This window comes from Mobula birostris, chromosome 15, assembly GCF_030028105.1.
Source record: "Mobula birostris isolate sMobBir1 chromosome 15, sMobBir1.hap1, whole genome shotgun sequence".
NCBI lineage: Eukaryota > Metazoa > Chordata > Chondrichthyes > Myliobatiformes > Myliobatidae > Mobula > Mobula birostris.
This window is the reverse complement of record NC_092384.1, coordinates 52,690,495-52,745,469: the sequence shown is the minus strand read 5'-3', so window position 1 is coordinate 52,745,469 and position 54,975 is coordinate 52,690,495. Positions and strand designations below refer to the sequence as shown.

Here is a 54,975-nt window from a genome sequence, read left to right as displayed (position 1 = left end):
GTCAGCCACAATTGTGTCATCCTGTCATTAGAATACTTCTTCTTTGGGATGTATCTGTCCTGAATTGCTCCCTAAGATTCCACCCATTGCTGCTCTGCCATCATCCGCGCTAGTGTCCCCTTCCACTCAACTTTGGCAAGCTGTTCTTTCATGCCCATGTACTCCACTGTAGTATTGATACATCTGACTTTTGCTTCTCCCTCTCAAATTGCAGGGTGAATTCCATCATATTATGATCATACCCTCCTAAGCGTTCCTTTACCTTAAGCTCCCTAATCAAATCTGGTTCATTACACAACACCCAGTCCAGAATAACCGATCCCCTAGTGAGTTCAACCACATGGCACTCTAAAAAGCCATCTTGTTGGCATTCGTTAAATCCTCTCTCTTCGGATCCAGCACCAACCTGATTTTCCCAATCTACCTGCATATTGAAATTCCTCATGACTATCGTAACACTGCCCCTTTGACGTGCCTTTTCTATTTCCCATTGTATTTTGTAGCCCACATCCCAGCTACTATTTGGAGGCCTGTGCATAATTCCCTTTAAGTTTCTTAACTCTACCCACAAGGATTCTACATCTTCCAATCCTATGTCACCTGCTTCTACAGATTTGATATCATTTATTTTTACCAACAGAGCCACATCATTCCCCTGCCTACCAGTCTGTTCTTTTGATACAATGTGTATCCTAGTATGTTAAGCTCTGAACTATAATCTTCTATCAGCCACTTCTCAGTGATGCCCACAATGGGCCGAATGGCCTACCTCTGCTCCTATATCTTATGGTCTTACATCATACCTGCCAACCTCTAACTGTGCTGCAAGATCATCTACCTAATTCCGTGTACTGTGTGCACTCAAACATAACATCTTCAAGCCCTATATCCGTCACCCTTTTTGATTTTGTCCCCCATTTACACTGCAAGTCATTCCACTGACGGCAATTTTGCCCTATCATCTGCTTCCTGACAGTCTCACTGCACACTGTCTCTGCTTGTAAACCAGAAGCCCTACTATCCTCAGCCCTATCACTCTGGTTGCCATCCCCTGCCAAATGAATTTAAAGTTTAAACTCTAAACCCTCCCCAACAGCTCTAGCAACCTACCTACAAGGAAATTGGGCTCCTAGGGTTCAATGCGCCAGTGAAAAGGAGACAGTGGAGGAGATGCAGGAAGCTGAGCTTGAAAGACTCTATCGCAAACACGAGGAAATCTGCAGATGCTGGAATTTCAAGCAACACACACAAAAAATGCTGGTGAACGCAGCACGTCAGGCAGCATCTATTGGAAGAGGTACAGCCGAAACCCTTTGTCAGGACGAACTGAAAGAACAGATACTAAGGGATTTGAAAGTGAGAGGAAGGGGGAGATCCAAAATGATAGCAGAAGACAGGAAGGGGAGGGATGGAGCTAAGGGTTGGAAAGTTGATTGGCAAAAGGGATATAAGAGGATCATGGGACGGGAGGCCTAGGGAGAAAGGGGGAGGGGAAGTCCAGAGGACGGGCAGGGAGTATAGTGAGAGGGACAGAGGGAGAAAAAGGGGGGAGAGAGAGAGAGAGAGAGAGAGAGAAATTAATAATAATAATAATAAATAAATAAATAAATAAATAAACTGATGGGGTACAAAGGGGAGGTGGGGCATTAGCGGAAGTTAGAGAAGTCGATGTTCATGCCATCAGTTTGGAGGCTACCCAGACGAAATATAAGGTGTTGTTCCTCCAACCTGAGTGTGGCTTCATCTTGACACTAGAGGAGGCCGTGGATAGACATAGCAGAATGGGAATGGGACGTGGAATTAAAATGTGTGGCCATTGGGAGATCCTGCTTTCTCTGGACAGTAGAGGAGGCCGTGGATAGACATATCGATAGTAGAGGAGGCTGTTTCTATCATGACTCCGTCTGTCTAAGTAGACAATGGATGCACCCATTTCCGGATGCAGACCTGGGTGATGAATATGGAGATCCTGGGCTGCCCAGACATCAAGATCCTCCTCTCGGCCTCGCAGATGTGGTCCAAAGGAATGCGAAGCAGTACATTTGGCATCAGCTTGGCTGCAGGAGCTGCCGGGAGGTAACGTGATATGTCATCCATCTGCCTTAGGGGCTCCACTCCGGATTTGTGTAGGGTTTACTCCTTAGCCTTCTCTTCTCCCGAAGATACCCACAAGGCAGTGGGATCCGTAACCCTGGATATGGGCACATACCGGGTACTGTCAGCCGGAGCCAGCTGAGCCCGGGACTCACGTAAGGCAGGGTCATCATGCCCTGTAGTGATGACATATGGAGCCACTACCCACTACCTCAACTCTTTCTATCAGTATTTGACATTTATGAGTAATACTGGTAACCTCAACTCTGCATCTCAATTCACATCACAGTCCTTGTCTCTTTACTCTTGCTGATCATCCAGTGTTCCACTTTTCAGGAATACAAACATGATTCTCAAAGAAATCCAACTTAATAAATCAATTGATTAAATAAAATTAATCTAACTAGTGGCTAGTGACTAGTGACAGATGCTACAGTTTGCTTCTTACTTTCCTCAAGTTGATTGTCACTACTGGAGCTTCCAGGAATTGTTGGAAACCTTCATGACAAAATAAATCCCGATATGTCGCTTATTTGTATTGACAGCAGATTATCCACAATGATGTCACCAGCTAGAAGGGAGGTGATAGGATAATTTTTGTCAAACCAATTTGGTAACCACATTGCTCTAGAGTAGACAGTGATTGTAACTAATTGACAAACGTAATTACAGTACAGATGCACATTCCTTTATCCGAAATTGTAGTCTTCCGGTTAGGAAGTCAAGGATCCAGTTGCAGAGGGAGGTACAGAGGCCCAGGTTCTGTAACTTCTCGATCAGGATTGTGGGAATGATGGTATTAAATGCTGAGCTATAGTTGATGAACAGCATCCTGACACAGGAGTTTGTGTTGTCCAGGTGGCCTAAAGCCATGTGGAGAGCCATTGAGATTGCCTCTGCCGTTGACCTATTGCGGCGATAGGCAAATTGCAAAGGGTCCAGGTCCTTGCTGAGGCAGGAGTTCAGTCTAGTCATGACCAACCTCTCAAAGCATTTCATCAGTGTCGATGTGAGTGCTACCAGGCGATAGTCATTAAGACAGCCCACATTATTCTTCTTAGGCACTGGTATAATTGTTGCCTTTTTGAAGCAAATGGGAACTTCTGCCCGTAGCAGTGAGAGGTTGAAAATGTGCTTGGATCCTCCCGCCAGTTGGTTGGCACAGGTTTTCAGAGCCTTACCATGTACTCCATTGGGATCTCTCGCCTTGCGAGAGTTCACCCTCTTTAAAGACAGCCTAACATCATCCTCTGAGGCGGAGATCACAGGGTCATCAGGTGCAGCAGGGATCTTCACAGCTGTAGTTGTATTCTGCCTTTCAAAGCAGTTACAGAAGGCATTGAGTTCATCTGGTAGAGAAGCATTGCTGCCATTCATGCTATTGGGTTTCACTTTGAAATGATCAGATTGTAGATTTTTGGAGTTTTAGTGGCATTTATAAATTATGCTCAGCTCAGTGTATTTGTCCAGACTCTACAATTTACAGAAAAGCCACTTAAGTTTGTTTTCCTTACTCTTTTAACTTTCAGACCAAGATGCAATTTTAAAATCAGAGAAAAATGTGGATGCTGGAAATCTGAACTAAAATTTGAAACTCTTGGAGATAATCATCCGCAAAAAACATACTCAACGTTTCATCAGCACAATTTAGCATCAGTGAGATTCTATTACGGTTGATGTGTAACCAATGAACAAAAAAAGAACAGTTGTGGATTACTTCAGCAAAGTCTCAGGGAAGCAAGAGGTCTTTATTCATGCAGGATTTTCGAAGGAACAAGTAACATTTTAAAAGCCAGTTTTGCTGCCAATGAAGTGTTCGGGGGCGGGAAAGAAGTGGATCCGCCCCTGCCGCGGTGACCCTGCGGAGAGGCGCAGCTCGCGCTTTCGGCGTCCAGTACTAACATGGCGGAAACGGCAGCAACAGCGGTGGCAGCGGACGGAGACGGCAAATTGAGCAAAAAGTAAGTAACTTCTCTACTTGTTATGGCTGTCCCCGTTAGACTAACAACATAGCAATAACCTCACCGCACTAGATTCTCACTAGCTGCTCCCAAAAGTTAAAATTCCAGTCTTTCGAATGTCTCCTCATGGGCACATTTTCGCTTTGAGGGATTGCGTCAGGCTGTGTGACATAGTGCACGCTGGGAATTGTAGTTCACCCTTTACGGCCAGAGGAAGAGGTCGAGGTATTTGGAACTACATATCCTGCAATCCTCTCCACTATGCCGGCTTCTCTGGCAGCTAAAATCCTCGCGTTCTTTTTAAAATCCCTGCTTTCACTCATTTCAAATTGTCCTTAAGAAACCTTTCTGAATGTTGGTTGTGGAGGTGCTGTTACTGTGTTAATGAGTTCCAGTACATTAATTTCACCTTGAAAAAGAATCTGTCTGACAGGATAGAATGTGGTGGAATAAAAAAATGTGGTGGAAAAACTTTCTGTTGGGAAGCACTTTATGGATAGGGAAACAGAGCTAATCTGTCAGGTCAAAAATCTTGGGTGAGAACAACTGCTCCCTGTAATCACCATTTTCTGTTTCACTTTTGATTTTCAACATCCGCTGGAAATATTTGGTAGGGTTCACACATGCCTGCTACCCTTGATTTTCGCGGTGGTGGTGGTAGCAGGATGAAGAAGTGTTGTTTTCATTGTTTTTACTCCTAATTTTTCGATTTACAGCATTTGCAATTAAAAAAATAGTTGCCAATGCTTTATTCAGCATTCTTTTTAGTTTCATAAGTGTTTTCGGAGCTTCACTGGTGAGGCCAAGCACTCCAGATCTGTGCTCTGTAGGTAGTGGTAAGATTTTGGGGAGTTGGGTTATGAGTCAAGCGGCCATCCGGCGCCGAATTCAAAAGTGGTATAAAATGTTGGTGCCATGTCCAACGCTCTTCAAAGTTCAAAGTAAATGTTATTATCCACATACATAGGCGTCACCATATACTAAGATTCATAGTAACTATAACAGAAGTATAACGACCGCCCAACTTTGGAGTTCAACCAGGATGCAGGAGACAACAAACTTTAAAAATGCAAACATAAAGAATAATAATACTGAAAAAGCAATAAATATCGAGAAGATGAGATGAAAAGTCCTTGAAAGTGAGTCCACTGGTTTTGGGAACATTTCAATGATGGGGCAAGTGAAGTTATCCCCTTTGTTCAAGAGCCTGATGGCTGAGGGGTAGTAACTGTTTCTAAACATGGAGGTGAAAATCCTAAGGCTTCTGCACCGTCTTCCCAATGGCAGCAGCAAGAAGAGAACATATCATGGGTAGTGGGGTTCCCCGATGATGGATGCTGCCCTCCTGTGACTGTGCTTCATGTAGGTGTGCTCAGTAGTTTGGCGGGAGGAGCTTCACCTTTGGACTGGACTATATAGTGTTACGTACCCCGTAACTGGGTTGCCAAACCAGCAGAAATGGATCACTCAGTTGGAGTCTGGATTACTGGAACTAAGAAAGTTTTATTAAAGAAACAAGCAACACAGTAATCGAAAGGATAATAAATGCAACAGTTCAGCAATGATAAACACACATGTGCACAGAATTAAGATAACAGGATCAATCAAGCTCTATCGTTGTCTAGGGGTAAGTGACCAATTTCAAAGCGACACAAAGTCCAGTTCAACGTGGGGGGGACGGAGAGAGAGAACGACTGATCATTCAGAACGGCTTCCACTCACAGACCTGCGATATTGCTCACAAGCAGCTTTCGGGCGGGTCCTTTGTGATGTCACCTGGGGTCACCGACTGTGACCCCTCCTCCAGATGCAGTCGATCATCTGCAGTGAACCCGGCACCCAAGCAAGGGCGGATTCACACCGGGTTCCCACTGATCGTACCTTTCCACCCTGTGCGTTTGTGGCCCGGTACTTCCCACCGACTCGTGAGAGGTGCACCGCTTCCAGGATCTCGTTACTTTGAGTGTCGTGTGTGTCCTGCCTTAGCGAACCTGTCCCTTTTTATCCCCCTGCTGGGGTATCGCCTGTCCATCACTTCAAACAGTTCAGGGTTCAAAAGGGGAGCCGCTCTAGACAGCTCTCTCTCCCGTCCCTTCATTACACATCTCCAGATTGCCTGTCCATCACTTCAAACAGTTCAGGGTTCAAAGGGGGAGCCAATCTTGACAATACCCAGACTGATGGCTCCTTCATTAACACCTCCAAATGTTGCTTCATTGTGTTCCTTATCTCTCCTTCTCCTGAGGACAGGTGGCAGACCAACTGCTGATGCCACTGGTGCAAGCCCAGGCCAGCAAACATCTTAATTTATGTGTATTCTTGTCACACTTCCCCCCTTTAAGGATTTTTACCGGGGTAAAAATTACAAACATGAATACATTATTTGACACACACAAATATACATCTTTATCAGCTATTTGGTTAATACAGAGAATTTGAAGTTGTCAACACCTTACAGACAGTCAGCCATCACACTTTCTGTTTCTTTTATATGTGTTATTAATAATCCCTTAGACCAGGCTCCAACTTAGCAAACTTAATAGTGGCCAAAAACACTGATGAATTGCGATCAATGTAACCTCTCATTTGGTTTTGTCCCGGACCACAATAACAAGGGTTGTCCCATTCCGACTCAGTTTTCTCTCGCAAGGGCTTAGTAGGAGGGGGAGGGGTAGTGACCGCAGAGTTATTGCAAAACTTCCTACAGTACCCCACCATCTCCAAGAGCCTTCTGAGGGCCCTCTTTTCTGTCGGGGTTGGGAGGTCAGCCTGCACTGTAGCTTGCATCGCTGCCAGCTGCCCCTGTGTCACCACAATTCCCAGGTAAGTGACCTTCATGTGGCCGAACTCATTTTTTTCAAGGTTCACTATCAAGCTGGCCTCAGACAGCCGTATTAAATTGCCAATACACACCTCTGTGTTTGTCAGCCCTTTAGTCACTGAATTACTCATTATATATGGATGTTGTTTACTAGGCTGGCCTATTGTAACAGACACCACCCAACATCCCAGTTCTTTGCATGGCCTCGGGACAATCAAACACACGGGTGCGAGTCATTTAATTACTTCTCCTAAAGAGCCGCTTTGTTCGGGGATTAAGGGAGAGACCTTATCAGTAGACCTGGCCAAAAAAATAGCCTTCTCCCATCTGATCGATCCCATACTAATCTTTTCAAAATGGTTTTTTACTCTTATCAGGGGGCCCTTAGCTTCATAGATTTCCACGCTAACACCGACTAGGTTTGTTAGCATATCAAAAGCCGGTGACCGTCTCAGTTCGCGTCGGTCATGATCAATAACATTCTTCCCCCTGGGCAGCCGGTAAACCTCTTTCATGATTCCACCAACTGTTTCCTCCAGCACCGCAAAATGTCCACCGGGGGGTACCTCGTGGGCCATGTTAAAAACCTCATCCCCATAACTCTTTTGCACCACCCCCCATTCCTCATCTGCGGGCACGGTACTTGGTCTCCCTTTCTTCCTTAGCACTTCCTCCTCCGCACAATAGCCTACTAGTTCCCTTGTCAAGTCTGTGTCAGAGAGAGCTGTCTCTGCCAAAACCATCAGCCCCTCGTCTCGCTCCTGCATCTGCACAAATTCTTTCCTGGCTACTGCTATGTCTGTCCCAGCTCCCTCACTACCTCTTGTCTCACTACACTCCTTCTTTTCATTTTCTACCCCCGTCTCGTACAAGACTGGCAGAACCGTTTCAGCTAAATTTACCACCGCAGCCCCATGATGAACCTGTGAGTCCATGGGCGGGGCCTCAATGCTGGCAGGCTGACCTGTCAATCTCACGACTGGGAACACGATTCCCCCGGCGAGGTCATTACCGAGCAAGACTTCCACGCCTTTCATCGGTAATTCGGACCTCACCCCGATCGTGACTAGTCTAGAGACCAGGTTGCTTTGTAAGTGTATCTGGTGCAAAGGGACTGACTCTGTCCCTTCCCCAACACCTTTGACCTTGACCTCCCCAGTCCGGGTCTCTGAGCTAAACTCTAATACACTCTTCAGTATTAGTGACTGACACGCTCCCGTGTCTCTCCAGATCCGCACTGGAACTGGTTTTAACCCCTCCTTCACTGACACCAATACGGCCGAGATAAACTTCTCGTGCCCTTCCTGAACTTTGGCAGACCTGTCCTTCCCTAGCGGTTCGCTTAACAGCTCGATACAGCCAGTCAAAATCGCTGTCTTCCCTTTTCCCGTCTCCTTCTTTGGGGAAAAGCACCTGGACGCAAAGTGTCCGACTTTCCCGCAATTATAACGGACGACCCCAGGAGACTTCCTGCCAGACTGCTCCCGGTCTACCTTATCCTTCTCACTAGTCCCCGGCTTACTTTCTGACTTTTCTGGCGGACTCTCCCCGCCGTCCTGACTACCCTTCTGGTAGCCTTTACTCGGGGCAAACTTCATTTTATGCATCAACGCATACTCATCCGCTAACTTAGCAGTTGCGGCTAACATGGCTGCCTCTTTCTCATCGAGGTAGGGTCTCATACCCTCAGGGACACAACCTTTAAACTGCTCAATCAAGATCAGCTGCAGCAGTCTGTCATAATCCCCCTCTACCCCCTTCGAGGCGCACCAACGCTCACAATATGTCTGCATCTCACGGGCAAACTCCAAATACATGCGGTCCCACTGCTTCCTCGCATTCCGGAACCTCTGCCGGTATGCCTCCGGGATCAACTCATAAATCCTGAGGATGGCCTCTTTCACCACCTCATACCTCTGGGCATCTTCCGCGGACAAAGCTGAGTAAGCTTCTTGGGCTTTCCCTTTCAGTACACTCTGAAGTAAAACAGCCCACTTATCCCTCGGCCAGTCCTGACTTATAACCACTTTTTCGAAATGGAGGAAGTACCGATCCACGTCGGTATCGTCAAATGGGGGAACCAGCCTAAACTCCTGGGTCGCCCGGAACCCTCCACCTTGGTTCGGCTCGAGCCCCTGCTCGGCCCTTATCTTTAACTTCTCCAACTCGAATTCCCGTTCCCTCTGTTTCTCCCCTCGCTGCAACTGTCTCTCTCTCTCTTTCTCTTCTCTCTCCAACTGTCTCCCTCTCCCTTGCCTTTCTAACTCTCTCTCCTGCTCTTCTCACTGTAACTGTCTGTCCCTCTCTTTCTCTTCTTGCTCCAACTGTCTCTCTCTCTCTTGCCTTTCTAACTCTCTCTCCTTCTCTTCTCGCTCCAACTGTCGTACCTGGAACTCGTGCTCAAGTCTCAGTTTTTCAAGCTGCATCTGTACCGCGTCTCCGGCAGGTTTTTCAATAGACACCACCTCCAGCTCGCCTTGGGGAAACACACCTTTAGATACATAGTGCTCTACGATAGCTCTGTGTATCTCCTCTCTCCTCATTGTCGACTTCCCCTTAGCAAGATTCAACCGTTTGGCCACAGCTACCAATTCCGATTTCCTGGCATCTTCTAATGCCTCCAAGGTCGGCGCCTTTATAAATTCCTCAGCCTCCATTTCTGCTGTTTGTCTTTTCTTTCTTTCGGAAATTTTGACCCAATCAATTTACTCCGTCCCAAATTTAGGGTTCGAAATCCCGGACGAGCCCCCACTTATGTTACGTACCCCGTGTAACGTTCCGTTATTTTGGCTCGTGTATGTCTAGGGGAAATCCCGCCCAGCACCTGCTTCAGCAGTCCCCTCAGGGTCAATCGTCGCCCGAATCAATCACAAACATCAATCATCAGCCAGCACACCCAGTAAATTTTAACACATACACTTTATAGATATTACTAATTCTAGGGCATTAATATACATGTGATACAGAGAGGAAAGTAATGAAAAAAAAAGCGCCAACACTTATTCAAAGTCCAAGTTCTTCGCGCGCTACCGTTGGAGCTCAAGTTCGACGTCAGACGACCACCCGAATTCCGTCGACCCACGGCTCGGGACCACCCGAAGTGATCGACCGGAGCCTCTCCGCACGTCCGCCGTCCTCCTCGTCTCTCCTCCCGACTCCCCGCCAAAACTCAGTCCACAGTCATATCATCCAGCATGGCATCCGAAAACAAAACGATACATAACCACCCATTGGCTAATAGCACCCTCTTATCACCCTCTAAACCACAATAAACTGCTAGCGCAAACTCTCTGCAGCGTTAAAACACAACAAAGCCGCATTCCACAGATTAACATAACAAAAATCGCCATTTTAAATGTAACAAAAGAAAGACCCCGTACACCCGTAACTGGGTTGCCAAACCAGCAGAAATGGATCACTCAGTTGGAGTCTGGATTACTAGAACTAAGAAAGTTTTATTAAAGAAACAAGCAACACAGTAATCGAAAGGATAATAAATGCAACAGTTCAGCAATGATAAACACACATGTGCACAGAATTAAGATAACAGGATCAATCAAGCTCTATCGTTGTCGAGGGTTAAATGACCAATTTCAAAGCGACACAAAGTCCAGTTCAATTTAGTTCAGTTCGCAGTAATCGTTGCCATGGCAATGGACAACGTGGGGGGGAGGGAGAGAGAGAACGAGAACGACTGATCATTCAGAACGGCTTCCACTCACAAGACCTGCGATATTGCTCACAAGCAGCTTTCGGGCGAGTCCTTTGTGATGTCACCTGGGGTCACCGACTGTGACCCCTCCTCCAGATGCGGTCGATCCTCTGCAGTGAACCCGGCACCCAAGCAAGGGCGGACACACACCGGGTTCCCACTGATCATACCTTTCCACCCTGTGCGTTTGTGGCCCGGTACTTCCCACCGACTCGTGAGAGGCGCACCGCTTCCAGGGTCTCGTTACCTCGAGTGTCGTGTGTGTCCTGCCTTATCGAACCTGTCCCTTTTTATCCCCCTGCTGGGGTATCGCCTGTCCATCACTTCAAACAGTTCAGGGTTCAAAGGGGGAGCTGATCTTGACAATACCCAGACTGATGGCTCCTTCATTAACACCTCCAAATGCTGCTTCATTGTTCCTTATCTCTCCCTCCCCTGAGGACAGGTGGCAGACCAACTGCTGATGCCACTGGTGCTAGCCCAGGCCAGCAAACATCTTAATTTATGTGTATTCTCGTCACAATAGTCATAGTCATACTTTATTGATCCCGGGGGAAATTGGTTTTCATTACAGTTGCACCATAAATAATAAATAGTAATAGAACCATAAATAGTTAAATAGTAATATGTAAATTATGCCAGTAAATTATGAAATAAATCCAGGTCGGGCCACCCCCCGAGCACGCTTTCCATCCGTGCTGGGTTGAGCGTCGAGCTAGCCACTCGGCCTCATCAGGCACGTTCATATCACCACGCACCAGACAAGAATGGCTGACTGCCTGGTGCGACACGCTTAAAAAAAATTAAGCTGATGGTAACCTAGAAGTTGTAATCAATCTGAAATTCTGGGAACTCAAATATTACTTTAAATCTACAATGCCATGGTAATTCAAGTGCACACCTAGGTGTTTTTATGTGTAACAAGATTGTCTACTTCCACCACCTTTTCAGGCAGTGCATTCCAGATGTAATTACCATCTGAGTAAATAAGTTATTTCTGGGATTGTATCTAAACCTCTTTCTCCACACCCTAAACCTGTGCTCTTTTGTCTTAAATAGCTCTGCCATGGGGGATTTTTTTCTTGTTAACTACCTTATCTATCATTTCATAATTTTGGATACCTCTCTCAGCTACCTCTGCTCCAAGGAAAACAACTGTAGTCTATCCATTCTGCCTTCATAACAGAAATATGCAATCCCAAGTAACATTCGGGTGAATCTCTTCTGCTCACCATATCACGCGTGGTGTGGGAGCTAGAGCTAAGCACGATATTCCAGCTATGGCAAAACTAATATTTTATAATTCTATGCTGGGGTGGGTAGTCTAAAATTCCTATTATTTTGACTATTGCATTGAAAGATCCTGCGACAAACATGGTATTGTGATAGAGTTTCTTCCGGGAAATTGAACCTCCAGGTCAGCCTGTTCACGGCAAGCTGCTGAAAGGGGGATGAAGAGACCATAAGACACAGGAGCAGATTCAGGCCATTTGGCACATCGAATCTACACTGCTCTGAGACTGGGAGGAAATACCTATGCAGCTTTTTTTTCTGTCTACCTTTTATATTGAGGAGTGGCAACAATAAATTAAAAACCACCACGCCACTCACTAACAATGCCTAGTTTATTGCATTTCTGTTGCTGACTGGCACAACAGCCTGCTTTTAATGGTCAACCTGATATCCGTGTGCCTTAATCTCTTTTGGAGTTCCTATAAGTTACACCATTAATGACGAAAAGGTGGTGAGCTACCACAGAGAATACTGAAGGTGGCCTCTGTGGAGGATTGTGAGCAGCTTTGGGCCTGGAGGTTCTGGTTGTACGCCTGGTCTGCAGACTGGATTGGCTGTCTAACAAGCAGTCTGGCACTGTTTGATGGTAGTGGGAGGAAGGAGCAGTTCTGTAGAGATGAAACAGTGTTAGTGTTTCAGATTTTCTTTGCAGAGATGTTGCCTGTTTTTTTTTGAGTATTTCCAGCATTTTCTGCTTCTTTAGAATAGCCATAAAACGATGCTTGAATTTGTCACCTCACAGTAATTAGGTTAAAGCAATCACTCATTGGAGCTTTAATAGTCTGATACCATCTATCTTTCTTTTATTAGGTATTAAGTGCTTTGTAAATGAGACAAGACTGTGACAATTCATTATGATGGCCAGAACCATACATAGGCTTCTTGGGCTACAGATAGCCGAAGTCTGCAAAGTCAGGGGTCACTGGGGAAAGGTGCCAATGCACAGACTTACTTCCTTTACTGCTCTTTACCAGAAGAGTCTACATGATGAAAAAAGGTTGGTAGTGCTTTGTTTCATATTTCTCCAGTTGTTCAAGTAGCCAACCTTTTTTCATCATAAATGAGATTTTAAGTTGCCTTGAGCAGAATAGAAACCTCTTTGGCATGATGTAGAATAAGAAACTGTTTTGATACGGTGGAATTGACAATAGTGTATGAACTACAATTGCACTTCTTTGCCTGAAGCCTTTTTGAAGAAAGCCCCCTGAGCACTGACACATACTGTATATTATCACCAGGGACCCCATTGCTAATTTGAAGGGAAGAGAGATTAGTCGGGCCAGTGACAGTTGGAGAAACAGCATTACAATTTACAAACAGCTGTTCATGCTTGTTTTTGATTAAATTATCTTCACTATTATATAATGTCAGTTATTTTCAACAATAGGCTTATTACTGTTAATATTTTTGTCATTTTTTTTGGCTATAATGCATATAATGAGTGGCGCACATACAACAAAGCTGGGTGGGGATGATTGTACGCAATTGGCAGTATAATGTATTTTCCTGTAAATGGACAAGAAATTAGGCATTGAAAGAGGAAACTTGAATCTCCAACTTTGACTTTTCATTGCTGTATGGTCTGAACACTTGGTGATTTACATTCTGAAATTTGAGCAATTTTTATTTATTTCTGACTTGGTTTGTTTTCCTAATGCTTCTTTGGAGTTGGTATCAAATATTCTTCCATTTTACAGGTTTTGCCATTCTTTGCTATGAGCTCTACCACTCCTGAATTATTTTGTATTAAAACTTAATTTGCCTTTTTTAAGTACTTTTTTGTTTAAACAAACACAAAAGTAAGTTTTAATTGAATGGTTTTTGTCTTGGAAAAATATATTAATAACTTCTCTTTGGGGATATTTTCATGAGCATTTCTACTTTCTATTGATGTTTGTTAGTAAAGTACAAAAGAAAATTGCAATTTTTGTACTGATTGTATCAATCCAAATTACCTTAAGTTTTAAATTAACATTGCAGTATTGGAATGATTACACTTGTGACCACATCTTTTGTAATTGACCCCTGGTCTAATTTCTGCAGTGAGCTGAAGAGGCGAATGAAAGCAGAGAAGAAAGCTGCTGAGAAGGAGATGAGAGCTAAAGAACTGGCTGAAAGGGTTGCTGTGAAAGACACTAAAGTCCATGAAGTCAGTCTGGGTGGAGATGAAGAGACACTGGACCCTAATGTCAGTAGGAGGATTTTTTTTTCAGAGGGGGCAAGGTCTAAACATTGTTTTGTGATGTTGAAAGGATATAACTAAAATAGGATGAGGACAAATATAAATAAAACATCAACTATTTGCAAATACAGAATTAGAACAATAAAACAAAGTCCGTTGCAGTGCAAAGTGGTACATTTAATGTCAGAGAAATATATATAATATACATCCTGAAATTCTTTTTCTTCACAAACATGCACAAAAACAGAGGAGTGCCCCAAAGAATGAATGACAGTTAAATGTTAGAACCCCAGAGTGCCCACCCCCAGTTTCCCCCCTCCCACACACAAGCAGCAGCAAGGCAATTCCTCCACCCCCCCCCACCAGCAAAAAAGCATCGGCGCCTCCCACTGAGCACTCAAGCATGCGGCAAAGCATCAATAAAGCCGCAAACTTGCAGTACCCCAAACACTACTCATTCGCCCGGTAATTCGACATACCACAAGCTCTCTTTCTCTCCCTAATAGGGGAAAAAGAGGTGTCTCTGTTCTGCAGTGAGTGGGGAGACATCACAAACAACTCACTGATTTGTGGTGTTAAAAGCCTGTTGCATCGCTTTTTCCGAGCCCTGTGCCCAAAGAACTCGGGTCTCTGGACACGTAGCTGGCGGCAACAGGTGCATCAGACGGTGGCACCAGCCTCAGATCAGCCCATCTCCAGAGCCACGAAAATCCAGCACCCTGAAGGCAAGCTAGTCTCCCAGGCTGTGTCCTTGTGTTATTGAAAACGGCTGGTTGTGAGGCCCTGAGAGCTGGTCCCATTTTCGCAAAGAACCGAGGTCAGCATGTAACTCCAGGTCAGGGTCTTCAAAAGAACCTGGGGCGGTGGGGGGGGGGGGGGAGAAAAAGATACCAAAGATAGAAATAGAGCTGTTTTCGAAGATGCAGGCAAAGGAATCGCCATTAGGTGCCATCATCCTAATCTCTGTTGTACAGGCTCGTGTTCTTGTATTAATATACTTGAGACCATTAATCTTCTTACCTAAAAATCTCCTGCTTCTAAATTTTTGCTTTTAAGGTTTTCAGTTTCAGAGAACGTATACAGTATACGACCAGAAAGTTGTGCTCTTCACAGACATCCATGAAACAAGACCCCATAGAATAAATGATAGAAATATCGAAACCCCGAAGACCCCCCTCCCCCACCCCCACCCCCACACAAGCAGCAGTAAAAGCAACAATCACTCCGCCCCCACCCCCATTTGCGTCAGTAGGTTGTGTCCTTACAATACTTTGTCTTTCCCTATTTACTCAAATGTTTTGTACACGATTGAACCTACGTTCTGAAAATCCCGGAGTAGCACTCTCTGGCCGTCCAGCTGCCTATTCTCCCATATCATCATTCTCATCTAAATTTACCCTTTTTATGCTAAGCCTTTGGTCATTGTGCTGGGGCTTCCTGATTTGGCTCAGAGCCCACAACTGTCTGATTATTCTTCTGAACTTTCGTTTTCTAATGCTGCACATTTTAAAAAATTCTGAGCTTGTGTTCTGTAGCTTACATTTACTCTGTTTTTATCCTACTTTCTTTACAGCAATATTACAAGATACGGACACAGGCCATCCAGCAACTGAAGGGCACTGAAGAGGATCCATATCCTCATAAGTTCCATGTAGACATATCCTTAACAGAGTACATTGAAAAATATAATCATCTGCAGCCTGGAGACCATCTCTCTGATGTTCGTTTGACTGTGGCAGGTGAGGTTTTCAAAGGAGCAACCTTGCTTTACTCAATATAAACTCCTGTTAAAGCTAATATTGGAAATAGTTTTAAGTTGTTACAACATAACTGCTACTTCCAAAGTCATAGTCATAGTATTAGTCATACTTTATTGATCCCGGGGGAAATTGGTTAATTCATTACAGTTGCATCATAAATAATTAAATAGTAATAAAACCATAAATAGTTAAATAATAATATGTAAATTATGCCAGGAAATAAGTCCAGGACCAGCCTATTGGCTCAGCGTGTCTGACCCTCCAAGGAAGGAGTTGTAAAGTTTGATGGCCACAGGCAGGAATGACCTCCAATGACGCTCTGTGTTGCATCTCGGTGGAATGAGTCTCTGGCTGAATGTACTCCTGTGCCCAACCAGTACATTATGTAGTGGGTGGGAGACATTGTCCAAGATGGCATGCAACTTAGACAACATCCTCTTTTCAGACACCACCATCAGAGAGTCCAGTTCCATCTCCACAACATCACTGGCCTTACGAATGAGTTTGTTGATTCTGTTGGTGTCTGCTACCCTCAGCCTGCTGCCTCAGCACACAACAGCAAACATGATCGCACTGGCCACCACAGACTCGTAGGAATGCAGCCATAGTTAAGTTACAGGAATAGCAAACCCATTGGCATTTTGGATTGTCTTCCAGTGCTACTACATCCCCTTGTTAGGTAAGGGAAACAAATTTGCACACAGTAGTCCAGGTGTGTTCTCACCAGTACCCTGTACAACTTTAACAAAACTTTTCCTATTATTGAACTCCAACCATTTCCTTTGCACTTAAGGCTAACGTGCTAGTTTTAAGTCCTACCATGATAGTGGGCGAATTTAGTTTGGTTAAATAAATAACCTGGAATTGAAAATCTGGTCATTGTAGTGCTGATGAGAAAAGACTGAACTGTCCTAAAAGCGCAACTAATTCATTAATACCATTTTATTAAGGTGAGCACCACATGGTATTCTTATCTAAGCCACAAAATCAATCACAAAACATTTTGCTTCATTTTTGACTACTATGTACTAACTGAAATTCAAAACTTTATATAAAAAGTACCATCTTGCCTTTTCAGCTGTTATGGTTTTAACATGCCAGCAAAATCAAATTGATAAAAATAGCGAATGCTGGAAGCAGATGGATGAGTTTTTGTCAGGACTAGGAAGAGTTATAACTTGAAATTCTGAATTCTGTAGCTACAGAGAGGTGGGAATGGATGTGAGAACATTGGGAATGTCTGTCCTGATAAAAGGACTGGGCCCAAAATGTTGACTCTATTCCTTTCTATAGATGCTGCCTGACCTGCTGAGTTCCTCCAGCATTTTGTGTGTGTTACTCTGGATTTCCAGTATCTGAAGAATCTCTTGTGTTAGGGAATGTCTTGGGTGGAGACCAAGAGAATAAGTGGCACAGAAGACACTTATCGCGGTCATTGCCTTTGTTTTCTCCTCCCTCCAGTGCAACCTAAAGCACTTAACGGTTATTAACATTTCCTCAGGCTTTTCAATCTGAATTCTTATCTTTTTTTCTGCCTGCATAGATGTAATCTGACCTGCTGCGTGTTTATAGTATCTTATGTAAAAAAAATTTAGGTTTCCATCAGATACTGGTTATTTTGTTGCTTTTAGATTTAAATTAGTAAATATTCATTATTTGCTGGACTGCAATGTTCTAGAACATAGAACGTTACACCACATTACAGGGTCTTTGGTCCACAGACCCTTCCCTCCTACATAACCCCAGAGTTTTCCTCCTCCTGTGTGCCTATCTCAGTGTTTCTTAAATGACCCTAATGTATTTGCCTCTACCACCACCCCGGTATCATGTTCCACGTACCCACCATTCTCTGTGTAAAAACAACAACAACAACTAACTTTGCTGTCACATCCCTACTCCTCCCCCCTCCCCATTTGTTCCTCCAATCACTTTAAAACAGGGTTTCCCAACCTTTTTTTTATACCGTGGATCCCTACCATTGTCCGAGCAGTCTGTGGGCCCCAGGTTGGCGACCACTGCTTTAAAATTATACCCCTTTGTATTAACTTTTTCCGCCCAGGGGGACAAAACTCTTTGGCTATCCACTTGATCTATAGCTTTTATCACCTGGTATCTGTTGCAAAAATTGCATTATTTCTCCTTTTGTTCAATAGATTCCCCGTAATGGCTAACTTACATATTTATGTGAGTCTTATTCATATGTGTGCTTCACAAAATGAGTTTATATTGAAAAACACTTGGTGCCTTAACTTTCCTAGGTCGTATCCATGCCAAAAGAGCCTCTGGTGCAAAATTAATTTTCTACGATCTTCGTGGTGAAGGCGTCAAGCTACAGGTTATGGCAAATTCCAAGTAAGTTAGATTATGTAGGGACAACTGAACTACCTAATTTATGTAGTTTTTTTATATACCTAACACGGGAATAAAGTTACCCATTAAAGTTTATTTTCTATAGACTTATTCACTTCAATGCGCAAGATTGGAATAAGCTGTTTTTCTTTACTGGGAATAGTTTTAATATGCCTATCGATGAGGTGTATTTGCCCTTTCTTGGGAGTTGAGAGATTGTGCTGAGTAAAAGATCAGCCGTGATCTTATTGAATGGCAGGGCAGGCACGACAGCTAAATAGCGTACACCTGCTTCGATTTCTTATACTCTCAATTATGTGTTAGAATGACATCCGGATCAGCTCTATAATCACAGGCGTGTGCAGCAGTTCAATGCAATACATAATCTAGCAGAGAGAGAGAGAGAGAGAGAGAAAATAATAAATAAAATAAAACAATAATAAATAAGCAAGTAAATTAATTCCATATACTGAATAGATTTTTAAAAATGTGCAAAAACAGAAATACTGTATATTTTTTAAAAAAAAGTGAAGTAGTGTCCAAAGCTTCAATGTCCATTTAGGAATCGGATGGCAAAGGGGAAGAATCTGTTCCTGAATCACTGAGTTTGTGCCTTCAGGCTTCTGTACCTCCTACCTGACGGTAACAGTAAGGAAAATGCATGTCCTGGGTGCTGGAGGTCCTTAATAATGGACACTGCCTTTCTGAGACACCGCTCCCTAAAGATGTCCTGGGTACTTTGTAGGCTAGTACCCAAGATGGAGCTGACTCGATTTACAACCTTCTGCAGATTCTTTCAGTCCTGTGCAGTAGCCCCTCCATACCAGACAGTGATGCAGCCTGTCAGAATGCTGTCCATGGTACAACTATAGAAGTTTTTGAGTGTATTTGTTGATATGCTGTATCTCTTCAAACTCCTAATAAAGTAAAAAATTTTTGATTATGAAGACACGTAGTCCTCTTTTATTGTCATTTAGTAATGCATGCATTAAGAAATGATACATTATTTCCTCCGGTGTGATATCACAAAACACAGGACAGACCAAGACTGAAAAAACTGACAAAACCACATAATTATAACATATAGTTACAACAGTGCACAATACCATAACTTGATGAAGAAGTCCATGAGCACAGTAAAGTTCAAAGTTTCTCAAATGTCCCACATCTCATGCAGACGGGAGAAGGAAGAAAAACTCTCCCTGCCATGCCGACCACAATCCGACTCTGAGTCATCTGAAAACTTCGTGCTCTGATCAGCTCTCCGACACCGAGTGATGAGTGCCATCTCTGTCCGAGTGATTTGACCTCCTTCTCGGTCACCAAAAGCAGGCAAGGCTGAGGATTTTGAGGCCTATCCTCCGAAAGATTCCCGACCACGTAGTAACGACAGCAGCGAACGGGTTTCAGAAATTTCTCCAGATGTTCCTCTGTGCTTTCACGTCCATTCTCCATCAAATCAGAATTGTCCACGGCCCCTATTTAACAGATATGATATCATTTTTCGCCAGAGTGCTGCGCACACGCAGGCACGCTGCCATTTTCTCTTCCCGTTCTATGTACAACGTTATACATTTTATAGCAAATATTACTTAACTTTAAAATGTTCTTGGTAATAATTAATTCCAGAAAATAGACGGAAATATGTTAGTCTAGTGCCACCTTTGTGCAAGAATATGTTTAAAAATTGAAGCCTATGTCATCAAAGCTTTTTGCATTCAGAGCCTGTTGCATCTGAAAAAGTATCAAGTGTAGTTGCTTATCAGTATTGTTTAAAATTTAATTTTCCTTTTGTAGATACTTGAAAATGAATTGATATGGCACATTTTTGTGCAATTAAACTAAAATCATCAAGCATTAAAGCCGATATTTTATGTTGAATTACACAATATGGTTGCTGTTCACCAAAAATGTAGTCATTTTGCACGATTGCACTTCGACATCAGAAAGTACACTTCTGCACAAGATTCAGTTGTACCAATTACAATACCCATTCATTTTAAATAAATGTTACCCCTTGATGATAATTGGCAAAATATTAGTGGTTAGCATTTTTGTTCATAATCATTCAGAACAGGCTAAACACTGCATCTACAAACTTGTTTCAGTTGCTCAATTTGTTTATTTACTTATGGAACTTAAATTGCCAGAATGCTTTTCATCTTAAAAAAACATCTTTCGACTGTGTCATGTGTAATGCCACCATCAAAAATAGTTATACTCAGAGTGAGCTTAAAGTTGAGTGTGACTGTATTTTATTATATTAGTTTAAGGAACATGCTACTTCATATGAACTGTAGGAACTAAAAAAAATTGAATAAAATGTGTAAATACTTTTTAGTTCCTTTTTATGTGATTTTCAAGTTAAACAGTTTTTAATTGTTATAGAAATTACAAATCTGAAGAGGATTTCATTAAGATAAACAATAAACTACGGCGTGGTGATATTATTGGAGTGGAGGGAAACCCAGGAAAGACCAAAAAGGGGGAACTGAGCATAATCCCGACAGAGATAAAACTGCTGTCTCCCTGCCTACACATGTTGCCTCACCTGCATTTTGGACTCCGAGACAAGGTAGGTGGCCCGTATGAATTTGTTTATTGACAGTTAATAAAACCTAATTCAAAAAACAATAAATGATCCAAATCCAAAATTTGGATCCATTCCAACCTCACTCCTTTGCTCTCCACTCCCTCTGCACTAATTCTAGCTTTACTATAAAACCCGCCGATAAGGGGGGTGCCGTTGGAGTCTGGTGTACTGACCTCTACCTTGCCGAGGCACAGCGACAACTCCCTTGATCATGACCCCACTAAGGAGCACCAGGCCATTGTCTCCCACACTATCACCAACTTTATCCGCTCAGGGGATCTCCCATCCACTGCTACCAACCTTATAGTTCCCACACCTCGCCCTTACTGTTTCTACCTCCTACCCAAGATCCACAAACCTGCCTGTCCAGGTAGACCCATTGTCTCAGCTTGCTCCTGCCCCACCGAACTCGTTTCTGCATACCTCGACACAGTTTTATCCCCCCTTGTTCAATCCCTTCCTACCTATGTTCGTGACACTTCTCACGCTCTGAATCTTTTCAATGATTTTAAGTTCCCTGGTCCCCACTGCTTTATTTTCACCATGGGTGTTCAGTCCCTATATACTTCCATCCCCCATCAGGAAGGTCTTAAAGCTCTCTGCTTTTTGGATTCCAGACCTAACCAGTTCCCCTCTACCACCACTCTGCTCCACCTAGTGAAATTAGTCCTTACTCTTAATAATTTCTCCTTTGGCTGCTCCCACTTCCTCCAAACTAAAGGTGCAGCCATGGGCACCCATATGGGTTCTAGCTATGCCTGCCTATTTGATGGCTTTGTGGAACAATCCATGTTCTAAGCCTACACTGGTATCTGTCCCCCACTTTTCCTTCGCTACATCGACGACTGCTTTGGCGCTGCTTCCTGCATGCATGCTGAGCTCGTTGACTTCATTAACTTTGCCTAAAACATTCACCCTGCCCTCAAGTTTACCTGGTCCATTTCCGAAACCTCCCTCCCCTTTCTTGATCTTTCTGTCTGGATCTCTGGAGACAGCTTATCTACTGATGCCTACTATAAGTCTATGGACTCTCACAGCTACCTGGACTGTTCCTCTTCTCACCCTGTCTCTTGCAAAAATGCCATCCCCTTCTCACAATTCCTCCATCTCTGCCGCATCTGCTCTCAGGATGAGGCTTTTCATTCCAGGACGAAGGAGATGTCCTTTTTTAAAGAAAGGGGCTTCCCTTCCTCCACCATCAACTCTGCTCTCAAACGCATCTCTCCCATTTCACGCACATCTGCTCTCACCCCATCCTCCCGCCACCCCACTAGGAATAGGGTTCCCCTTGTCCTCACCTACCACCCCACCAGCCTCCGGGTCCAACATATAACTCTCTGTAACTTCCGCCACCTCCAACGGGATCTCACCACTAAGCACATCTTTCCCATTCCCCCCCACCCCCCCCCCCACTTTCCGCAGGGATTGCTCCCTACACGACTCCCTTGTCCATTCATCCCCCCCCATTCCTTCCCACCGATCTGCCTCCCGGCACTTATCCTTGTAAGCGAAACAAGTGCTACACATGTCCTTATACTTCCTCCCTCACCACCACTTAGGGCCCCAGACAGTCCTTCCAGGTGAGGCGACACTTCACCTGTGAGTCAGCTGGGGTGATATACTGCGTCCGGTGCTCCCGATGCGGCCTTCTATATATTGACAAGACCTGACACAGGCTGGGAGACTGTTTCGCTGAACACCTACGCTCTGTCTGCCAGAGAAAGCAGGATCTCCCAGTGGCCACACATTTTAATTCCACATACCATTCCCATTCTAATATGTCTATCCACGGCCTCCTCTACTGTAAAGATGAAGCCTCACTCAGGTTGGAGGAACAGCACCTTATATTCCGTCTGGGTAGCCTCCAACCTGATGGCATGAACATTGACTTCTCTAACTTCCGTTAATTCCCCACTGCCCCTTCGTACCCCATCTGTTATTTATTATCTTATATTATTATATATATATTTTTCTCTCTCTCCTTTTCCTCCCTCTGTCCCTCTCACTATACCCCTTGCCCATCCTCTGGGTTTCCCCCCCGCCCCTTTTCTTTCTCCCTAGACCTCCTGTCCCATGATCCTCTCATATCCCTTTTGCCAATCACCTGTCCAGCTCTTGGCCCCATCCCTCCCCCTCCTGTCTTCTCCTATCATTTCGGATCTCCCCCTCCCCCTCCCACTTTCAAATCTCTTACTATCTCTTCTTTCAGTTAGTCCTGATGAAGGGTCTCGGCCCAAAACGTCGACTGTACCTCTTCCTAGAGATGCTGCCTGGCCTGCTGCGTTCACCAGCAACTTTTATGTGTGTTGCCCAAAATTTGTGCTACTTGCTTTTGCATATTTTCATCAAGTTAGAATTAGCTGACACCTGAAGTTGCTAGCCCTGCTGCTCATCGTCTGCTGAGTCTGACCACGTGAGACAGGAGGGATAGTGATGGAGGAGTTTGGCACATTGTTTGGAAGGAATGAGTCTGTGAGGACAATCTTGGGCTGCTTGGGCTGCTTCAGCAGCTTCCCTGGTTTAGCCGGCAGTCCTTGGATGCTTCTTGCAAGGTTGATGGGGCTGGGAGCAACACTACCATGTCCAGATTTGACTATAAGATACAGGAGCAGAATTAGGCCATTTGGCCCACTGAGTCTGCTCTACCAAATGGTGCTGAAGTTGATGCATTTAGTTATATTCCTTTTTTTTTAAATACACAAGAGTTATAGTGCAACTGAGTGGCTTTGTGAGTCATTTCAGAGGGCACATGAGAGCCATCTGAATTGGTTATTCAGTAGGGTTGAGTGAATGGGTACATACTAGAATGTTGGTATAACTATACTGTCCCGTAGGTGGGGATAATGGAAAGATTGTCGTAGTTAATATTGTGAGATGTTAGCAGCTGATATCAGAAGGTCCTTGTACACCAGTCACTCAATGCAAACATAGAAGTGCTGCAAGCATTTAGGAAGGTAAATAGTGTGTTGGACTTCAGTGCAAGAGATAGTTGAGTACAGAAGCAAGGACATTGTACCAGGATTTTGCAAGATCTTGATGTGGTCATAACTGGAGCTGTGCTCACCAGATATACCTGGGTGTTTGTATGAGGAGAGATTGCATCAACCAGCCCTATATTCACCCGGGTTTAGAATTATTGGAGAGGGTTTAATTGATAGCTGCGATATCCGGACGCAGATTTGGAACACGTAGGCCACCTGGCCTTGAGCCTGCCATGCCATTAGATATAATTGGCCTCATTTGCTCTTCTATGCCAGTTCCACAGAATGTGCTATTGCCTGAATTATTTTTAAAAAAAACTATCTACCTTCTCTTTAAACATCTCCAGAATTTTAGCCTCACAATCCTTTGGGATAGAGATCCTCTGCTCTCTGCAAGAAGAAATTCCAGTGAGTCTCAGTCGTGAATGATGCTTTAACTATAGCTTTGACAGATTAGGATGAAGGGAGAATGGTTCCCCGCATGTTGACGAGAATGAGGGGCACTGCCTCAAGATAAAGGGACAGGTTAGCGTAACGCTCTACAGTGCCAGCGACCTGCGGCTGTCTGCCAGGAGTTTGTGCATTCTCCGAATGACTCCGAATGACACCTTGCAAAGACGTTTTGCTTAGAAGGTTAATTGGCCTCTTGGGTGTATTTGAGCAGTGTGTGCTCGTTGGGCTAGAAGGGCCTGTTACTGTGCTGTATCTCTAATAAAAAAGATGTTCAATACTAAGATGAGAAATTTCCTCACTTGGAGGCTGATGAACCTGTGCAATTCAGCCGTAGAATGATGTAGAGGCTAAACTGCTGAATATGTTTAGGAAGAAGGTAGATGGAGTTCTAGATTTTAAAAAGAATGTGTGTAGAGAGAGCTGGCATATGCTTTTGAGGTAGAGTACCACACATGATTGTTAATGTTGGTACTGGCTCAAAGGGCCAAGTGGCCTTGTCCTGTTTTCCATGTTTGTGTGTTGCTTAGATTATGACCTAAGGATGAAATGCGGACATCCTATCTCATCGCAATGAGATTAAAACCTGATTCATCTTTTTAAGATAAAATGAAATATCAGGTTAAATATGATCTTGCTTGTAAGAGTGCCTGCTCTAGGCATTGCAAAGACAAGGACCAATCCCGAGTTGCTTAAAAATTGCATGCAGTTGATACCAAGTTATGGCCATGTATGTTTGAATCTTTTTAGGAATACTGTTCCCTTTGATGGGCTCAAACTTCTTTGGCAAGTTGTGTTTTTGTATTGGTAAATTCTTGAAATCACTAAAGGAATACTATTTTCATGAGCTAGTTGTCTTGTTTCCTAGATATTAGCAAATTGAAATTTGTGTGTGTGTATGTATTTGGATATACACTCACTGGCCACTTTATTCAATACAGGAGTGGAACCCAGTATCGTCTTCTGCTGCTGTAGCCCATCCACTTCAAGGGTCGACATGTGCGTTCAGAAATGTTTTTCTGCACACCACTGTTGTAATGCATGATTATTTGAGTTACTGTAACCTTCCTGTCAGCTTGAACCAGTCTGACCATTCTCCGACCCCTCTGATTGACAAGGCATTTTCGCCCCCAGAACTGCTGCTCACTGGATGCTTTTATTGTTTCTTGCACCATTCTCTGTAAACTCTAGAGACTGTTGTGTATGAAAATCCCAAGAGGTCAGCAGTTTCTGAGATACTCAAACCACCCTGTCTGACACCAAGAATCGCTCCACGGTCAAAGTCACTTAGATTACATTTCTTCCCCATTCTGATGTTTGGTCTGAACAACAACTGAACCTCTTGACCATGTCTGCATGCTTTTATGCATTGAGTTGCTGTCACATGATTGGCTGGTTAGATAATTGCATTTACAAGCAGGTGTACCTAATACAGTTGCCACTGAGTGTATATTTCTGTGTATTTCTGGGGAAGATTTTTCTTGGAATGAGCATTTATTCTTTGTTATGACAGGAAACCAGATATCGTCAGAGGTACCTGGACTTGATATTAAACGATTATGTGAGGCTGAAATTCATTACCAGGGCCAAAATCATCACCTACGTACGGACATTTTTAGATAATCTTGGATTTCTTGAGGTAAGCCTCTTGTACCTTTCACAAAAGTATCAAGTTATTTCGTACTTACTGTGATTTCGATACACTATGATAGATGATGAATGCATGTAGTGTCATCAAAACTCATTGCCAGTGACTTTGTAAGAAAACTTACTTAGAGATAATGGATAGACTAAAACTTAATCAAAACTTGGTACTGGAAATGTCTGTTGCTCTTAAAGTGGATAGGTCATCTAGTCCAAATGGGATGAAGTGGACCCTAAGTTGTGAGGGAAGTATAGGAGAAAGTTGCAGATGTTCTGGGTACAATCTTCCAAACAACTGGAGGTGGTGCCTGAGGACTGGAAAACTGCAGCTGTTCCTTCAAAAGAGTAGTGCGAGTAACTAAAGCAATTTCTCAAATAATAGTGAACTAACAGCCACTTGGACAAGTGTGTACAAATTAGAAAAGCTTGCATGGATCAGTTGAATGAAAATTATGTTTAACATAATAAAGTAGTTTGATAGTAGATATATGATCTATGTGGTAGATCTGGACTTCCAACAAAAGGTATTTGGATAAGGTGTCGCATATCATAAACTTGCCATCTAGATTGAAAGGGACGGTAGTGAGTAACAGGAAATAGTAGTAGTAAAATGTTTGTTGTTGGGCTTGAAGGAGCTTCTGAGGGATCTATACTACTGTTAATATACATCAGTAACTTGGACTTCAATGTACAGAGCAATTTTCCAAATTTGCAGATGACACAAGATTTGGAGGGACAGTGAACTGAGAGGGATGTAAGAAATAGAAGCATCAGGTACTTTGTCCTCTTTTCCATTCAGTAAGTTAGTGACTAAATTTTGAACCCAGTTTTGTTTCCTATGTTCCCTTATGGTACTAAACTGCGAGGAGTATGCTGCTGGGGGTGGGGGGTGGGGCAGATGAAATTCTAACGCTGAGAAATGTGAAATGTTGTATTTTGGTGAGATGAGTGAGAAGGGGTTGTAAAACCAGAGGGAACAATTGTAAAATGGAATCAAATCACTCACCCCCCACCTTCCTTTCCAGTCCTGATGAAGGGTCTCAGCCCGAATGTCAACTGTTTATTTCTATCCATTGATGCTGTCCAGCCTGCTGAGTTCCTCCAGCAGTTCGTGTGTGTGTTGCTCTGGATTCCTTGCATCTGCAAAATCTTGTGTTTATGATTTGATGATGTGACTAAGTTGTTCATTGAAAGTCTTCCATTAAAAACGGCCGCCGGGTTTTAATAATAGGGGTTTGCAGAAGGAAATCATTGTCGGGATCGACCATGGTTATTGTGTTCTAGCCATCAAAGCCAATACAGGAGCCAGTATGCAAGCCGGAGCAGTACAATATGGAGAGCAAGCTGTTGCCCGTGCAGCAGGCTCCCCCCCTCCACGCAGCTGATGAACCCAAAAGAGCGCAGTGGCCGATACAGTTTGGTACCAGAGACATCACAGGAGCTCCCAGTTAGTGTTCAACTCAACCTAGTTCTGCCTTAGGGACGCCAGCTCTGGTTTTTCCTCGGGATTTACTTCCGAAGCTTCCCTATGAGTGGGTATAGCTGCAAGGCAGCAGAGGTTTGAAATCAGAATCTTTCTTTTTGATGAGATTCCAACCATGCTGATGAACCACATCTGCTCAGAACGGCTGGTTTTAAGATGGCACTAACCCACGTTTGCTCCTCCTCCTCCTGTCAGTGACCCACTAACCCACGTTTGCTCCTCCTCCTGTCAGTAACCCACTAACCCACGTTTGTTCCTTCTCCTGTCAGTAGAAATGGTTTCACTAGGCTTAGTAGCTTAGCCACGCATGAAGGCCAGGACCTGAACATGGTTGTCAGAGACTATTTGAGACACGTGCCATTGGGAGCATTTAATAGGTAGTGGGATCTTATCTCTGCTAACCCCTTCCAGGTATGACAACCTTAAGGTTTGATAAGGCACTGTTTCTTATACAGTTGTATTGTTAGTTCCGGGCAGCATCCTCACAGAAAAGATGCAAAACCTTCAGAGGATGCTGAAGATGTTTACTAAAATGATTCAAGGCTCTTCTTGGAACAGGAAATTACGAGGGAATCTGATGTTGATGTTTAATTTGTGGAGGGTGTAGGTAGACCGTCACTCTCTTGATTAGCAGAGTGCTGGGGGAAATGAAGTGAAGGTGACCGGTAAAAGGCCAACAGTAGTGTGAGGAAATATTATTCTGCACAGTGAGCAGTTACAGTCTGGATTGCACTGTTTGAGGTCAGGATATAGGCAGACTTGTTTGTAACATTCAAAATGGTTTGAATATGTATCTGTAGGGCAATGGGGAGAAAAGAGGGGACATGGGAGTAGATAGATTGTCTTTAACATTGAGCCTTTTCAGACTCAATGGGCCTGACCTCCTGTGCTGTAGCCATTCTGTTACTCTGTGATGAATTATTTTTGAAGGTCCCTGATTTCCCTTTTGGAATCTGGTCTTGCTAGAATTAAATGAGTGCATTAAGAGCTTAGGATTTCAAGTTCAATTGTCATTCAACCATACATGAATACTCATAAATACAGCCAAACGAAACAACATTTGCCAAGGTGCAAAACATCGTGCCAATAGTCATACACAACACAAGGCACGTAAAGGTAACAGGTAAATGCATAGTCATACGAGCCCCCAGGTAATACGTCCTGTAAATCGATGGTACATAGGTGTTATTGACAAGAACAAGCAGTTCTCAGCAGAGTGCAGACGAATGAACGCATACATTCACAGAATCCAGCTTGCCTTCCGCCAAGTGTACACTGGAGGGCAGCAATGATGGGTAGGGCTGGTCCCCAGAGCAGCTCTACACCACCTCCTCTCCTGGACTGCTGCGGCAGGCAAACCTGTGGCTTGAGGCCTGGTCCTTGCTACAACTGCATCCATGCAGCTCCCCCACCATCTGTATCGCCAATAAACAAGGGAAACATTGCCAATGTCCAACAGAGCCTTGCAGTCGCAAGAGAAACGTCGGGGACAATCACTCGTTGTGAGATTGCACACCGCATGTTGACTGTGATGCTGTAGGCATTAACATGGTCTGCACCAAGTCCAGCTCCTCTACCAATGAGCAGCTGGCTGATGGGGTAGACCTGTAGTGCATGAAAATCTTAATGTCCAGCATTTTCTTGCAATCATAAAAAAGACATTTTAAAAAAGATAAAAACACCTCTGGCTGGCCCCGAGAGCCCGCTGCATCTGAACGTGCTGCCGTCGTACCAGAAGTTTGGATGAAAATATAACATATCCTACTGCCTCTATTGGATATCTGTCCAGATTTTTCAATAATGGAATTTATTGTGTGATTTTTAACAATGTAAGTACGATTATCTTTCTTTAGTAGTACTATGTACTTTGTTTGTGAGTGCAATATTGCTCCAGTTTATGTACATTTAACCCTCTGTGCAGGTGGAGACACCCATGATGAACGTCATTCCAGGTGGAGCTGTTGCCAAGCCTTTCATTACACATCATAACGAATTAGACATGGATTTATACATGCGAATCGCACCAGAGCTTTACCATAAGGTACAAATCTTTTTGTTTAAGTTGAAAGCAGAAATGTGATTTTATTTGTATTATTAGCTGGTGGCTGTAGTTGCAATGTGGTATATATGGCAGCCATACACGGTCATACTAAAAGTAATTGAATAAGTAATCAGGATAGTTGATGCTGTTTGTTAGAGGAATGTTGAACAGGAGATTGGACGGCCCTACATTTCTCTGATTGTTGCTGTGGGATAACATATGCCCTTCAAAGAATGATTTTGCTGGATCACACATGAAGGATAAATGTATCATGACTTTATCATGAAAATCATGACTCTATATCTGTAGTTCACAATGTACGGTCAAAAGCAGGATATGTATGACACTGCCTTTAGACAGGCCTGTATAGTTCTAGTAATTCTGAATTATTGATGAGAAGGGATTGTAATTTGAATAGTCCATTCCAGGAGAGGATTTTGTGCTGTAAAATACAGGACACGTAGCAGGGCAGCATTGAAACCAAGTGCATATTGAACAGTGACTGAGATGTCAAGGGGAATAGTTCAGCTAGTGTGACAATTATGCAGCAGCAAAAATCTTTGTAGCTAAGAACTTGGTTTTGCACGAATGATTAATTTTATTGTTTGCAGGGTCAATTTTATACAGTCAAGTGGACTCAGTCACTCTCAAACATATTTAAACAAAATTGATGACTACAATTTATTATGAAGGATGATTTGGCTCAAAGGGTTTATGATGCTTATGATTTTTTGGATCCGGAATATCAATTATTTTGTTCTCCTTTACATTTGTGTAGCGGAAATAACATTGAACAAAAAGAAAACTTGGGGACTTCCGGTAGAGCTCATGGAGTGAAGTCGTGTTCTTGACTCGCTCCATTACCTCTGAGTTTTTTTTCTTATGATCAGCTATATTTTAACTAACCATTAAGGCATCGACTTTACAATACTTTGAAACAAATTGGGCTCTTCGATAATCGGATGTTTTTAAGGTCTGCTATGTCTAAGAATGGAAAGAATGGGAAAGACGGCAAACCTCCGGTTAGACCGAAAGGTACCGATCTTCCTCCGACTGAACCACCGGTGACTTTGAAAGCTATATCGGATCTAATTCAAAGGGAAATCTCAACCTCTATTATGGAACTGATTCGTTCGGAAATTTCAATTAATTTCCAGAAAATTGCTGATTCAATTGATAAGATACAATTATCTATTACGGAACATCAGTCGGCTATATCTAATCTTCAAAAATCCACGCAACAAAATGAACTCAAGATGGGGAAAATTGAAGAAACAATTACTATAATGAAGAAAAAACTTGACTTTCTGACCTTTTAAAAACTCTGACTTAGAATCCAGAATGCGACGGCAGAATCTTCGAATGATTGGTGTGCGTGAAGCTGTGGAATCTGACAACCCTATGAAGTTTTTTTCTCAACTTTTAAAAGATGCATTTCCTACTGTATTTCCTGACCAACCACCATTATTGGATTGGGCTCACAGAGTTCCATCATACTCGTCTAAGTCAGATAAACCTCGACATGTCATCTTACATTTTCATTACTTTCAAGACAAGGAGAAACTGTTTTGATTCGTTCGATCTAAAGGTTACATTGATTTTTCGGATCTTAATTTCCGGTTCGTGGAGGATTTCAGTAAACCAATTCGAGATCAACGGGTTCGTTACAGATCTGTGATGTCGGAACTCTACAAGATGGATTTAAAACCAGCGCTGCTTTACCCAGCACGTCTAAGGATCCGTACGTTGGATGGAGCCCTCTGTTTTTTTGAATCTCCATCGGATGCCCAGAGTTATCTGGATCAATTTTCACCTTCAACATCTTAATCGTAATTTTTAACTATCTCCATTTGATCGGAGGTTGTGAATCTGTCGGCCTTAATTTTTTTTGCCTTATATGGGCTGAAAAGTTTATTTTTGATTAATTAATATGGTTGCTAAACTTCCTTTCTATCTGCGTCATTCCTTTCTTTTTCCCAGGGGATTCTGGGTGATTATTCCCTCAACGTCATTCCACGTATTTCCTTTGAGGCCTTAAATTTTGTAGTTTTTAAATTTTTTTTGTAGGTTTTCATAGCTAGTTTATGTTAATATTTTCATTTTTTTTGTTCATAGGGTCTAGGGTTTGTTGCAGTTTTTATATTTTCTAGCTTTTTCTTTTTTATATTAAGTGTTTGTTTTAATTGATTTACTTTTTTTATTTTACTGTTTTATAACTAGCTGATCTTTTTTATATTTACACTTTTTTTTTAGGGAGCGTCTATCGGAAGTCATGGGGGTAGTTTTAGTGCTTCTTTCTGGCTGGTCTGTTTTAGATTTAGCCTTGGGATCATGGGATGGAGGGTGGTGGGAGGGGCTTCACGTTTTAGTTTCTTTCTTCTTGGGCTATGTACACTATTGAAGTATTGGTTGCGTTTTCCTTCCCGGTATCTCTTATTTGTTCTGTTCCCTTTCCGGGTTCGTGGGTCGAGCCTATCGTCAATCCTCCTTGTTGCGGGTTGACCTTAGGGTTTATGGAGTCTATTATTAATTTTGTCTCCTGGAATACTAATGGTCTTAACCATCCTATTAAAAGGAAAAAAGTTTTTAAAGTGTTCCGGAGACTTAAAGCACAAATTCTATTTTTACAAGAGACCTATGTGCGGAGGGGGGACAGACTACGTTTTTTTAAATTCTGGAAGGAACAACAGTTTCATTCGAACTCTAACGCTAAGATTCGAGGCGTCTCTATTTTTATAGACTCCTCAGTTACTTTTATACAACATGATATTATCTCTGGTCCGAATGGTAGATTTCTACTGGTTAGTGGTCTACTATTTAATAAAAAGATAGTTTTGGTTAATGTTTATGCTCCCAATATGGACTATCCGGAATTTTATAAATCATTATTCAATCAGTTCCTGAATTTGAATGAGTTTTCATTGATCTGGGGCGGAGATCTTAATACCTGTTTATCTCCAGCTTTGGACCGTTTGGCTCCTCTATGGACCTTACCTAATAAATCTGCAACTTTGATTAATTCATTCCTCTCTGATTCTGGGTCGACGGACATTTGGCGTTTTTTGCATCCTCAGGAAAAAGATTTTTCTTTTTTTTCACATGTTCACCATTCCTATTCAAGAATTGATTATTTTTTTATTGACTCTCGTCTTATTTCTTCAGTGATTAAATGTGATTATGACTCTATAACCATTTCGGATCATGCTCCACTTCAGCTTTCTATTAAAATTCAGGCCAATACACAAAATAATAGACAATGGCGTTTTAATTCGCTGTTGCTTCAGGATTCGGACTTTGTTAAATTTATGAATGAACAAATTGATCTTTTTTTTACAATCAACTATACAGAGGATATTTCTGTGAACATTCTTTGGGATACTTTAAAGCTTATATTCCTGGTCAGATTATCTCTTATTCTGCTGCTTTGAGGAAGAAGCTGAAGCAGGAGGAGTTGGTAATTGTGGACAAGATTAAGGAAATTGATAAGAAATATGTTACAGCTCCCTCTGAGGAGTTATATAAACAAAGAACTGAACTTCAAATGGAACACAGTTTATTACTTTCGTCCTCGATTGTAAACCAATTAAAGAAAACGAAGTGAATTTTATGTACGCAGTGACAAAATTGGCAAACTGTTGGCTAACCAATTGAAGTCTAACTATGCTACATGTCAAATTAATCAGATTTATAATCAAAATGATCGACTGATACTTGATCATGCGGGGATTAATCAAACCTTCTTTGATTTTTATTCTTCCTTATATCAATCAGAGTCTCCTCGAGACTCTAAATATATGAATGATTTTTTTAGATAACCTAGATTTCCCTGAGATTTCACAGGATATGTCTTCTACGCTAGATACTCCCATTACCACTGATGAGATTAAGAATGTTATTTCCTCTATGAACCTGGGGAAAGCTCCTGGCCCTGATGGGTTTACCGCAGAATTTTATAAATGTTTTGCACCTTCGTTAATCCCTTGGTTCTGTAGGGTTTTCGAGGCTTCATTAAAACTTGGTAAACTTCCCGAATCTTTCAATAGAGCGTCAATCTCTCTAATATTAAAGAAGGATAAAGATCCTGCTTAATGTGCATCTTATAGACCAATATCTCTATTAAATATTGATTCTAAAATTTTTTCTAAGTTATTAGCAAACAGATTAGAAAAAGTACTTCCTTTTATTATTTCGGAAGACCAAACGAGTTTTATTAAAGGTCGTTACTCTTTTTATAACATTCGCACACTGTTAAATATTGTTTATACCCCCTCACAAAATGTTCCTGAGTGTGTTATCTCTTGAGATGCTGAGAAAGCTTTTGATAGAGTAGAATGGCTTTACTTATTTAAAGTGCTTGAAATGTTTAATTTTAGCTCGAAATTTATATCCTGGATCAAATTGTTATATCATACTCCTGTGGCCTCGGTCCGTACTAACTCTTTAAGCTCACCTTTTTTCCCTCTTTTTCGAGGTACTCGACAAGGTTGTCCTCTTAGTCCTTTATTATTTGATATTGCATTAGAACCTCTTGCAATTGCCATTCGAGAATCTCCAAATATTACTGGGATAACTCGGGGCTTAAAGTCCCATAAAATATCACTCTATGCTGATGACTTACTTTTATATATTTCTAATCCTCAAAAATCCATCCCTGCTGTTTTAGAGTTATTAGCACAATTTAGTCTTTTTTCAGGTTGTAAATTAAATCTTAGTAAGAGTGAACTTTTCCCGATTAATAAACAACTTCCCTTATATCATAACTTTCCGCTTAAATTGATTAATAATTATTTTTCATATCTTGGGATTAAAATTACTTGTAAACACAAAGATTTATTTAAGATTAACTTTTTACCCTTAATTGACCAAATTATTCAAATTTCATCTAAATGGTTTCCTTTATATTTAACTTTGATTGGTTGTATTAATGCAGTTAAGATGTTTTTTCTGCCAAAATTTTTATATATATTTCAGGCATTACCGATTTTTGTTCCAAAATCTTTTTTTGATAAAGTTGACTCAAAAATTTCTTCATTTATTTGGCAAAATAAAAACCCGAGACTGGGTAAAATACATTTACAGAAAGCTAAGAGAGATGGAGGTTTAGCATTACCTAACTTTAGGTTCTATTATTGGGCAATTAATATTCGACATATGAAATTTTGGTTACTTGACCAGGATATACTATCCATTCCCAAATGGGTAGCATTGGAATTACAATCTGTTCAGGGCTATACACTTGGCTCTATTTTAGGTTCCTCTCTTCCTTTTGATTTGAAACGCCTCAAACAGGTATCTAACCCGATAGTTAAATATACCTTACGTATTTGGTTTCAATTCAGAAAATTTTTTGATCTTAACCAATGTGGGCTATCGATTCCTACTTTAGGTAACATATTTTTTCCTCCCTCTTTTACGGATCGTGCTTTTCAAATTTGGAAGACTAAGGGTATTTCACGGTTTTTGGATTTATTTTTAGATGGTTCCCTTATGTCTTTTGAACAATTATCTAATAAATATAATTTATCAAGAATACATTTTTTTAGATATCTACAAGTTAGAAATTTCCTAAGTACTATACTTTCTTCCTTTCCAATGCTTCCTCCTACATACATTTTAGATACTATAATTAACCTTAATCCATGTCAGAAAGGTGCATCGGCTATGATTTATAATATTATTATGAAACTTAGGAAAGTTCCATTTGATAAGATTAGGGTAGATTGGGAACTGGAATTGAGTTCTATCATTTCCGTGGATGACTGGGGGCAGATTTTACAATTAGTCAATACTTCCTCTATCTGTGCTAAACATTCCCTAATTCAATTTAAAGTTGTTCATAGAGCACATATGTCCAAAGATAAATTAGCTCGCTTTTATTCTCATATTAATCCTTTTTGTGATAGATGTCTGGGGCAGATAGCCTCTTTAACTCATATGTTTTGGTCTTGTCCTACTCTGGAAACTTTTTGGAGAGACATTTTTAATATTATCTCAAAGGTATTGAATATAGATATCTCTCCTCACCCTATTACTGCTATCTTTGGACTACCTAAAATTTCCAGTAATCTTTCTCATTCAGCCCGTAGAATGATTGCATTTCTTACTTTAATGGTGAAAAGATGTATCTTACAACATTGGAAAGAGCTTAATGCTCCAACCACCTTTTTTTGGTTTTCTCAGATGATATTATGCTTGAATTTAGAGAAAATTAGAAGTAATCTTTATGATTCCTCACTTAAATTTGAACAGACCTGGAGATCTTTTATTCAATATTTTCATTTAATGTAATTTTTTTTTCTCTTTTTTGCTCCATATTTATATGCTCTTCTTGTTTTTTTACTGTTTTTAATGGAGGTCGGGTTTGAGGACGTGATTTTAAGTTCTTTAACTCTACTTGGTTCCAAGTTAGCCCATTGCTTTGCTTTGCTTTTAGTTTAGTTGCACGGTGGGGTTTTTTTTGGGGGGGGGGGTTCCTTTTCTCTATTGAGACATATATATAAAAATTAGTATACTATTATGTTACCTTAGTATGTTATGTTTAAATTACATTGTATCACTTTTTTTCTGTATTAATATCTCCTGTAATTTTATTATATTCTAACAGTGTATTAGTGCCTATATGGCTTACCTTTTTGTATACTTATTCAATAAAAAGATTTAAAAAGAAAGAAAAAAGAAAACTTTGTGACTCCTGGGGTGGGGGGTGTATTTCATTAAGTTTGTTATCTTGCTCTACTTACTGAATTTGTCTGCAGTGATCCATGTGTTCAGATTAAAGGAAAGGAACAACTTGGCTGGCCGGGTTAAATACAAGCTGTGACCTTTTGTTCTGTACGTAACTGCAGCAAAATGACTCCCCTTTTGACCCGTTGGGGTGATATATAAACCTGATCCTGTCTTGGCACCATGTTCTGAGGTTGTAAGAATAATATATTGTTCATTGAAGCAGAAAAATGATTTCAAGTAAAAATTCAACCAGGATGAATTATCCAGGATGTTCAAAGGTTCTGGTACGAGTGAGTGCTTGAGTTAAAGATGTGCTGTCTAGGTGGCCCTTGGAGTTTTTTTGGATTGTCAACCGTGAAACCTACATAAAAAGGATCTTGTTTCCCCTTCCTAGATTACATGCACAAGGTGAGGGTGAATGCTCTGACTGAGAAATTAGTTCTACTTGAATAAAGGCTGCTATTCCTTTGCAAATTATGATTTGTGCAAAAGTGAGAAATAGTTTATGATGAAAATTATGTTCATAGTTGCTGATCATTGTCTAAATTTATAAATCTAACTTACATGTTACTTGACTTTTATTTCTACCTTTATGCAAACACATAATTGGAATATAAAATTTTTATTTTGTATATCTTTCACTGCATGAGGTTTTGCACGGGTTTTCCAGCTTATTGCTATTAAAATGTTGCAGCAAATTAGCTAGTACAAGAATTTGTTTACAGCTTTGAATATGTATGCATAGCCAGCCAGTGGTGCATAGCCAATATATATATTAATAATTTGTAAAGCCTTTAGACATAGGAAAATTAATATTATACACGGTTTGTAAGTCTGTATTTAGTTTGAGAATTTTATTATTTTATTATTATCAATAATGGAATATTATTCAGATGTAAAAGCAAATTATTCCCTAAGTTGTATGAAATGGAAAAAAAATTAATTATAGAATTTTATTTTCTTAAATTAAGAGTGGCTTGTAATTCATTTTGCTGTTTGACGAAAATGTAATATTTAGATAGGTTTGAATTGAAAATGAAGAAATACATTTGGAAAGAAAGGTTCATCTTCTGAAAATTAATAAGTAAATTTGAAATACTCAAATTGTGTTCTGTTCAAACTTACTTGTAGGAAGACAACTGGTTGTGTAAGAATGCAGTGTTGTAAAATATGTTGCTTTTCATATAAGTATACAGAATCTGTGACTAGAATTTATAAAGTAGGAGCTATTACCTTACTTGTGGAACACAATAATTTCACTCACCTGTTCTATGATCCAAGGATAAAAAAATAGTATTTTTACTTTACAGATGCTGGTGGTGGGAGGTATTGACAGGGTGTATGAAATTGGCCGCCAGTTTAGAAATGAAGGTATTGATCTCACTCACAATCCAGAATTTACCACTTGCGAGTTTTACATGGCATATGCGGATTATAATGACCTGATGGAAATCACTGAGAAGCTTCTTTCAGGTTAGTAATATGATTCTTAGTCTTGAACAAATGGATTCCAGTTTATGTCATAGATTCATTGTAGATATTAAAAATCTTAAGAACAATGATTCCAGATTCTTTCCTCTCCACCCACCTGGCATCTGCTATCACCTTCCAGCTGTCCTCCTTCCCCTCCCCACAGTGTCTTCTCTCTTTCTTTCCAGTCCTGAAGAAGGCTCTTGGCCTGAAATGTGAACTGTTCGTTCATTTCTGTGGATGCTGCTGGACCTGCTGACTTCCTCCAGCATTCTGTTATTTTCTTTGTGATATTATTTTAGTTTGTTTCCCCTCTCTTATTGTCTTGAAGGGGATGCTCTCAAATAATTTCATTGGCCCTAGCTTGTGCGATCATTTTATCAGAGTGATGATATTCGTGTATCTTAGATCTTTTGATTCTGAAGAAGGTTCATGAAGTTTTAGAACACCTGGTCATCAGTTGTTGGCCATAACTGTACTCTTCCAGCAGGAAATGTTGCAAAAATTATTGGCAACTCTGGCATATGTTTTTATTTCATCTTCCTTTCTTCAATAGGAAATCTATGGTCTTGCCAACGTGGCTAACCTGGTACTGAACAGTTTGTAGTCTACTATCTTTTTGGAATACAAATTGTGAAGTTTTTCTTTTACAGGTATGGTTAGGAGCATAACAGGTAGCTACAAGATTACGTACCACCCTGAAGGACCGGAAGGCCAAAGTTATGAAATTGATTTTACACCACCGTTCAAGCGCCTGAGCTTGACAGCAGATTTGGAGAAAATTCTGGGAGAAAAATTTCCATCTCCTGATCAATATGATACTGAAGGTAAGAGTGAGGCATTCTTATTACTGGTTTTAATCAAAGATCTAAATGGACTGGAGGTTGTGAAAAGTACTTTTATATTCTGCTCATTAAAGTCCAATCTTTGTGATTGATCACACAGTCCCCTACTAACATTTCTCAATTCTTCAGCTACTTGAGAATGCCCAGTTATGAACCCAGCTTTATTCGGAGGATCTCGGCCTGTCCATGCAAAGTTCCTGCTGGAGTTTCCCAGGAATCTGCCCTTTTATGCCTCCTCCTTCGAACTGATCCTCGGTGATCTCATTCAGAGTCACTGGAAGCTGAATGTCATGATTGGCACAAAGGCATCATGTTCACTACTGAGTTTTTGCACTAGGTTATTGCTCCCTCTCCCCCCCAATTTATTGCATACTGCCTGACAACTGAGTTATCTGGATGGGGGGGGTGGGAGTTTACTCTTATCCCAAGACCGAATGTCAGTGGAACCAAATGCTATCAAAGTATGTGTGAAACCAGGTCGGCCTGATTCTGAGAAGGGATCACTGATTAAGTTCAGAACTCCCATTCAAGATGGTGGGGCCTACAGGAAGGTGCCATGGAGGCCCAGTCATTGGGTATATTTAAAGTGGAGCTTAGCAGGTTCTTGATTAGTAAAGGCTTCAAAGGTTACGGGGCGAAAGCAGAAGAATGGGGTTGAGAGGGATAATAATCAGTTATTATGGAATGACAAACAGACTCAATGGGCTGAATGGCCTAATTCTGCTCCTATGCCTTATGGTCTTGTGGTCTACAATGCGTAAATTCAGGACTAGAATCAAAAGATTCTTGTGCTAATGGAATTAAAGGAAAAAGGGATGAACCAGGAAACAGAAGTATAAGGGGTTTTCTGTGGTATATTTGAACAGTGTTGGAGATTTGAGAGTAGCCTGGCCCATTATTTCTGTATTCTTCTGTAAACTATTGTTTATAGTTTATACTAAAGTAATCATTTGTAAGTCAAATGCCCACATGAACAATAGAACCTTGGACATTGCCAGTAAGAACTTAACCCTAGCTCTGTGGCGATTGGAACTTTGATCAGACAGTTTCATTAACGATTAATTTGTTGCATAACATGTCAAACGAATGCACACTTAAAAACATAAGAAGCAGGAACAGGACGTAAAGGCCCTTTGATCTCCATTTCTCTTCAATAAAGTCATGGCTGTGATCTTGGCCTCATACCTACTTTTTTACCTGTTGTCTGTAAGCATTGAGTCCACAGTAGTCCAAGAATCTGTCTTGAGTACATTCAATGACCCAACCTCCAGAGTTTTAAAGTATTCCAAAGAATCTTGAACCCTTGAGAGAAAACATTTCTTCCTAATATCACAGAATCAGAATCCGGTTTTGTTAATCACAGACATGTTAATCATGATAACTTGTTTTCTGGCAGCAGCACAGTGCAATACATAAAAAAGTTACTCAGTTACAATAAGAAATGTATTAAAAATAAATTGTACAAAAAGAGGGCAAAATACATGGATTCATGGATCATTCAGAAATCTGAAACCATGAATCCACGAATTTGAGATTCCGTGTAAGGAGAAAGATCCTCACAACATCTGTGTTATCAAATCACCTCAGAATCTAATTTGTTTCAATGTAATTAGCAAAAGCTTTCATTTGTGACTATATAACTTCCTTTAATAAAATAGAATTCCTGCATAGGATTTTCATTTGCATTTAAATGGACTCATTTCATTTTGTGTGAACAGAGACTCGTAAATTCTTTGACGACTTGTGTGTTCGAAAAGACGTTGAGTGTCCACCTCCAAGATCTACAGCCAGGCTTTTAGATAAGGTATTGCAAAAGTGCATTATGAAACTCTTAAGTCAATGTGCACAGTCAAGAACCTGATAATGGGGTTATAACAAAATGGTTGTGGCAAAATAGTTTGCAATTACATTACTACTTTGACATGTCATAGAGTGATAGAGAAGTCCAGCACAGAAACAGGTACTTCAGCCCATCTAGTCCATGACAAACTATTTAAAATGCCTAGTCCTGTGCTTTGTATCTGTAGATCATTTAAATTTTCCTTTTACTATGTGTTATGTTTTCCTCCCACTGTGAGCCTCACAGTTAATGTGACAAATGAGAAGTTTGTTGCACCTTTTTTAAATCAGAAATTATATCAGAATTTGTTTTCTTGTCAATAACAAGCAACTTCTATTGTAATATTTTTGAGAGATTTTGCCTCCTAATTTTAAAAATGAAGAAGCAATTTGGCTTAAAAATCATTGGTGTTTTTTTCAACAACATATGATACTCCATATTTCTGATATAAATTTTTGCTCTCTCACATAATGTATTCCTCTTGTATTTTTGTGGCTATAACTAAATTCAACACATTAAACTCGAAAGCTGGATGGATTTTACAAAGCATCTATCCCATAACTTTCACAACCCTGAAAAGGAGAGGTTTTTACAAGCTAACTTGCTCACCACACTGGTGGCCACTGGACTTACTAACTATATCTGATAATGGAGTAAACAACATATTTAAAATAAAATAGATTTTAACTTCTTATCATTTTCTTCCAGTTGGTTGGTGATTTCATGGAGGTCACTTGCATTAACCCAACGTTCATCTGTGACCATCCGCAAATCATGAGTCCATTGGCTAAATGGTAAGGTCAAAATACTAATAAAACTAGGAATAATATACACTTCTGTTTTGGCAGTGCTCACGTAATCAGAAAGTGGGAAAAGAAAATGTTTGGATATTAATTTTGGGGAGTAAACAGTTGATGTCACGTGAAGGAAACTAAAATCCTACTTTGAACATGAGCACAAGTTCTTAAGATATTTTGATAGTGAGTATTTTTCAAAAAAAGTTCTTCCAAATGTGGGATGTGCCAGAGATGATATGTTGAAGCACAATGTCGGATGGTTACTACACTTGTTAGTTCAGTGCTGTACTCAACAATGTTCTGAGAATAAACATGAGATATAGTCCCAATAACAAGTATTCACCCCCCTTGGAAGTTTTTGTGTTTTTTTTATTGTTTTACAACACTGAATCACAGTGGATTTAATTGGCTTTTTTCACACTGATCAACAAAAAAAAGCTCTTTCGTGCCAAACTAAAAACAGATATCTACAAAGTGATCTAAATTAATTATAAATATAAACCACAAAATAATTGATTGCATTAGTATTCATCCCCTTCAAGTCAGTTTTAGTAGATGCACCTTTGGCAGCAATTGCAGTCTTAAGTCTCTATCAGCTTTGCACATGTGGACGCTGCAATTTTTTCCCCTATTCTTCTTTACAAAACTACTCAAATTCTTTCAGATTGCATGGGGATTGTGGGTGAACAGCCTTTTTTAAGTCCAGCCACAAATTCTCAATTGGATTGAGGTCTGGACTCTGACTTGGCCACTCCGGGACATTAACTTTGTTGATTTTAAGCCATTCCTTTGTAGCTTTGGCTTTATGCTTGGGGTCATTGTCTTGCTGGGAAAACACATCTTCTCCCAAGTCACAGTTCTCTTGAGGACTGCATCAAGTTTTCCTCCAGGAAACTCCCTGTATTTTGCTGCATTCATTTTACCCTCTACCGTCACAAACCTTCCAGGACCTGCTGCAGTGAAGCATCCCCACAGCATGATGCAGCCACCACCATGCTTCACAGTAGACACGGTGTGTTTTTGATGATGTGCAGTGTTTGGCTTATGCCAAACATAGCGTTTAGTCTGATGGCCAAAAAACTCAATCATAGATTATAGAACCTTCTTCCAGCCAACTTCAGAGTCTCCCACATGCCTTCAGGCAAACTCCGGCGGAGATTTCATGTGAGTTTTCTTCAACTGTGACTTTCTCTTTGCCACTCTCCCATAAAGCTGCGACTGCTGAAGCACCCAGACAACAGTTGTATGCGCAATCTCTCCCATCTCAGCCACTGAAGCTTGTAACTCCTCCAGAGTTGTCATAGGTCTCTTGGTGGCCTCCCCTACTAGTTCCTTTTTTGCACAGTCATTCAGTTTGGCCTGCTCTAGTTTTGAAAGGAAGGCAAAAACTTGTAAATTGAGAGTATAAAACACATCACTATAAAAAGACTGGAACTCTTTGTTGTATTAAGACAATAAAATTATTGCTTTTTGATCTATTGCAGGCATCGATCCTTCAAGGGTTTGACAGAGCGATTTGAACTCTTTGTCATGAAAAAGGAGATTTGTAATGCATACACAGAATTGAATGATCCTGTTAAACAGAGAGAACTCTTTGAAGAACAGGCTAAGGTAACTCTTACTGTTTAGATCTAATAATGATTCTGCAAATAGATCCAATCTTTGATATTTATTAAGTTGCATGGATCTACGATGGATGATTGTAAAACTGAAATCCAAGTTCGGAGACTGCAGATACTGGAATCTGCAGCAACACGCAAGGTTCTGGAGAAATTCAGCAGGTCAGGCAGTATCTGTGGAGGGAAAGGGATTGTCGATTTTTTTTTGGGTTAAGGCCCCTCATCTGGGTTGCCAGTCCGGATGTCAAATGTCAACTGTTTATTTCCCTCCACAGAAAAGAATACCAATTAATTTAACATTTATTAACTTCAAGCAACACATCAGTTTTCATTTGATTTTATTAAAATTATTCGATTTGTCATTCTGGTTTGATTTACTGATAGAAATAGCCATTGAAGTACTTATCTATAATGTCTAACTATGTTTACATTATATTTATAACAGTAAAAGTTGCAGTCTTTTGTTTCATCTTAAATTGTGTTACAAATAAAGTGGCTTCCACTTCATTGAGACACATCAGGACCAGAATATTTTGGCTTAATTAAGTGGTTGTCGCAATGAGCCCGTTTCATGGAAATAGTTAAAAAGATGTTATAAAGACAACTACCTCTGTTTAACTGAGTAACAAATTATGTATTTAAATGAAATGCAAAATAATTTGGAACACTATCAATACCACTACAGTACTAGAAAACTGTGTCTGATTTCCCATTAGTTATTGACAGAGGTATTAAGCATGTGGTGCTGCTGGAGCTGACAGTCCCATGGGAAGATCGCTTGGAAGAGGCCTTTGAAAGGAAGCTCTCCAAGTACGCAGGACTGGTCAGCAACTGTCAGCAGGCTGGATGGAGAGCGAGGTGTCTCCCAGTGGGGGTTGGTTGTAGGGGATTCGTAGCCTGTTCTTTAGTTAGAGCCTTCAGCATTTTGGGCATCGAGGGAGAGAGGAAGAGGAGAGCCATCCGCAGTACCACCGATGCGGCAGAGAGGACCTCAAGATGGCTGTGGCTCAAAAGAGGGGAGCCATGGAGTCATAAGTAGCTAGCCATCTGGACACAAGCTGGGGTCTGATCAGCCCTGGCTGGGTCACCTGGAGGAGGTTGTATGATGTTGAAAGGCCCGAAACACCCGATGATTCCAGGAACGTCACTGAAGATGTGTCCAGAAGCATCAATAGCTGTATGTACACAGCTATGCTGCCATGTTCTTTTGATTGACTGTAAGTGAACAAAATCAGCACAAAAACCTAGCGAAGATAATGGACTGTCTTCATACAATTTTTGACAATTGCATCCTCCTTATCTTCATCTTCATTATAACATTCAAGATGATTTTCAATTCCTTCTATTTCCTCTTAGTTCCTTCGTAGTACCTCCTTGAGGTAGTGAAATTGTTTCGTTTTCACTCCCGGCCATTTCTGGCATCTCCAAGCCTGAATGCTTGAAACCACAGTGAGCAAAACAGCTATGAATTGTCTTACTATTTAGTTCTTGCCAGCTGTCAGTGACAAAAATTTTTGCTTTCTTAACATAAGCACACACAACAGGCACTATTTAAAAACTGTTTGCTCTAAGCACAGCGTGTCTGGCTGCCATGCAAGTCCATGTATCTGACGCTAGTAAGAAACTGTTTGGCACCAGTCTCCTGCCTCAATTAAGCATCATCGTGTCCCAAGTAAGAGGCTGGCCTGATTAACTGAAATCCACTGAGTTAATTATTTCTTAGCTTAGTGGGGAGAATGCATTATAAGAGTATCAGTAAACTCCATTATTAAACTGCACAGTGAGCGTATTTAGTGTTGAATGTGATCTTTTCTAGTGGCATAGGTTTGATTTACTTTAGTATTGGGAATATTATATTTTTAAAGTGATAAATTCATTGTGAAACCCACTGTTCAACTGAATATTCTTGTCTCAGTCAGGAGGGCTGTTGGTATAAACAAATGTTTAATAGGTACAACAGGAATTCTGCAGATGCTGGAAATTCAAGCAACACACATCAAAGTTGCTGGTGAACGCAGCAGGCCAGGCAGCATCTGTAGGAAGAGGTGCAGTCGATGTTTCAGGCCGAGACCCTTCGTCAGGACTAACTGAAGGAAGAGTGAGTAAGGGATTTGAAAGTTGGAGGGGGAGGGGGAGATCCAAAATGATAGGAGAAGACAGGAGGGGGAGGGATAGAGCCAAGAGCTGGACAGGTGATCGGCAAAAGGGGATACGAGAGGATCATGGGACAGGAGGTCCGGGAAGAAAGACAAGGGGCGGGGGGACCCAGAGGATGGGCAAGAGGTATATTCAGAGGGACAGAGGGAGAAAAAGGAGAGTGAGAGAAAGAATGTGTGCATAAAAATGAGTAACAGATGGGGTACGAGGGGGAGGTGGGGCCTTAGCGGAAGTTAGAGAAGTTGATGTTCATGCCATCAGGTTGGAGGCTACCCAGACGGAATATAAGGTGTTGTTCCTCCAACCTGAGTGTGGCTTCATCTTTACAGTAGAGGAGGCCGTGGATGGACATGTCAGAATGGGAATGGGATGTGGAATTAAAATGTGTGGCCACTGGGAGATCCTGCTTTCTCTGGCGGACAGAGCGTAGGTGTTCAGCAAAGCGGTCTCCCAGTCTGCGTCGGGTCTCTTGCAAAAATGCCATCCCCTTCTCGCAATTCCTCCGTCTCCGCCGCATCTGCTCTCAGGATGAGGCTTTTCATTCTAGGACGAGGGAGATGTCTTCCTTTTTTAAAGAAAGGGGCTTCCCTTCCTCCACTATCAACTCTGCTCTTAAATGCATCTCCCCCATTTCACGTACATCTGCTCTCACTCTATCCTCCCGCCACCCCACTAGGAATAGGGTTCCCCTGGTCCTCACCTACCACCCCACCAGCCTCCGGGTCCAACATATTATTCTCTGTAACTTCCGTCACCTCCAACGGGATCCCACCACTAAGCACATCTTTCCCTCCCCCCCCCCCCTCTGCATTCCGCAGGGATCGCTCCCTACACAACTCCCTTGTCCATTCGTCCCCCCCCATCCCTCCTCACTGATCTCCCTCCTGGCACTTATCCGTGTAAGCGGAACAAGTGCTACACATGCCCTTACACTTCCTCCCTTACCACCATTCAGGGCCCCAAACAGTCCTTCCAGGTGAGGCAACACTTCACCTGTGAGTCGACTGGGGTGATATACTGCGTCCGGTACTCCCGATGTGGCCTTTTATATATTGGCGAGACCTGACGCAGACTGGGAGACCGCTTTGCTGAACATCTGCGCTCTGTCCGCCAGAGAAAGCAGGATCTCCCAGTGGCCACACATTTTAATTCCACATCCCATTCCCATTCTGACATGTCCATCCACGGTCTCCTCTACTGTAAAGATGAAGCCACACTCAGGTTGGAGGAACAACACCTTATATTCCGTCTGGGTAGCCTCCAACCTGATGGCATGAACATCGACTTCTCTAACTTCCGCTAAGGCCCCACCTCCCCCTCGTACCCCATCTGTTACTCATTTTTATGCACACATTCTTTCTCTCACTCTCCTTTTTCTCCCTCTATCCCTCTGAATATACCTCTTGCCCATCCTCTGGGTCCCCCCCCCCACTGTCTTTCTTCCCGGACCTCCTGTCCCATGATCCTCTCGTATCCCCTTTTGCCTATCACCTGTCCAGCTCTTGGCTCTATCCCTCCCTCTCCTGTCTTCTCCTATCATTTTGGATCTCCCCCTCCCCCTCCAACTTTCAAATCCCTTACTCACTCTTCCTTCAGTTAGTCCTGACAAAGGGTCTCGGCCTGAAACGTCGACTGCACCTCTTCCTACAGATGCTGCCTGGCCTGCTGCGTTCACCAGCAATTTTGATGTGTGTTGCTTTAATAGGTACAAGGTTGTTTTGTAAAATGACATTCCTCTTACAGCATTTCCAATCTTCCAGATACAACATCCTTTTGCCTAATATTTCTGCATATGAAAGGGCAAAACAGTCCCTTCACCTTCTTTGGCTTCCTGTTTTGCAGGCTTGGCCATGCTCGTGGTTCTGCTCTGCTGCCATGCCTTGGTGATTGCTGCAACTTGAGATTACTCCCCCTGGCTCTGTTGTTTGTATTGGAAGTTTCCAAGAGTCCAGGAGCAGTCTTAATAAATGTAATTTGCCCCCTGGTGGTTGATTGCAAAATTTGACATCCACCAATAACTTAAGGAGAAGCAAGGGAAAATCTGCAAGTGCTGGAAATCCAAACAACACACGCAGAATGCTGGAGGAACTCAATAGGCCAGGCAGCATCTAGGAAAAGAGTCCAGTTGACGTTTCTGGCCTTATTCTTTGCCGAGATGCTGTCTGGCCTGCTGACTTCGTCCAGCATTTTATGTGTGTTGCAATAATTTAAGGAGTGTGTGAATGTGGAGCACACAGAGAAAAAGAGATTACTGTGATACTCAGTGTGGAGAATAGGGAAGGTGTTTTGTGTCTAATCTCAACATCCTGTGAGGTGAACTTTCCTTGTATTTAACATCCCTACTGTGCCTGCAAACCTAAACATTGCAACTGGACCATCTGAGTAACACTTGTCATGCCTGACCCTACTTGAAACATAACGCCTCTGCTTAATTTGGTCCAGTTATCATTTGCCCTCTTCAGCACATAATTGTGACTATATTATGCATACGGATTAGATGAATATCAAGTCCTGATCTAAATTTAAAATATGTGAACCATATTGTTCTAACTACAATGGAATGAAAATCAAAATTATTTTGCTTTATTGGCAATTTGGTTGACAATAAACATTATTGAAGGATTCAATTTCTTTTGAGTTGCAAGATAATCCTGTTTAATTCAGTAGAAATACTGAAACATTTAAAATTTGAATCTTTTGAGTGGAATACATTGTGTTTTAATGTTACTGCAGGCTAAAGCTGCTGGTGATGATGAAGCCATGTTTATTGATGACAACTTCTGTACGGCTTTGGAGTATGGACTTCCTCCCACAGCTGGATGGGGCATGGGCATAGATAGACTCACCATGTTCTTGACAAATTCCAATAATATCAAGGTAAATTAATTTTTTTAAATCAATAAAATAAAGCTCTTGTGTTTTTTGTCACTTATTTCCAAAGTAAGTAGATCTGCACCAAGTCACTTCTACTGCCATTTTCAAAATTTCAGAGCGGTTTGTCCAACATTATTCAAGCATCCCAAAGCCCAAGCTGCATATTATATTGGAGTTTTAAAAAGCAAGTTCTATGTAGTGTTCTGTACACATCCATTAGTTCACCATTGACATTTTGTTTTAACATTGCTCCTCTTTCATATTTTGCTGGATGACAAGCAAGAGGCAGATATTAAATTCAAATCTTAATTTGTATCAGTTTAGTGGGCCTGAGATATGGAACAAGATAAGACTGGTAAGGCTGCTGGATAGAAATTTTTATTTATTTTTTTAATGAGATAGAGTGCAGAATAGGCCCTTCCAGCCCTTTGAGCTTCTCTGCTCAGCAACCCGTTGTTTTAACCTGAGCCTAATCACAGGATAATTTACCATGACCAATTAACCTGTCAACTGGTATGTCTTTGGAGAAAACCGCAGCACCCGGAGGAAACCTACGTGGTCACAGAAAGAACATACAAACTCTTTAAAAGTAGGGGCGGGAAATGAACCTGGGTCGCTGGTGTTAAGCTACTGTGCTGGTAAAGTAAAATCTGTATAGGCTGAGTAAGGACAAAGCTGACTTTGGTTTCTCTAGATCTTACGGTAGAGTACTGATAAATGTATCAATAGAAATGTAACCTAGCACCGGGGTGAATCCAATAAACATTAAATAACCTGATTATATATTATTTAAGTTATGAACACATTCCCTGCTTTCATGTGGGTGGTTAAAATGTCTAAATGAAATGCACAAAAATCTATGAACTGATAATGGATTCCTTTTCTTGATACACTTATTATTATTTCCCTTTTTTAAAAAAAAGTAGTCATTTTCTCTTAACAACTTTTTTCTACCCAACCTGAAGCTTTCAAATGTGTGGTTGCTTCAGTTTGATCGTTCCGTCTAGAGCTGTGTTTGATTTCTTACAGTAACTAGTTAAGATTATACATGATGTTTTTTGGCATAATTTTCCTTGATGAATCAACTTCCTCATCTGTCTTCATTGAGAGTGAACAGGAATACAGTGCTACCCATTTATTGGTGATGCCTCCTCTGCACCCACATAAACTGGGTTGATGTAACTGATCCAAGCTGATATTGGGTGTGGTGCTGTTATCAACTGAGTGATAATGGGTTGTATTATTTTCCATATTTCTTTGTGCTGGACTTGACTGTGACATACAACCTTTTTTATTGCTTATCACCAACTACCACATGGCCCTTGGTATGTTAAATTTTATTCAATGTGCTTTCAGAATATGTCAGTTTCATCTGCAGTAAAGGTGTCATTGGAATTAACTTCTTGAAGAAATTCCGCATAGGCCTGTCATCCAGATTCAATATGCCTACCTATAAATCTTCTCCAGCAGACTACTTTGTTGGAAGAGATTAATTCACAATTTATGCTGAAAATCAGCTACTAAATTCATCAATATTTGTTTTCTTTGTAAAGCTTTTAGTTTTCTCACGTATATCTTTCTTTGTTAAGTGTGTTTGGATCAGCTTTAACTCTTACTTTACTCAAGCACCTTATCAAATCCCTTAGACACAATATTGTTGTTAGTATTTAATTTTCCCCCCTCGTATATTTTTTATTATTCTTTACTCAACCAGAGTATATTTGAAATGAACTTGTATTGCTGGGAATGTTCTTACAAGTGCCTTCGATACCTGATTTCTAGTTCTTGAAAATAGTTTGTTTTTCCCATAGTCATGATTATTATTTGCACTTTAAAGGCCAATTCCAAAGCAAATTAGTCATGAAAATTGATAGAAATATTAGTATATTCCATTGAATGTGTTATACACATCTAATCGTGTTTCACATTTTCTGTCTAACTTGTTATGCTTGCTGCAACAACCATAACCAAAACGTACTTCTCAAGCTAACAAATTAAAAGCCCAAGAAATGCTGAGGTTATTCCAAACAAAGGGCTTAGGGGCGAGCAGTAACAAAGATGGTCTTTTGAATTATCAGGATAATCTCTCTAAGTCAGCCTCAGCATAAAAAAGGTGCAAAGGCAAATGAAGGAATTTATTATGTGGTTGACAAAGGTGATATCTTGTCTTTCGTGTAGTTGAAATAAATGGGTGGACTGAACTGATCAAAGGTCACTTGAAAGCTTAGCTTGTTATCAATTTTCCAGATACTTACTAAACTGCCATTTTCTGATTGACTTCTTGGCAATTTAATTTGTTCAGTTAGGTGGGCTATAAAAATACACTGCTTTTCCTCCTCTGGAGCCTGCCTGAATCCTGTTGAGCTGAGAAGGAAAACATCCTCTTTGTAAAAAGAACACTTGAGATGCCCATCGCTTTGAAAGTATGGGCTAATTTTTGTGAATCAAAGAACTTCAAACTTTTCTAGATAACTAGGTATCTAAACAGGATATTGTTAGTTTGTATTAGAATGACAGCAAGCTGGGCCACCCCTTTCCTCACAGGAACAACCTTTAAATACAGTAATACCTTTAACAACATGACATTACAATGTACAGTATATTTTTTATTACTTGAGTGGCAGTCTATTTTATGTGACTAATAAATTACTAAGTACGCTATTGACAAAATTTTTACCCAGAAAAGTGTGAGGTGGTACACTTTGGAAGGACAAACTCCAAGGCAGAGTACAAAGTAAATGGCAGGATACTTGGTAGTGTGGAGGAGCAGAGGGATCTGGGGGTACATGTCCACAGATCCCTGAAAGTTGCCTCACAGGTGGATAGGGTAGTTTAGAAAGCTTATGGCGTGTTAGCTTTCATAAGTCGAGGGATAGAGTTTAAGAGTCACGATGTAATGATGCAGTTCTATAAAACTCTGGTTAGGCCACACTTGGAGTACTGTGTCCAGTTCTGGTCGCCTCACTATAGGAAGGATGTGGAAGCATTGGAAAGGGTACAGAGTAGATTTATCAGGATGCTGCCTGGTTTAGAGAGTATGCATTATGATCAGAGATTAAGGGAGCTAGGGCTTTACTCTTTGGAGAGAAGGAGGATGAGAGGAGACATGATGGAGGTGTACAAGATAATAAGAGGAATAGATAGAGTGGATAGCCAGCGCCTCTTCCCCAGGGCACCACTGCTCAATACAAGAGGACATGGCTTTAAGGTAAGGGGTGGGAAGTTCAAGGGGGACATTAGAGGAAGGTTTTTTACTCGGAGAGTGGTTGGTGTGTGGAATGCACTGCCTGAGTCAGTGGTGGAGGCAGATACACTAGTGAAGTTTAAGAGACTACTAGACAGGTATATGGAGGAATTTAAGGTGGGGGGGTTATATGGGAAGCAGGGTTTGAGGGTTGACACAACATTGTGGGCCGAAGGGCCTGTACTGTGCAGTACTATTTTATGTACTATAACATTTTTAAGTGTTTTAGAATCCTATTAAGTCTCCTCAAGGCCACTGACTTTAACTGTTATCTGGTGTAGTCCAAGTTGTGTGCGTTTGAGGGGATGGGGGGAGAGAGAGAAGTCCTGCCCTTGAACACTGGTGTATTTTCCACATTTGACCTGTTTCAGTGGTGTTTTCTGGCAGCTGCCTGTATTAAGACCATAAGACATAGGAGCAGAGCTAGGCCATTCAGCCCATTGTCTGCTCTGCCATTTCATTATGGCCGATCCCAGATCCCATTCAACCCCATACACCTGCCCTCTCATCATATTCCTTGATACCCCGACCAATCAGGAATCTATATCAATTTCTGCTTTAAATATACCCATGGACTTGACCTCCACCACAGTCTGTGGCAGAGCATTCCACAGATTCACCATGCTATGGCTAAAAAAAAACTTGCCTGCTGAAGGTCGAGAGCATAGTTGTACACAACCACATGTGCACACAGGTAGATAGAGAACAGGATGGCAACAACATAGCATCATTGAAGCACTATTCACCAGAAAACAAACATTATACCCAATTTTTACAAGAAAGAAAGAACACAATTAGAGCAAATAATGTCAATTTTAGTGCAGAGTAGTCATATTGTTGCTTGTCTATAGTGATCGGGACTTTGCCAGTTGGTTTAAAGGAAGTAACTGTTGTTGAACCTAGCGGTGTGCAATTTCAAACTTCGGTACATCCTTCCCGATTTAGCTATATATATAAAAAAAAAGATGGCATGGCTGGATGGTGGTGATCTTTGATTCATGTTGGTTCTTGAGGGAGCTGAAATTTAAGATAGGATGTGCAGGCATTAGAGAGGATCCAGAGGAGGTTTATGAGAATTATCCTGAGAGTGAAATGGTCAATGTATGAACCGTGTTTAATGGCTTTGAGCCTGTACACACTGGAGTTTAGAAGATTGAGGAGGAATCTCATTGAAACCTGTGGAATATTAAAAGGCCCAGTACACGTGGAGAGGATGTTTCCAATTGTGGGAGATTCCAGGACCAGAGGGCACAAATTCAGAATAAAAGAACATCATTTGGAACAGAGCTGTGGAGGAATTTCTTTAGCCAGTAAGTGGTGAATCTACGGAATTCATTGCCACTGGATGCCAAGTCACTGGGTATATTTAAAATGGAGGTTGATAGGTTTTTGATTAATAAGGGAATCAAAGGTTACAGAGGAGAAGGCAGGAGATTGGGGTTGAGAAGGATAATAAATCAGCCATGATGGAATGACAGACCAGACTCGGTAGGCCTAATAGCCTTATTCTGCTCCTGTGTCTTGTGGTCTTTCAGCAGCATACCTTGGGACTGTGTTGGTCATTGACTCAAAAAAAAACTCATTCCAATGTATGTTTCGATGTACGTATGACAAATATTTTTGTGGAAGTTTGTTATAATATTTAATGACAAGCTGAACCCCTGTAATTCCCAAGAAAGTAAAGGCGCTGGGACACTTTCTTTATGATTACATCAGTACGCTGGGCCCAGGACAGGTCATCTGATATGGTACTGCTCAGGAATTAAAAGTTAATTCTGTCCACTACCGATGGTGTATGCTTAAACCACCCCCCTTCCTGAAGTCAACAAACAGCTCTTTAGTTTTGTTGATGTTGAGCAAGAAGCTCTTGTGCCACGACACAACCAAAGGACCTATAGTATTTCGCTCTGGTAAGCCGACTTGTCGCCACCTACAATTTGTCCAACAATTGCGGTGTTGTTGGAGAATTGGGAAGCAACATTGCAGCTGTGCTTTGCCACACAATCAGGTGTGTACAGAGGGTAGAGCGGGGGCTACACACTTGGCCTTGAGGTGTCTGTGTTGATGGTCAACAAAGAGGAGATGTTACCAATGATCACTGATTGATGAGATCTACCCACAAAGAAGCTGAGTATCGAGTTGCAGAGGGAGATACAGAAGCCGAGGTCTTGAAGTTTGACGATGAGTTTGGGTGGGATGATTATGAACATCTGCAGAGCTAGAGAGTCTCTCTTGAAGGATGCCTGGACGTCGGCCTCAGGCACTAAAAATTACAGGGTTGGCCAGGGGCTTGTGGTAGTTCTCAGTATCAAAGCCTGCAGAAATGATATTGAACTCGGGAGTGATGGGTGATTGCAACTTAGGCTACCCTGTCTTACTTTATAGGAATTTATATTGTTAAAAACTCTGCCACACCACAGGTGTTGAATGTCCATCTGTGGTTCCAGTTTGCTCTGAAATAGCCTTTTTCTGTTTGGAACAGCCTTCTGAAGATTGTACCTAGACTTGTATGACTCTGGGTTGCCTACTGTAAAATGGCACAAATCTAGCCCTCAGCAACTTATGAATCTCTTGGTTCATGCAGGGCTTCTGGTTAGGCCTATTGAGTTCAATGTTAAAGCATACTTTGATAGCATCAATCAATAGCCTTGGGTCTTTAAAATGATTACACTTCAAATGGCATCTGTTAATTGAATTTACCCATAAGCAGCAACATGTGAAATGTTATTATATGCAGGCCAGAAATATGTACATTTGACATTATATGTAAAATGATTTCTTACAAGATTAATATTAAAAAGGTAAATTTATTTTGTCTTTTACTTTAGGAGGTCTTGTTCTTCCCAGCAATGAAACCAGAGGACAATAAAAAGGAACGACCTGATGCTACTGAAAATGCACCTTCAGCAGATTAGAAACACTGCCATTCAATGGATCACTGAAACATGATTGCGCCATCACATGCTTAATTTTCTTAAAAATATTATGCCTTGTGACTCCAAAAGAAAGTTAAACTTCCTTGCATTTCAAGTAGGCTGACATTTTCAAGTTATTTTTGTGTTGCGATAATTTCCAATTCCTATAATTAATTTCACATTAAGAAAATGTAACAAAATTATTTGTCAGATTTAACACCTTTTATATTGATGTTTCTGTACATTTCCTAAATATGTTCCTAGAATGCAGCATTTTTTTTGCATTACAGAGAGGGATACTGTATTGATGAATCATTAAAAAATTGGAAGGAACAGTGAATTGCTCTTAATAAGTATTGCTTTTTTAAAAATTATACATTCAGATTCTTTCTAAAAAAAATCAATGCGTAATAACATCATAAAAAATAAGACATTTAATTCTTCTTCCAAGCAGACTGGATCTCTTGAGGTCAGATTGGTATTTTACACTGGATGGGCCATGCTTGTATGTATGTAGTTCTTTCACTACACTATAAGAAGAATGTGTGCTGAAAAAAAACTGCAGATGAGATTCATTAAGATGTGGCCTTGATTGGAAGACCTGTTGTTGGTTGAGAGTGGATAGGCTGAGCTTGTTTTCCCTAGTGCAAGGGAGACTGAGGAATGACCTGCTCGAGGTACATCATATGATAGGCATAGATAGGGTAAATTGTCAAAACGTTTCCCGTGTTGCAGATATCAAACAGGAGAGTTGAAATAGATAAATTGGTTTATTATTGTCACATGTACCAAGGCACAGTAGAAAATCTTGTCTTGGTGCCATTATACAAGTTTCAAGTTCAAGTTTATTGTCATTCAATGGTATACATGTACAAAGCCAAACGAAACAATTTTCCTCCAGACTATTGTTTCCCATCCTAACAATCCTTTATACAAGTTAATTCACTAAAACGGTGCATTCGGGATAGTCCAAGGTAAAACAATGTGTGCAGAATAAAGTGTTGCAGTGTGGAGAAAGTGCAGTACAGGTAGACAGTAAGGTGCAGGGTCGTATCGAGGCACACTGTAAGGTCAAGAACCTATCCTACAGTATTAAGGAACCACTCAATAGACATTTAACATTA

At 41.2% G+C, this 54,975-nt stretch overlaps 1 protein-coding gene across 2 annotated transcripts; it reads left to right on the top strand.

The window, feature by feature from the left end:
* The first annotated feature begins 3,952 nt into the window (after positions 1-3,952).
* On the top strand, positions 3,953-54,184 carry kars1 (lysyl-tRNA synthetase 1). 2 transcript variants are annotated; one of them, XM_072279809.1, is made up of 15 exons: positions 3,973-4,055; positions 12,692-12,878; positions 13,925-14,069; positions 15,637-15,802; positions 18,082-18,175; positions 20,561-20,747; positions 25,710-25,835; positions 29,245-29,364; positions 37,401-37,563; positions 38,214-38,387; positions 40,124-40,209; positions 40,954-41,039; positions 42,527-42,653; positions 47,552-47,695; positions 53,765-54,184. In XM_072279809.1, exons 2-15 carry the CDS (start codon positions 12,736-12,738, stop codon positions 53,849-53,851), a joined length of 1,848 nt encoding a protein of 615 aa, XP_072135910.1. In that variant the 5' UTR covers positions 3,973-4,055; positions 12,692-12,735; the 3' UTR covers positions 53,852-54,184. The 2 variants fall into 2 exon arrangements, with proteins under 2 accessions (XP_072135911.1, XP_072135910.1); XM_072279810.1 differs by lacking the exon at positions 12,692-12,878 and having other exon boundaries at positions 3,953-4,055.
* Positions 54,185-54,975: the final 791 nt, after the last annotated feature.

Bases quoted from the DNA above. Each gene is read 5' to 3' on its own strand.
- kars1 (XM_072279809.1), top strand. From the start codon at position 12,736: ATGATGGCCAGAACCATACATAGGCTTCTTGGGCTACAGATAGCCGAA. The intron at 37,564-38,213 runs GTTAGTAATATG...TTTCTTTTACAG, and splicing joins CACTGAGAAGCTTCTTTCAG to GTATGGTTAGGAGCATAACA. The intron at 40,210-40,953 runs GTATTGCAAAAG...ATTTTCTTCCAG, and splicing joins CAGCCAGGCTTTTAGATAAG to TTGGTTGGTGATTTCATGGA.